The 71651-nt window shown below is 42.7% G+C and overlaps 2 protein-coding genes across 3 annotated transcripts; one reads left to right on the top strand and one right to left on the bottom strand.

Annotated features, from left to right (window-relative positions):
- The first annotated feature begins 4302 nt into the window (after positions 1-4302).
- NEFL (neurofilament light) lies at positions 4303-10211 on the top strand. Its single transcript, XM_003272882.3, has 4 exons — positions 4303-5701; positions 6858-6982; positions 7361-7680; positions 8205-10211. Exons 1-4 carry the CDS (start codon positions 4658-4660, stop codon positions 8342-8344), a joined length of 1629 nt encoding a protein of 542 aa, XP_003272930.1. The 5' UTR covers positions 4303-4657; the 3' UTR covers positions 8345-10211.
- A 31725-nt stretch (positions 10212-41936) lies between these two features.
- On the bottom strand, positions 41937-53352 carry NEFM (neurofilament medium). 2 transcript variants are annotated; one of them, XM_012508450.2, is made up of 3 exons: positions 46171-53352; positions 45311-45435; positions 41937-43895 (listed from the first exon to the last, which is right to left on the bottom strand). In XM_012508450.2, the coding sequence occupies exons 1-3, from the start codon at positions 47248-47250 to the stop codon at positions 42425-42427; spliced, it is 2676 nt and encodes an 891-aa protein (XP_012363904.2). In that variant the 5' UTR covers positions 47251-53352; the 3' UTR covers positions 41937-42424. The 2 variants fall into 2 exon arrangements, with proteins under 2 accessions (XP_012363904.2, XP_030672849.1); XM_030816989.1 differs by lacking the exon at positions 46171-53352 and adding an exon at positions 45748-46102.
- Between the last annotated feature and the right edge of the window lie 18299 nt (positions 53353-71651).

The following is a 71651-nucleotide window of genomic DNA, read 5'->3' as shown; positions in this document are numbered from 1 at the left end:
TGCAGAAAGCATTATAAACTCCAATAATGAGGTGTTCAGTGCCAGCATTTTTTTCTTTTATTCCTTAGAGCAACTTTTAAGGTCACGTTTCCAAAGAAAACCCATTTACAAGGGTGGAAAATGAAGATACTGTAATTAGAAAAAAAAAAAGTGGAAGTTGCGATGTGGCTATTTTAAAGAGTTAGGTCAGCTAATTTGCATTTTAGCTTATTAATTCCTGAAAGTGTGTTTTGTAAATTGATGTTTAGAGTTGTATCTAAAATGTTACAGTGCCAGTTATGTGTCATGTTCCACTGGCCACACCCATTTTATTTTACACTGGGATATTTGAGAAACCTACAACAATCATGTAGTTTTTTGCTGCCACTAGCTGCCCAAATGGAGCATGCTCATTAATGGTTTCCTCATGGTGTAGAAGAATTCAAATTGGTGTCCCCAAAGCAGGATAGGTTTATTATATGCACGCTAAACTCTGCAGATGGCAGACTTCACTTATCAAATTCCACAGAGACATAAGGAAGCAGTAAATGCCAATGGCTGCAGTTTGTGGAATGAGTAGAACCCTCAGTCTGGAAGCAGGTAGAGCTTAGGTTTGAAGGAGCTGTGTGAGTTGGCAAATTACTTACTTCTCTGGGCCTCAGCTGTTTGCTCTGAATAACAGTAACCATCTCCAGGTGATCTTGTCATTATTCAATACAAGATAGCAAATGCCTATCATATAGCAGGTATCTTGCATGCATTTATTTACTGGGTTTCCTTGCATCCACATACTGATGCCAGCTTTGGTGACACTGATATATCTACCTGGTGGTGAGATGGATGGAGACTCATCTGCTGTTCTTTTTCTTTTCTTTCTTTCTTTTTTTTTTTTTTTTTTTGAGATGGAGTCTCACTCTGTCATCCAGGCTGGAGTGCAGTGGCACAATCTCGGCTCACTGCAACCTCCACCTCCCGGATTCAAGCAGTTCTCCTGCCTCGGTCTCCTGAGTAGCTGGGATTACAGGCATGTGCCACCACGCCTGGCTAATGTTTTTGTATTTTTAGTACAGACGGGGTTTCACCATATTGGCCAGGCTGGTCTTGAACTCCTGACCTTGTGATCCACCTGCCTCGACCTCCCAAAGTGCTGGGATTACAGGTGTGAGCCACTGCGCCTGGCCGACTCATCCGCTGTTCTACCCTAGGACTTTTGCCAGAGCTTATTGGTGATAGGAGAACTTGGCTCTTTTGATCCTTGGACTGAGGCTTTTCATGGGCCCTACCCTAAAGCTGACCTTTTCAAAAACACATGCCAATACAGAACTTCCTGCTTTCCCAAATAGCTTTAGAATAATAAAATGAAAAGTCATCAGTCGCCAGGTCCTATCTATCTGAAGCTTTCAGACTCTGCTGGCACTGGTGAAGAAGTAAAATGTTTTCAGTGGTTCTAAGAGTTATGCCTTATGTTTTTTTTTATTATTAATGTGAAGATACTTACTTTTTAACTAAATGACCTGGGACAGTTCTTTGGAGGGTTACAGAAGTATTAGGGATAACCAGAGTGGTAGGAATTCTGTTAAAGGGGTCATCAACTTATTTCTATATTTTTAATCTCCAGGAAGCATGTTTTGTTGACAGCCCTCAACCAAGTTCAGGTTTGCAGAGAATATGTTTAAAGGGGAATAGATGCATAAGGGTGTGACAAGACTCAAAAGCCTCCTTCTAAAGAGACTGCTACTCTACTACGAACAGCACTAACTGGAAACATTTATGGTGAAGGAAAGAAAAAGTCAATATATATATACTTCCTAAATGGATTTTCTAAAGTCGCTCACTTTGCTTTGCCACACAAAGCAATGCCATGTGGGCTTTTAGAGAAAAATGCTGGAAAGAGGATTCAAAAAGGAGGATGACTGGACAGAATATTAAAGAAGAGGCAGGCACCTGGCAGAGGAAGGCTGAAGGTAGAGTAACCAAAACTCAGACCCAGGCTGGGTTCAGGAGTCCGGCAAAGCAAGGCTGTCGTGGAGTATGAGGTGGCCAGGCCAGGAGCTATTAAAAAAGACCAGAGATCGATAAGCCTGAACGCGGTGGATCTGCCCCTTCCCCCGCTCTGTGGGCCGGGTTCAGCACAGGAAAGGGTCCCATTCTCACCCTTTGCTCCTGTGTTCCTCTTTTTTCCAGCTACCCAGGGGACAGCAGGCAGCAGGTGCCCCACTGGTTTCTTCTCTCTGAAGCATCCCCCTGCAGCACCCGCCGCCCCTCTCCTTTCTGGGCAGCCTCCTCTGCAGTCAAAGGCTTCAGGGAGGAGCCGCGGAAAAAAAGAAAAAAAAAAGAAAGAAAGAAAGAAAAAAAAACGCTGATGGACTTAAGATCTGAGGGTGATCTGAAACTCCGGGGAAAGAGAGCTGGCACAAAGGAAATGAATTCATAAATACCTGAGAGTGTGTTTTATGCAGACTCACACACACTGAGTGTGAAACAATGTGGTTTGCAGGGAGCAGGTTAACAAAATAATCCATTCTGCCACGCTTCATCTACATATGGGTAATTGGGAGGAGACGACTCTATGGCTAATCTAGGTGCTTCTTCCACCCCACCCCCCGCCCCGCCTCCAGAGAAGCCTATTCCACCCTTGAATTTCATGAGTGAAAAGACCAAGGATAGCTAGGCTATTAAAAGTCAACAGAGTAAGTACCCTACCAAGTCTGCCAGGGACAAACAATATTCAGGACAGCCTCATGACCTAGGCTTGAAATCTAGAATATTTGGGCATGGATGGTCCTCTGAGATCACTTAGTCTTGATAGATTTAAACTATTAATTTCAATATTTCTGAATTTGCATTATTTGCGACAACAGACACTGTTTAGAAACCCGAGGAAAGCTATCTGCTGCAGTCTTTCTATCATGAGGACGGTGGGCTATCACAATCACAGGTTTTTTTGGGGGGGGAGGGAGGTCAGAAAGGACCTCTGAGGATAAGCCTCACCCCATCCTTTCCTCGGGAGAGGAGTGAAATGTCTCCAGAAGCAACCGCACCGCTGCAAATACTTCACCCTCCAAGTATCACAGGGGAAGCCATTCCGGCTTCTTTATTTGAGAACAGTTACCATATTCCCCCTCAGTTTGCCTCTTAAAAAAAACATAAGTTGCACATCAAATGCTGCGATATACAAATAAAACAAAAACTAAATGCTTGCTCAGATAATCTTAGGTGTTTCGTGTAAATCTCTGCAATCCCTCCATGAAACTTGGGGGACTCCTAACATCATGCGTGTGAAAATGCCCTGCAAACCGCAGGGTTGTATCCACGTGCGCTACCGCGTGCGCCAGTTTCAAGCATCTGGGTGCTTCCTGAAGGAAATCCATGCATTCCTGACTGCATCTGTTTTCGGGTTATTACAGTGTATCGGAGGAAGAATCACGCGGCTATGGCTATTTTCTATCCGTTCCTGAAGAAGCCTGAGTGCCGAGTTCTCCTCCCCAGAGACCACACCCGGCGCTCAGGGCTGGCCGCAGCGGCTTCCCTGAAAATCAGCCACCTGCAAGGCTTACCGAAATCATCAGGTTGTGTGCTACACATGTGTAAAAAGAGGGAAGCGGACTTTAAATGTGCTGCGGTTGGTGGTAGCAAGCAGGAATTTAGCTTGGTGAGGATCCCGGCAGCTTGAAGCTCCCGGCTGCGGAGCGCGCGGCTACCTCAGCAAGTCAGTCAGTCTCCGTGTTTCCAATTCTTTCTCTGCCCTCCGCCACCCACACACCGCAACACGTTAAAGCCATCCGCGGCTTCATTCTCAGTTAAGAAATGTGAAAATCTAGAAATACTAACAGGCGGATTAACTGCTCTAAAGGTTTAAAAATGCTAAACCAACGCCTGCAGTAGTGCCGCAGTTTCACGAGTGTGTGTGTGTGTGTGTGTGTGTGCGTGTGTGCGCGCGCGCGCACTAGCGCGCACATTCCCTATGTGTTGAGAAGCAGCGCATTAAAGAAAAAGAAAAATAATCAGGAGAAAGGAAGATGAATTGCAGAAAGTGCCAGAAAGCTAGAAAGAAATTAAAACTCTTCTCCATACATACTGCATACACATAACCTAGCCTATTTATTTGTATCTAAAATCCCCTAGCGGCACCATCACCGTGAACACCAAGGGGAATAATTAAGGAGGTTCCTGGTGGGAAAAGGGCGAGCTGGGGGGACCGGGTGTCTGCGAGGTAACGGGATACAGAAAGCTAGGGTGTCAAAAGGGAGCAAGAACCTGTTCGGGGGACAACTTAAGGATCCAAGTGTCACGAGGTCTGGGCAATGCAGGACAGGAGGGGCTGCGTGAGTGAGTACAGAAGGGAAATGAGTGAGGGGGCATGGGATCTCAGAGAAAATCAGGGCCCTCTGAGCAAAGTGGAAAGGACGAGCGCCGCAGCTCCCCGGGGCCGTAGCTCGACCCCGCCTTCCCTTTTGCGCAGAATCCTCGCCTTGGCTGCAGCAGCGCGCTGCCCCCACTGGCCGGCGCGCGGTGATCGATCGCAGGCTGCGTCAGGAGCCTCCCGGCGTATAAATAGGGGTGGCAGGACGGCGCCGAGCCGCACACAGCCATCCATCCTCCCCCTTCCCTCTCTCCCCTGTCCTCTCTCTCCGGGCTCCCACCGCCGCCGCGGGCCGGGGAGCCACTGGCCGCCACCATGAGTTCCTTCAGCTACGAGCCGTACTACTCGACCTCCTACAAGCGGCGCTACGTGGAGACGCCCCGAGTGCACATCTCCAGCGTGCGCAGTGGCTACAGCACCGCACGCTCAGCTTACTCCAGCTACTCGGCGCCGGTGTCTTCCTCGCTGTCCGTGCGCCGCAGCTACTCCTCCAGCTCTGGATCGTTGATGCCCAGCCTGGAGAACCTCGACCTGAGCCAGGTAGCCGCCATCAGCAACGACCTCAAGTCCATCCGCACGCAGGAGAAGGCGCAGCTCCAGGACCTCAATGACCGCTTCGCCAGCTTCATCGAGCGCGTGCACGAGCTGGAGCAGCAGAACAAGGTCCTGGAAGCCGAGCTGCTGGTGCTGCGCCAGAAGCACTCCGAGCCATCCCGCTTCCGGGCGCTGTACGAGCAGGAGATCCGCGACCTGCGCCTGGCGGCGGAAGATGCCACCAACGAGAAGCAGGCGCTCCAGGGCGAGCGCGAAGGGCTGGAGGAGACCCTGCGCAACCTGCAGGCGCGCTATGAAGAGGAAGTGCTGAGCCGCGAGGACGCCGAGGGCCGGCTGATGGAAGCGCGCAAAGGCGCCGACGAGGCGGCGCTCGCTCGCGCAGAGCTCGAAAAGCGCATCGACAGCTTGATGGACGAAATCTCTTTTCTGAAGAAAGTGCACGAAGAGGAGATCGCCGAACTGCAGGCGCAGATCCAGTACGCGCAGATCTCCGTGGAGATGGATGTGACCAAGCCCGACCTCTCCGCCGCGCTCAAGGACATCCGCGCGCAGTACGAGAAGCTGGCCGCCAAGAACATGCAGAACGCCGAGGAGTGGTTCAAGAGCCGCTTCACCGTGCTGACCGAGAGCGCCGCCAAGAACACCGACGCCGTGCGCGCCGCCAAGGACGAGGTGTCCGAGAGCCGTCGTCTGCTCAAGGCCAAGACCCTGGAAATCGAAGCATGCCGGGGCATGAACGAAGCGCTGGAGAAGCAGCTGCAGGAGCTGGAGGACAAGCAGAACGCCGACATCAGCGCTATGCAGGTGCGGCACGGCCAGAAACATAGGGAGGCCGGAGACTCGAGCAAGGGGGAGAGTTGGTGCGCCCAGAAAGTGGAGACCAGGGGTGGTGCGGCTGCACGCAGCTCTTAGGAATAGGGCTTGGCCCCTTGGCCACTGTGTGGGAGGGGTGGGGCACTTGAAGGGCGTGAGTGCGGGCGCGACTGTAGTCTGGGAGTGTGCTCGGTGCTGCTGCACCGGCGTTCCGCATTAAAGCTGCCCAGCTCTTGTTGGGTGGGGGAGGGGAAGACGTGGGAATTGGGCGTTGCCTCCGGCCTGCGGTGAGATCTGCTCTCTACTGACCTGCATTAACCACTAGTTACTTTGCAGCAACTATCGGATCATCTGGTTAATAAATAGTAGAGTGAACAACTCTCAATTAATTCTGAAAGATTACTGTGACCAGCATGCTTTATGACTAGTTTTACCAACCACTCCCTTCCTTTATTTAGTAAGTAGACAGGAAAATAGTCAACATTGTTTTAGGTAGTTAACAAGTGATGTTCGTAGTAAACCATTTCCTTTTACCTTTTTTTCTTTTTTTCTTTATGTGTAAAATCTTCTACAACATTTCTGTTTAAACATCTCCATCTTCTGGGGAGTAGAAAAAATACAATTTCAAAAAGATCTCCATTTTAAAAGATCTCCATCTTCTGGGGAGTAGAAATTTTTTTCTTCTTCTGGGGAGTAGAAAAAATAATTTAGATGCATAGGAAATATTTTATAGAAAATAATTTTTTTTCTTTTTTTTTACATCTGGCTATTTTCTTCTCATAAAGAAAGGCATTAGTTTCCTGGCATGTAACCCAGCTAAAGAAGAGTTAATCAGTGAATGAGAAACACAGTTTTTCTATCAACTTAGTTTGTTTGCAGGCATTTTATGATGATCATTAAACAGTATTAAGTAAAGAAACAGAAGAACAGAATTTTCTTCCATCTTTGTTTTCATCTCAGGCTTCATGAACTTGAGTATTTTAGGCAAGAAGGTTTTTTAAAAGATACAGGGAGTTATTCTAGGAGAGATTTTATCAAAGGTGTGCACCTTGATTTTAATCGAAACTAGGCCTTTGCAGCTACACTACAGTAAAATAATAGAAGGGATTTATTTTCGGATTTTTTTTTTATTTTTGTCTTCAAACAGGACACGATCAACAAATTAGAAAATGAATTGAGGACCACAAAGAGTGAAATGGCACGATACCTAAAAGAATACCAAGACCTCCTCAACGTGAAGATGGCTTTGGATATTGAGATTGCAGCTTACAGGTGAAAATAGAGGGCAAAGACAGCAGCCATTAAACCTTAGGAAGAAAATCAGATCCCATTTAAAGTTATGTTGGATCAGAAACCTTCAAGAATAGTCCTTTTGAAATAATGAAGTGTCAGTTTTTGTCTTCTTCCAAGAAGAAGGTATTTAGATATATAAGAATTTAACCCTGTAATTAGGAGTCCTGTTTTTAGCTTCTCATTACACTTTAAATCTAATAGGATGATTTTTTTTTTCTGGTCTCCATCAAAAAATCCCCAGGCATTAAGTATTGATAAATTCCAGCCCTGCTCCTGCTTGCCTTTGTGTTTAGGGTACTCAGAGCAAGTCGTGAAACACAGGTGTTTTTTAACCTCACCTTCCATCTGCATCCCCAGGAAACTCTTGGAAGGCGAGGAGACCCGACTCAGTTTCACCAGCGTGGGAAGCATAACCAGTGGCTACTCCCAGAGCTCCCAGGTCTTTGGCCGATCTGCCTACGGCGGTTTACAGACAAGCTCCTATCTGATGTCCACCCGCTCCTTCCCGTCCTACTACACCAGCCATGTCCAAGAGGAGCAGATCGAAGTGGAGGAAACCATTGAGGCTGCCAAGGCCGAGGAAGCCAAGGATGAGCCCCCCTCTGAAGGAGAAGCTGAGGAGGAGGAGAAGGACAAGGAAGAGGCCGAGGAAGAGGAGGCAGCTGAAGAGGAAGAAGGTATGATAAGAAAAAACCCCTGCAACTTCAAGTGCAAACTGGGTGTGGAGATTTGTTAGGAGGTGGATAAGACAAATGAAGCCTTGCTCATTTATTCATATATGACATTAGAATCATAAATAGTTTTTCTGTTTGTTTAGCAAATCTTTCCTAAGGCACCTACTCTGAATGAGGTGATTGGTCAAAATTTTCATTTTTTAATACAATCATTTAACACAGCAGGTTGGTGTCCTAAAGAACAAAAATAGATACCAGATACATAATGAAAGAAATATTGAGGTTAAGTCTTGCAGAGGAGCAGAGCTTCCCATACCTAGAAGTGATCTCATTCAATTTAAATATGTGTTCAGTGGCAAATTATTCGTGGCAAGCTTTGTCTGTTACATGTGCTTTTGGAGAGAGTGGATCTGGGAGGTTTTGGTGAGCGTTGTGACAGTTGTGTTTGCAAATAAAACCTTTGCAGACATGTTTTGACTGGACTTACCCTGGATTTGGATTTTGTACATTTTCTTTTTATGTTAAAGCTGCCAAGGAAGAGTCTGAAGAAGCAAAAGAAGAAGAAGAAGGAGGCGAAGGTGAAGAAGAAGAGGAAACCAAAGAAGCTGAAGAGGAGAAGAAGGTTGAAGGTGCTGGGGAGGAACAAGCAGCTAAGAAGAAAGATTGAACCCCATTTCCTTAATTATTTCAGGAATAATTCTCCCAAAATCAGGTCAACCCCATCACCAACCAACCAACCAGTTGAGTTCCAGATTCTATGTGAATTAAAAAGTCAATATATGTATAATTCTGAGATGACTTAGGTTGGACATTCAATGTTGTGCTATGAATTTCCTCTTTATGCAGAGTATCTGTTTGCTTGCAGAGTGGCTTTCTGGCTTGCTGCCAGCCTGTGCATGGTCCACGCTTACGAGTTCAGGATCTACGGCAATGTGAATCATTCAGATGTTTACAATAAAAAACACCACATGAGTAAATGAATTCACTAATGTTAATGTTAAACTTCATGGAAAAATAGTCCTTTGAACCTTCGGTGGTTAGCAATTAAAGACCCTGATTTATGTGCAATAAATAGTAAATAAAGTTATACCGAATGATGTATTTTTTGCTGTGGTTGTTACTTAATTAAAATACCTTAAAGATGGCACCAATATAAAGTATATACCAGTGGACTATTGACCTCCAATTTTTTAAAAAGTTGAAATTTTAACAATTACCAATACTTTTTTTTTCTTCCTTCACTGGAAATTCTGAGGGATACAGTTATGTCATGATTACTCATGAAATCTCTCCCCACAAAAATTTTACTGATAATAAACATGAGTAAATGAGAAAGTCTATAAATAACAATAGACTTTGCCTCATAACACGTGCTGTGTTAGGTTTTGGGATGGCTTTCTAGGGAGCAATTCTGAAATTATTTGGCAGATAGACTCTTCATGGTAAATAGGTCATTTCAGAGTCTAGAGTGCTAACCATTACACTATGGAACCATGATAAATAGGTCATTTCAAACTGATATGTCATAATGCAATATGGATAGAAAATGAATCCCATACATTCATCCCTATAACTGCATTTTAAAATATAGTCTAAATATCATGGGCAGAGGTTAAAACCTGAGAACATGGTACAATAAGAAGGAATAATTTTTTATCTATATATAATTTCAGGAGAAGGGATTAAAACTACCAAAAGTTATTTGCCACTCCACTGCAAACATGTTGCCTGCAATCCTGAGCTCATGATTTAGTGTATTGTTAAGCGTAACTCTGTTGCCTCAAGTAAATAGCATTTAATGCTACACATTTTTAAACCTTTAAAAGCTACAGACACAAGTAATGAAATTATGAGTCACTTAAGGGGGGAGGTAATATGCTTGTATGTTACATTGACATTGCTCTGCATGTCTCTACTGGGAAATATTTGGATTTCAATGATAGCTTGACTGGTTGGACATTGCATCAAATACACACCCCATCTGTTCTCTCTGTCCATTGTAAAGTTATGAACGCTCTTGCACTTGCATTTGATGTGAAATAAATATAGATGATATTACTGACTATCTGCTATTCTGCCTTTGTTCTGAAACAATTGCTTTGTCAGCTAATTTCATTCAATATTTGCTTTTTAGACGATCTTTATAAGTTATTAATTTAACCTGAAACCAAAGTGGTCTCCATTTAAAGTTACTTAATCCCTTTGTACCACCTATTTCTAGTTAAATATATGTTGCTATGCAAATAGGTAAAGTGCTTCTTTGCCATGATGGTATGGATTGGAACTGTGAAGGCTTTCAGTGTATTGGCTTCTGTAAAGATGAGGCACCTCCTCAGAAATAAAGCTTTTCATACTTCTGCTTAATAGACCTGGGATGATGTATATGGCAAGTCTCAAACAGATGCAAGCTACGTGCAAAAAGTAACTTTAGCAAAATGGAAATAGCTGGATGCTTTGAGAATTAGTTGGTTGAATTAAGAAAACTGTACCATCCTCTATCCTGTGTGCCATAATAAAATAGTAAAAAACCTAAATTGAGCTTAAAGTCTTTTTAACATTTCCCCAAGTTTGGTACTGTGGTCAGTGCCCCTTTTCCCTCTGCTCCCCCTAAACCTGCAGTTCTCTTTCAATATTCCCTCTCCTAATGAATGATCCCTTCTCTATAATCATCTGATTCCATTAAACGGACTCTTTGAATGACATCCTACCTCCCGTTACCTCTCTTCTGCCCCTCGAGACTAACCTACCAACGACGTATAGTGAGAACACCTCCATGTCTTACATCCTTCCACAGCTTTCAATTTACGCTGCCACCACTCTAACCCTTCTCCCAGGGCCTACTCTTGGTCTCCTTCAATTAGCACCCTACAGCAGGCTAATCTTTTAAAAAGCAAATTTTGATCATGGCATCCCCCTGAATAAAACCCTCTAATAGCTTCCTACTTTTAATATGAAAACCAAAATCTCAAATGTGATCTTCAAGGCCTGCCTAGTGCTGACTCCTGCCTACTTCTCTAACCTCATCCCACTGTACACTCCTTTCCCTCCACTTCCAGCACTCCAATCACCCTCATATTCTGTTCTCCCATCTGTCACAGGATTTTTGGTGATTCCTCTTTCTGGAGCACTCATCTTTTCTCTCCTTCCCTCAGTCTTGCCCAGCTGGTTCCTCCTGACCCTTCAGATTTAGGCTTAAATGTAATTCTCTAAAGGAAGCCTCCCTTGACCTCTTCTAGTGGGTCAAATTCTTTGAAATATGTACATAAGACTTTGTAGACTTTTTAATTCTGGCCATTAGCATCTATTTGTGTGATCAGTTGATGAATGTCTGCCTCCCCCATTATAGTGGGATCTTTACAAGTATCAGAATCAGATCTCTGTTGCTCATTAATTTAACCCCAGTATCCAGCATAGTTCCTGCCATAGTAGAAGCACAGTGGATATTTATTTAATGAGTGACTTTCCCCATCGATTAAAATGCCTTCAAGATGACTGGCAAGTCAAGAGTGTTCAATAGTAAGTCCACACCTTCTTGTGGAAAGAGCAAAAAACCAAGAATCAAGAGTCCATCCTGCACTATTATGGAACATTGGCCATTCCCGCCCAACCTCAATTTGCTTATCTACACAAGGGTTCAGTGGTGGACATCTCAGATCCATTCTAGATTCATAATTCAAAATCTCCTGAAATACTCTTACTGCTTTATTTTAGATGTCCAGGCTAAATGGCTGAATGGAAAGCACACATGTGATAATCATGTCCTCACTAAAAATCCATCCCCTAAAGGGAATTGCTAAACTTAGTGTGAAGTTTCATTGCTAGCAATTTAATTGCTCAAATTGGTAAGCAATTAACTTGGTCACTTTTTTACCCATATGGAGATTCCAATGCTGTCAGAGGGGTTACTATGTCCCATGATGCTATTCTAAGTACATTTTCTGTATTAACTCATTTCTTCCTACATACAACAACGTTCTGAGTCCAGTATGATTATCATCCCCAATTTTATTATTATTTTAAGAATTATTTGTATTTTTTAAAAATAGTGACAGGGTCTCACCACATTGCCCAGGTTGGTCTTGAACTCCTGGGTTCAAGTGATCTGCCTACCTTGGCCTCCCGAAGTGCTGGGATTACGGGTGTGAGCCACTGCGAGCAGCCTATAATCCCCATTTTGCAGATAAGAAACTAAGGTTAAGTGACTGGACGAAGGTCATGTAGCTGGTTGGTGGCAGGGCTGAGACTCAGACTCACCCACCTCACTGCCTCTCCTTTGTGGTCCAGCTTATAAGGTACACTTGTGGCATCAGAGTATGTTTCCACAGGCATGTTTTGTGACAGTGGTTGGGGAGTTCACACAATAGTCAGAATCCTTACAAGGCAGTCCTGTACCGTTCAAGAGCCACATATACAGTCACAGTGTTCCATTGTAGTTAGGATCAAGGTTTTCTTTCACCCCTTTGATGACTTATGTCCATATCTTAGTTCATCTGCTAATAGAAGCTTTCAGAAGGCAGGAGTCAGGTCTTATAAACAGAGATGAGTTTGACATTTATCTTCAAGGATCACCAACATTCAAGATGCTGGTTCTCATGATGTTATTCTTCTACCTGGCCATGATTTTCTAGTTCTGTTGACATTTTAGTAGTCCTCAAGTTTTTCTTCTCCTTCTTTTCCTCCCTTCACTCTTTGCCCTTCTTTTTTTTTTGTCTTCTTCTTCCTTTTCCTCTTCCTTCTTCTTGCAAGTCTTCTTACTGCAAGCAATTTCAAATCATTTTGGGAGGGGAGAGGAATAAAGATTGACTGAATAAATAAATAAATGTCCTTGTTTCCCTTCACAACACCCGACAAAGAATATTGGGTTGAGTGGACATATGTTTCTGGAATGCCAAAGGTTTAATACTTGTGAGAAGTTTCCATAAACATGGACAGCATAGAGAATTTCTTCTTTCTCTTTTGGGTACAGAGTGAGATGTCAGAACTGGTTCAGCCGTGATTCATTTGCAAGGGGCTCCCAGCGGAGAATTCAGAATATTTATTTCTTAGGAAAATGTCCAGCAGAGTGAAGTGCAGTGAGTTATACAAGCTAGGCAGTGAGGACCATTTCTAGTTTAAGGTCTTCTAGAAAATTCCCAGTGAAGAGTCTTAAATAAGAACTAGAGTGTCAAAAGATAAGGCAACATGAGAAGAAAATAAAAACCCTTAGCAGCCCCAGAAAGTAACTATAGTTTTTTTAACCAATCGTTTAATTATACTTCAACATAGGTAATTATTTGCATATGAGGATTTAAAAAAAAAATATAACAATGATATTAAAAACAAATTTGAAAAGAAAACACATTTCCTCCACTTAAACCCAGTTATTTTCATTTATATGTTCTGTTTTAGTTCTTGCTTCTATTTATGTATATTTTGACACTGATCATCCATTCATTCCACACAATATCATTCGCTAAGTGCCAGATGCTGTTCAAGGTACAAGGAATAAAGCAGAAAATGTTCCTGGTTTTGGGGACTTAATAATGGTGTGTATTTCTGTGTGCGTGTGTGTGTGTGTGTGTGTGTGTGTAAACAGACAGTGAACAAGTAAACAGGTAACAAGTAGATAATCTTCGATCAGAGCCAGGCATGTAAGGGTATGGGGGTATGAGTGCTCCAGGTGGCGGGAACTGTAAGTACAGCAACCTTGGCTTCTTTGAACCCAGAAACATGCATTAAGCTCATTGCTCCGTCGTATGAATGGAACACAAATGAGATTGTTAATGAGAGTAGAAGATAAGGCTGAGAAAGGCAGGCAAAGACCTGGTTATGCATGGGCTTATAGGCCAAAGAATTAGATTTTATTCCTTGTGCAATTAGAAACTTTTGAAGAGGTTACTCAGGGGAGGGGTGATATTATCTCATTTATGCTTTATAAAGACCACTCTGGCTCTTGTGTGGAGAATAGACTCTAGAAAAACAAGAATCAAAGTAAGAGACTAAGAGACTGTTTTAGTCCAGATAAGAATAGGCAGTGGCATTAGACATGGCACTACATGGTATGATTCAAGAAATTCTTAAGTATTTCTTACTGACAGAATAAATGAATGAAGAAGGAAAGTTGTAAACAGTATCTTTTGATAACAACGTAATATTTCAATATGTTATTATGTAGTATGTATTAGTTATTTGTTGCTGCATAACAAACCATTCCACAGCTAAGTGGCTTTGAACACCTCAATTACTCGTTCTTTCTTAGTTTCTGCAGGTCAGTAATTTGGGAGTGGCCACGTTGGGATTTTCTGGCTCTTGGCTGCTGATGGACTTATAGTCAGATGTTGACTGAGGGTACTATTAACTGAAGGCCTTGATTAGGGATGTAGGATGGCTTATCAACTTGGCTGTCAATTTCTTCTCCATGTGGGCCTCTCCAAGGAGCTGCTTGAGTATCCTTATAATATGGTAGCTGGACCTCCCCAGAGCAAGTTGCAATGTCTCCTATGACCAAGGTTTGAAAGTCACATGCCATCACCAACACTGTGTACTATTGGTCACAGAGACTAGTCTGCCTGATTCAGTGTGGGAGAGATCTACACAAGGGCATATACCGAGGGCAAATAGCAAGAAGGGAAGATCATTAGTGGCTACCACAGATAGCTAGGCATGTGGATATTTCTTTTATGAACAACAGGCATGCATTTCACAGATTCTGAAATAATTCCAGTTTTAAATATTCTTCCGCTCTAATTTCACCAGTATACTCATTTTTATCTGTTATGTGTGTCCCAATTTAAGTTTAAAAGCATGTTCATAAAAATTCTAGATAGTATGGCAATAAATATTCAATGTATGTCTTCATGTTTACTCTTCTAGTGAAGTGTTTCTTTAATAATTCCCTCAGTGGGTTTGTGTATTCAAGAGGTATCATGTACATTTTAATAGCCCCTGATGTGTAATCCCATATTTCTATTCTATAAAAGGTGATAACTATATTTTAAGAGCTTTACTTCCTGCATTCACTCATTTTAAATGAAATGTATATTACTGTGGTTAATTGGAATAAATATGGTGGTAGCTAATATGTGACAAGGTAAATTGTGACAGAAAAATAAAACTGTTTATTGTTTTGTTGGGAGATCAAATGCATCCCAGTTGACATCTTAAATTTATTTTCAGGGCCTGGCATGATGGCTCATGCCTGTAACTCCAGCACTTTGGGAGACTGAGGTAAGAAGGTTGCTTGAAGCCAAAAATTTGAGACCAGCCTGGGCAACATAGCGAGACCCTGTCTGTACAAAAAGTATTTTTTTAAAAAAACAATTAGTTGGGCATGGTGGCACATGTTTGTAGTCTTAGCTACTCAGGAAGCTTAAACAACTAATTTTTAAAAATACTTTACTTTTGCACATGATTTCAAATGGGAGATTTTTAATAAACAATAATTTATGTTAATTACAAGTAGTCTTAATATAAAATGATAAAACAAAAAACATGAGATTCTGCAGATGAGGTTCAGCCTTCTTGTAGCTATTAAAGACACTTTCATTTGTGTAATGGTGGTCACTAATCCTTTTACTCTTAGGTAAATGTCTTTTCAATTTATAACCACCCCACATCCTTATATGTTCATGTGGAGTATAGGCTGTTTCCTGACATGATCATTAGAAAAAAGACAAATAGCAACTAGCAGGATGCTTTGATGCAGCAAAATTAATGCTCCCTTTTGCTGTGTATCTACCCCACCAGCAAAGACAGAAACCCTACATTTAATACTCTATGTTTTACCTAATCATCTCTAGCTGTGAGGCAGGAATGATCTGCTTGTTCTGATTTGTTAGTTTGTTTTGAATCATTTATTCACTGGAAAACTCCATCTTTTTAACACACACACACACACAGAGAGAGAGAGAGAGAGAGAGAGAGGCTGGCTTTCTCTCTTTCTCCTCCTCCCCATCCTAGATGCACACAAAGGAGAACATGTGTGAGCGAGAATCTCACCTGGAAGCCACAAATCATTCACAGAGTTTAAGGCAGAAAAATTGGTGTCAGATATGTGAAACTAAGGATTTTTTTTTTTTTTTTTTTGAGACAGGGTCTGGCTCTGTCACCCAGGCTGGAATGCAGTGGCACGATCATGGTTCACTGCAGCCTCAACCTCCTGACCTCAAGCAATCCTTTGACCTCAGCCCACACCACCACGCTGGGCTAATTTTTGTATTTTTGTAGGGACAGGGGCCCCCCTATATTACCCAAGCTGGTCTGGAACGCCTGGGCTCATGTGATCCTCCTCCCTTGGCCTCCTATAGTGCTGGGATTATAGGTGTGAGCCACCTTGACCGCCACAAGCATGAAAGTAAAATGCAGCGCCTTCCCAATGGGTTTGTCAATTGGCCCCTATGGTCAGCAGGGGCCCAGTGTGAACCCAGGACTCTGGTTATGGGACACTTACCCAGAGAGTGGCTTCCCCTTGAGTGTGTCCATGGAAGTGACTTCTGAGTGTGAACCAAATCCCCAAAGGGCCACTGTGACTTAATAGGAGCACCTGGGACACAGCTTGTTCTCAATTTCCCCTCTGAACACTGACACCTGTCCTCAGGTCCTCCTACTCCCACCTGAGCAGTGAAAACTAGAAAAGACAAGCGTGACTTCTGAGAAGTCAGCTGAAGCCTGCAGACAGGAGTGAGTGGAAGTTGTTTTCAGCATTTACAGCACGGCTGCAGTTTTCCCCTCCTCAGCCAAAGCAAGCAACCTGATGTGTTGGGGTGTGTGCACCGGTGAGTGTGTGTTGTTTAGACACCATGCCCTTAGCTTGTTTTTGTATAAGAGGGGCCAGGCAGGCGTCTTATTGTTCAGGGAGTAGAAGCCCAGGCACTTTTAGAGCCCAGCAGCTCTCTCCAGCCGGCTTAGGAAACAACACTTTGCTCAAGTTTATGCATAATTTAAGCAAAATGAGTAGAAAAATACTTCCTTTCAGGCCGGGCACAGTGGCTCACGCCTGTAATCCCAGAACTTTGGGAGTCTGAGGTGGGCGGATCACCTGAGGTCAGGAGTTGGAGACCAGTCTGGCCAACATGGCGAAATCCCGTCTCTACTAAAAATACAAAAAAATAGCCAGGCATGGTGGCGGTACTCATGAGGCTGAGGCAGGAGAATCGCTTGAACCTGAGAGGCGGAGGTTGCAGTGAGCCGAGATCGCACCATTGCACTCCATCCTGGGTGACAGAGTGAGACTCCACCTCAACAACAACAACACCACCCAAAAAACTTTCTTTCACCCAGTGGCAGCAGGTTTCCCGAGGTGATGAAAGCCTGTTTGTGGCTTTCCTGCCTTCCCAGGGCAGACCTGTAAGGGCAGGCTACCCTCCTCTGCCTACTGCTCCCCACCTCCCCCAAATCGATGTGGAGAACGAGGAAGGGTCGTAGGACCTCAGCCCCTATTTCTTTCTTTTTCCTTTCCTTTCTTTTTCTTATGTTTTCTTTTTTTCCTTATTCCTTTTCTTCTCTTTTTTCTTTTCGAGACGAAGTCTTGCTCTGTTGCCCAGGCTGGAGCGCAATGGCTCCATCTCAGCTCCCCGCAACCTCTGCCTCCCGGGTTCAAGCGATTCTCCTGCCTCAGCCTCCCAAGTAGCTGGGATTACAGGCGCCCGCCACCTTAGTAGAGCCGGGGTTTCACCATGTTGGTCAGACTGGTTTCGAACTCCTAACCACCCGCCTCGGCCTCCCAAAGTGTTGGGATTACAGGCGTGAGCCACTGCCTCTGGCCCAGCCCCTATTTCTATCTTCCCGGAGCCTCGTGACTACCAGCTCTGGGGGTCCCTCTGGAGGTCCCTCTGGAGGGGCTGGGTTGTGCTCCTGGACAGGGCGGAGCGCATCAGAGCGTGTTTAGGTTTACACCGAACATACGGATCATTCGAATATATATTTTTAAAGTAACCTAAACACGCCTCCCTAAACCCGTGGGAATCTTATGAGCTGAGATAAAAGGCTTTGAAAAATCAAAATGGCCAAATACCACTTTTTCTGGTTTCACTGCGGCGATCACCGCTGTTGCCCGGAGCCGCCCCCTTGGGTTCCTGCACCTGTAGCTCTGCCCGGGCGCCACCCACACTCGCATCGCCGCTGGTCACAGCCCCTCTCTGTTTCTTTCCCCCCAGCAAGGGCAGACTGGATGCACATGTGGTCGGGGGAGGAGGAGCTGTGGGCTGGGGAGGGACGACCAGGGCTGAGACAGGAGCTTAAGCAGCCTCTCCGCCGGGCGCAGTGGCTCACGCCTGTAATCCCAGCACTTTGGGAGGCCAAGGAGGGCGGATCATGAGGTCAGGAGATCGAGACCATCCTGGCTAACACGGTGAAACCCCGTCTCTACTAAAAATACAAAAAATTAGCCGGGCATGGTGGCGGGCGCCTGTAGTCCAGCTACTACGGAGGCTGAGGCGGGAGAATGAAGTGAACCCGGGAGGCGGAGCTTGCAGTGAGCCGAGATTGCGCTACTGCACTCCAGCCTGGGCGACAGAGCGAGACTGTCTTTAAAAAAAAAAAAAAAAAAGCCGCTCCCGTCTCTTTAGTGCGTGGGCACGATCCCAGGACGCCTCCCGGGGGCAAAACCTGTGCGGGGTGCAGCTCCCGCAGCCCCTGCAGTAAGAGATCCCACCCCTCCCCCTAAGGTGCAAAATGCTGCAGCTTCCAATTCCTTAACTATTGAGACCCCCATCCCTCAAACGAACAAGTTCCAAGGCTTTTGAAATACTCTGGAGCTGGTAGAGCCACGCGCCTTTGCAGAAAGCTCCGCCATTGGAGATGGAGCGGGGCGGGGGAGGCAGGAGGCGCCGGGTATCAGGGTTTTGCTGGATGTTTCTCCAGGTGGCAGCGCCCGGAGGAAGCGGCAGCGAGATCCGCGGCCAGAAACCCACTGGCCAGAGGACTGAGTGGGCAGCGCGGGGGGCGGGGGGTGAGTATCGTGGTGTGTGTGGCGGGGGTCCTCTTAGGGAACTTCTGCCGCCTGCCCTACTCGGGGAGCCTAGAGGTGTCTCCTCCAGAGCCGGGCCTGTTCTGGGACCCCAGATTCCAACATGGGGTTGGGGAGGGGGCATCCGCAGTCATTCTGGACAGCGCCCCTCCTCATCGAGGCCTGGCCCCGAGAGCCACGCCCCAGCCGCTCTGGAGTCTGAGTTTAATGTGATTCTGGACTCCGAGGGTGCGGCGAGGCTGCGGTGGGGATGGAGAAGAGAGGGAAAGGAGAAGGGGAGGGAGGTGGGCAGAAAGGAGGGGGGAGGAGGAGGGAGGAGGGGTAAGGAGGAAGAAAGAGGGGAAGGAGGTTGCGGAGGAAGGAGGAGGGGGACGGCGGCCCAGCACCAGGCCACCGGGAGGCGGGGCGGGGCCTCCTACGGATTCTTGGGTGGAGTGTGGACTAGCAGTCTTTGCATCCCTCGCCGCTGGTTGGAAATGCAGTTTTGGCCCCCCTCCTCCCTCGCCAGGGCTCCCACCCAACCCGCATCTGCATTTCAACTGGACACCAGGCGATTCCTGTGCACATTAAGTGTGAGACGCCCTGGTAAACATATAACGCTTATCTGCAGCTCACTCTTACACTGGGGTGTGGAGAAGGGAGGCAGAGGAGGCAGCAGGCTGCTTTTCGTAACAGAAGAGAGGCGAGAAGAGGAGCAGCTTCCCCCTTTGCCTTACAAGCTAAGGGCAGGGCTGGCGCGGTGGTTAACACGTGTAACCCCAGAGTGTTGGGAGGTGAAGGAGGGAGGGTCGCTTAAGCCCAGGAGCTCCAGGGCACCCTGAGCAACATAGCAGACCTGGTCTCTACAAAAAAAAAATTAGCCGGGTGTAGTGGCTCCTGTAGCCCCAACTACTTGGGAGGCCGAGGCAGAAGGATTCATAGAGCCCAGGAGGTTGAGGCTGTAGAGAGCTATAACAGAGCCATTGTACTCTAGCCTGGGCAACAGAGCAAGATCCTATATTAATAATAATAATAATAATTAATAAGCAAGGGGAAGGCCTGGCCAAGGGAAAAGCTCATTCCTGTCCATCTTCTAAACATCCCCTCACTATTCTGGATAGAGTTTGGTAAAGGAGCTTTTGTAGACCCTTGGGGATCAGCACTTGGCTTCTATTTGGAGGCCTGCTGAGGTCAGGCCATTGCACTTCCTTACGTGATGTTCCAGGACCCTCAGCCCCTTGACCTGCTGAGGCTGTCCAAGCCCCAGTGTGGGAGAAGTGTAAATTCGTGGGGGCAAGGGGTGGGGTAGGACAGAACCCAAGTGAAAATGTACATTCATGGGCAGGGCAATGTTTTCCCCACCCCCCGGGTGCAAATGCTATCTGTCTTCATGTTGCCATCTGTAAAGCTCCTTGCCAGTTACTTCCGTAAGACAGGCCTCACTCATCTCCTCAAGCAACTTTCACTTGTATAATATCAACTCTGCCTTCCCCCCAGGTTGGGGTGGTGATGGTGGGAAAACATGCACCAGATGTTTCTCTGGACCCTATATCTATCCCAGGGGGAGCGTTAGCCTGGCCCCAGGGCCAAGAAGACCTGGTGCTTGGAAGGCACAAGCCTAGGAAGAAAGAGAGCTCAGGGCCTGAGAGCTCACAAGCTGGTCAGTTTTTGTCAGCTTTAACATGAATGCTTTCTCTGGAGCTGAATGCCAGGTTTGGAGGCTTACTGTAGGCTATATCTGCCAGTAAGGATGCCAGTAAACTTATAACATCCTTGCTGTAGACTTAAAAATCACAACGTCCATAAATTTACTAAGTAGAGTTTTATTTCTTAAAAAAAAGTTGCAACTTGCAGGCTAGGAAGTGGAGCCTCCTGCGCAGACTAAAAGCAGGCACTCTGTCAGAGTAAGGGTGGGACAGGAGTTTTATGCTAAGTGGGTTGAATGTAATATAATATTCATCAGGTTACAGGAGGAGCTATGAATATTCATGAATAGAGGATTGCGAACATATGTTGTAAGCAAACATGCATGTTATGCATGTCCCATGTTCACTTTGAAGTGGAGACAGCATTTAAATGCATTGAAATTAGGCTCTATAAGGCAAAAGGTGAAGCAAAGGACACAGAGTGTCTTGTGCACAGCATCTGTAAACCAGTCCATGAAAAGGAGAATTTTGTCTGAAAGGAATGCATGGTGAAACCAGTTACCTGCTGTGTAAAACCACAAGAAGGGAGGGGAGTTGGGCTGTGGTATCTATCTGGCAACTGGCTGAAGTCAGGGATGGAGCAAAGCTTCCATTCTTTGTTTCTCCAGGGCCAGATTCTGTTTGACTGTTAGGAAATAATCTGGTAAAGATTAGTAAGAAAGATGGCATAGTGAGGCATTACCAACCTCCCGTCTCATCATGGCTGGGAAACTTAAAGATATTCTGGGATCCCCTTGGCCAAGAGGGTTCCTTTTAATCTGCTGAAGGTGGGGGAGTTGGATTTTATTTTTATTTTACAATTCATTCATTCATTCATTCATCAGATACTTTCTGAGTATCTATTATGGGCCAGATACCATCTTTAGGTAGGCAGCATTTACAGTACTAATTTTCTGTTTTCACAGTGGCAGATGATTTTTTAAAAAATATATGCTGGCAACATAATGAGACCCTGTCTCTACAAAAAATTCAAAAAATTAGCCAGGTGTGCTATCGCACGCCTCTGTGGTCCCAGCTACTCAAGAGGCTGAGGTGGGAGGATCACTGGAGCTGGGGAGGTCGAGGCTGCAGTGAGCTGTGATTGCACCACTGCACTCCAGTCTAGGTAACAGAGTGAGACCCTGTCTCAAATACACACACACACACACACATGCTATGTTAGGTGATATGGGCTATGGGCTATAATGAAAAATGAAGTTGGGTAAATGGGATGGAGTTGGCAGGAAGGTGCAATTATGCATTGGTTGGTCAGGGAAGCTTTCTGTGTTGACATTTGGACAGAGACCTGGAACAAGGGAGGAGGAAAGCTCTGCAGACAATAGGTTAAGTCCAGCCCCGGGACTCTGAAGTGGGACCATGCTTAATGTGTTGGAATAAGAATGAAGAGGCTGGTGTGGCCAGAACATGGTGAGAAGTGAGGGGAGATGAGGTCAGGGAGGAAGTGAGTAGATCAGGTGGGGCCTTACAAGCTTGGCCAGGGCTTTGGATTTTACTATGTGGGAGACTGAACACCATGGGAAGCCCTGGGAGGGTTTCTAGCCGTGCTGTGGCAAGAAGTGACTTATATTTTAAAAAGATCACTCTGGCTGCTGTGTTGAGGATAAGCTACAGAGGCTGGAAGGCCAATTACAAGGCTACTGACTTAAATGGAAGTGAGAAATACTGGTGATTTGTTCTTGGGTGATTGTGGTGGGGAAGGTGGGTTATTATAGGACTCTGCATGTATTTTGAGGACAAAGCCACTGGAATTTGCCGGAAGACTGGATATGGGAAAATGAGCAGATTCAAGGATGACTACAAAGTTTTTGATCTGAGAAACTGAGAATGAAGTTTCCATGTAACGCAATGGGAAAACAGAGGATGTAACAGGTTGTGGGAGCTGCAGAGTTGGCCGGGGGGTGGACATCAAAGGTCAAATTTTGTCTGTGTTACATTTGAGGCAGATGTGTGGCAGGAGATGTAAATCTCAATAGTGTTTTAAAGTTCTCTCCCTCAACACTCTAAGCCCTTATAAGAAAGTTCTCCATGAATGCATAGTATCATAGAATTAGAGAATTCCAAAATTATAGAAGCTACTTAAGAAATATTTTTTAATTTTACATATGAGGACATTGAGAATCAGGGCAGGGGGAGGGTAAAGTGACTTACCAAAAATGATGTAGTTGATAATAACAGAGTTGGGATTAGATTCCAAAACTCAGTGCATTTTCCCTGCACTAGATAGCACTGCCTCCCAATAAGTGATGTTATTATTATTCCTGCTCTTTCTTGGTGGCCAAGATCAAGTAGACTGTGTAGTGAAAGATAGTCTGGTTCAGTTACAACAACATTGGTATAACAATGGGTGGTCTGTACCGTTTAACATGGAACTTTCCCTCCCTTCCTTCTGCCCTCCTTCCCTATCTCTCTCTCTCTCTCTCTTTCCCTTCCCTCCATCTCTTTCTCTCTCTCTCTTTTCCATTCCCTCCCTCCCTCCATCTTTCTTTCTTTCTTTCCTTCCTTCCTTCCTTTCTTTCTTTCTTTCTTTCTTTCTTCTTTCTCGCTTTCTCTCTTTCTCTCTTTCTCCTTTCTTTTCTTTCTTTCTTTCTTTCTTTCTTTCTTTCTTTTCTTTCTTTCTTTCTTTCTTTCTTTCTTTCTTTCTTTCTTTCTTTCTTCTTTCTCTCCTTCCTTCCTTCCTTCCCTCTCTCTCTCTCTTTCTTTCCTTCTTTCTTTTTCTTCCTTTCTTTCTATCCTATCTTTCTGTGTTTCTTTATTTCTTTCTTGAATTTTAGGCTTTATTATTGATAATTTGGTAGCTACTCCATGAACTAGTTCCATCAAGGGTCACTTATTGACTTGGAAGTAAATGTACAAATCAGAAAAACTCTACGTGTTGTCTTATTAGTCCAGTCTCATGCTGCTAATAAAGACATACCTGACACAGGGTAATTTATAAAGGAAATAGGTTTAATTGACTCACAGTTCCTCAGGGCTGGGGAGGCCTCAATAAACTTACAATCATGGTGCAAGGGGAAGCAAACATGTCCTTCTTCACATGGTGGCAGCAACGAGAAGTGCCAAGAAAAAGGGGGAAAAGCCCCTTGTAAAACCATCAGATCTCGTGAGAACTCACTCATTATCATGAGAACAGCAGCATGGGGGTAACTGCCCCCGTGATTCAATTACTTCCCAGTGGGTCCCACCCATGACACGTGGGGATTATGGGAACTACAGTTCAAGATGAGATTTGGGTGGGAACACAGCCAAACCGTATCAGTTGTGAGCCTCATCTTTTTTTTTTTTTTTTGCTCTTCAGATCAACAACGAATTGTTCATGTAAAAGAAGTGCTCAGGCTGGGTGCAGTGGCTCACACCTGTAATCCCAGCACTTTGTGGGGGCTGAAGCAGGTGGACCACTTGATATGAGGAGTTTGAGACCAGCCTAACCAACATGGTGAAACCCTGTCTCTACTGAAAATACAAAATTAGCCAGGCATGGTGGTGCATGCCTGTAATCCCAGGTACTTGGGAGGCTGAGGCAGGAGAATCGCTTAAATCTGGGAGGCAGAGGTTGCAGTGAGCCGAGATTGCGCCATTGCACTCCAGCCTGAGCAAAAAGAGTGAAACTCTGTCTCAATAACAACAAAAAAATACTCAGTTCAAGAAATCACCTGAAATTTTCTTCTTTTTAGTGGATGCTTGCTTTGGAAATAGTCGATCTGAGTTTAACTAATTGGTTTTCAATTCAATCAACTGGTTAAATACATTGGACTTCACACATTAGGATTCATTATGTGCTGTTTCCTGTAGAAGAATCCTGACATTCTAGGATGGAGAGTGAGGAGGATGAGTTGAGTCCATGCACTGGGTGATCTTGGAAAGGATGGAGCTGTCACTCCAGTGACACCAAGCTTGGAGCTCTGCCTGTTGTAAGAATTCCCTTCCCTCAAGACACACGTGTGGGGCATGTGATTGAATGAGGCTAAAGCATCATGAAATAAAGCCAACCATTTCTTCCTTGAGCAATCAAATTGCTAGTCATAATTCCTAAGGAATAGAAGCAGATTTTTTGGACTAGGAATAATCTGATTGTGAAGCATCAAAATAAGATAATTACTTTGAAAGACTCGAAAATCACATGGGCCAGCAGCCCAACACATCATCTCCAAAGTCTCATTACACTGTTAAAGCAAACGCATTCGTTTTACATCTATGTGATCAAGCTTGTTTTCTCCTCTGTCCCAACCTACTATCCATATGGGTCCCAGTTCCCCATCTGTCAATTCCTTTTGTTCTTCACAGTTGAGATTTTAATTTCAGGGATAATAAAAATTATCACCATCATCAGGTTTGGGTTTGATGGTGTGTTTTGCTTTTGGAAGCACTATCATCCTTTCCCGCAATGCAGAGAATCAGGAGGACACGTATTCTACATATTTTACAGGTGGAATAAGAAGCACAGGGCCGATGGCAACTGGTCTCTCTTGAGATGCCGTCTTCACTTTAATGTCTCATGGGTAGTCTACTTCTCATGGCAAAGCCACTGTCTGGGTTTCCCTTCCTCTTCCTTAACCCTGCCCACTTCTAAAGACGTCTCACTCATTTTCATATCAATAGATGGAAACTCCATCCTTTTTCTTCTCCAGAACACACATTCTGGGCTCACCTTTGTTTGGTTTCTCTTTTCTCTTAATCTCTACACATCACCAGCAAATGGCTGTCACTTTCAAAATATGCTGAAAATGCTACCTAGTAGTTCTCTTAATTGCCAGTTCTTGGTCCTAGACACCCAAATCTCTTACCTAGATTATTGCCATAGCTTCATAACTAACCCTATCATCCTCAACTCTTCCTGTCCCCCAGTAGACACTCAACAGAGTAACTAGAGTGCTTCTTCCCAAATTTATTGGTGTCACTTTTTTGCTAAGAACCCTCCAAAGCCTTGTATGTACTGTGGCCTACAAGGTTCTCCATGACTGAGCCCCTGTTATCACTGACCTGGCTTCCCTCTTGTTCATTTCCCTCCTATGAACCTGGCCTAGATGTTATTCTATAACTTGCCAATAGAATTTTTGCCTTAGGGCTTTTGTACTTACTCTTTCTGCCTGGAATAGACTCTCTCATATATATCCAGGTATCTTTCATAGATATCTGTGTATATATGGCTCATAAATAATCTATATATTTATTAGAGCTTAACTCTCCTATATGAAAGACCAACCCTTTTCTCCCCATTCAACCCTTCCTAATCTTTTTATCTTTTTTTATCCAAAACGATTATCACCCTTTGAATCCTTTATATTTTTCTTTTGCTTTTTTCCTACTTCCTTCTACAGGAATATAAATTCCGCAAAGGCAGGGACTTAATTGTTCACTGCTATATTGCCAGAGCCTTGAGCTATGCCTCTGTCATGCAATTTTTGTGCTTACAAATACTTGTTAAATGAGTAAGTTGATGAATTCAAAGTCATCCAAAGACAGAACGGGCCTCCTTGGATGATAGTAGACACTGGGGGTTTTCCAATATTGGTACTATGTTATAAAATGAACCTAATGATCTGAAGGGTTGGACTAAGCTAGATGTCCTTTAAGGACAGCAGCATAGTTGGAGGTTGAGGGCATGTGTCAGAGATAAGTGATTTGAGTTTTTTCTTTGATACTCTTGTGACATTGGATACTTTATTTAACTCTCTTAATCTCAGTTTCTTTGTTGGAAGGGATTTTATGCCTTCTATTTCATAGTGTGGTTATGATGATAAAATTAAACAACATAATACAAACCAGAGAACACATGTAAGATGTTTAGCTTGGTTCCTGACACTTACTTAATAAATAATGTGGCAAACATTAACTATACACTTACTCCTGCCTCACTCCTGTAGCTGGTATGTCTCCTGCATACTCTGGATGCTCAATAAGCTGTCAATTATGCATTGGTAGCATGGTCTTCAAGAAAGGGCCAAGCACAATCATGTCACTTCCAGCTTCTGGATTCTGAGGATCTGTGAAAGGATGGGCCCAAGGCTACCCAGGATGTGAATGGACTTTTTGGCTATTTGTTGGGTTATGTTTTTCCTGCCAAATAAATTGTTAGTTCTTTTCCTTTAGGCTTCCTTCTTTAATTCTGGTAAGATTCCTGACTCTCTTGATCCTCCCTTGGTCTCTAAAATTGCTCTTTATCTTGAATTTTTTTCTCAAACCTACCTGTATTAGGCCATTCTTGTGGTGCTATACAGAAATACTTGAGACTGGTCAACTTATAAGAAAATAAGTTTATTTGGCTCATGGTTCTGAAGGCTGAGAGGAAGCATAGTGCCAGCAACTGCTTCTGGTGAGGCCTAAGGAAGCTTTCAATCATGGTGGAAGATGAAGGGGGAGCAGGTGTTTCACATGGCCGAAGTGGGAGCAAAGGACAGAAGGTGGTGGTGGGGAGATGCCACATGTTTTAACAACTATATCTCATGAGAACTCACTCACTATCATGAGAAGAGTACCAAGCCATGAGAGACCCACCCCCATGACTCAAACGCCTCCCACCAGGCCTCACCTCTGACATTGGGAATTGCATTTCAACATGAGATTTGGGGGGATGAATATCCCAACTATATCATTATCTTGCTTACATCTTGAGCTTTGCCTCTGATATTTATTTTGTCTACTGTAAATTTGTGAACCCCTAAAAAATCCCACCACAGATTGCTCATGCTGACTCAGATTTAGGTGGGATGAGTCAAATACCAGCTCCCTCACTCCTATAGCTGGTATTTCTCCTGCAGAAACTGGATGCTCAATAAATATCTGTTAATTATGCACTGGTAGCATGGTCTTCAAATGAGTTACTAAATGAAATTATCAGAAATGATCACAGCCATATCAAATTTGTGCATATGGAAATATCAGAAAGAAATATGCTGAAATAGAACAGTTATCTAATGTGGCAGGAATATGGGCAAATACAATGTCATTATTCTACAGCAAATATTTGTTACACTTATAAATTAAAAAGTAAAATATATTTTCTTAAAAAAAAGTCCCAATAATGCATATGGTAGGTCCTACTGGTGACTTTCTTCTGATAGAAGTAAATCACTTCTCTCAGCTTCTGCATCTGCAGATTGAAAAGAGAGAGCACAATATCTGTCCAACATACTCTAAGGTTTGAACAGGATGATGATGTATGTATTAGTCTGTTTTCATGCTGCTGATAAAGACATACCTGAGACTAGGCAATTTACTAAAGAAAGAGGTTTAATGGACTTACAGTTCCACATGGCTGGGGAGGCCTCACAATCATGGCAGAAAGCAAGGAGGAGCAAGTCACATCTTACATGGATGGCATCAGGCAAAGAGAGAGCTTGTGCAGGGAAACTCCCATTTTTAAAACCATCAGATCTTGTGAGATTCATTCACTATCATGAGAACAGTGCAGGAAAGATCCACCCCTGTAATTCAATTGCCTCCCACTGGGTTTCCCCCACAACATGTGGGAATTGTGGCAGTTACAATTCAAGATGAGATTTGGGTGGGTACACAGCCAAATCATATCAATGTATCTGAAGCTACTTTCTAAACTGGAGAAAAATATATGAGTTTTAGGTATTTTAGTTACTGGCATTGCTGTGGAGATGGATGTTATATTGCCATATGGATATACAACTGCCATACCTTCTGACCTGTCTTTTTTTTTTTGGACACAGTCAGGTCTCATTGGGCAAACATGTTTGATGTGCTCATGTTCAACTCTTCAGGAGAGAGTGCTGGAATAAAAAGCTGTTACTAATTCCAACAAGATTCTGTCTTTCCTGGCACATTTGTCCTGAAACAATTCCTTATTGAGACTTTCCTTGAGTGGCTAAAAACTGGATTTTGAATCAGTTTCCTCTGGACTTCCTGTTCGTGGTCACTCAGCTGCATCCTAATTGATTACTCACTGCATTTGCATCCAATGCCCATCACTGTTCTTGCTCTACAAGCTGGGCAGATGCTCTTGCCTTGATTAAAGCAGAGAATAGCCCTAGCCTCCTCCTTGAGATCGCTACTTTTGGCCTCTTTTTGTCTGCAATGTGCAATTTTTCTAGAAAGTGAGAAGCAGAGTGGTTGAGATCCATTCACATTTGCCATCTTCACCACACTGTCTCTTCTTTGTAGGGAAGGATATGGCCTTGGTAGAATAGTATGACCTTCCTTTTGGCAGAGCAGTTCATGTGGAGGGGTCATAAGCTGAGGGTTTTCTAGTGTCCATTATTTGTCTTTCATCATTAAGGGACATCTGCTAAGACCTTCAGTCCCGAGCAAGGTGAGCCATTCTATAAAGAAGATATCTACACAGAGTGCCTATGCATTCCCTGGGTCTAAGGATGCAGCTGGGGAAAATGTCTAAATGGATTAAAAATTCATTAATTATCAATCCATTGATTAACCATCTTGATTATCATACACAGGCACACATGTACACAATCTTGGAACTTTTGCACAAGAAGGGACTTGTGGATGAGAGGAAAAAATGAGCCTCAAATGGAAGGAGGTAACAAGGGAAAAAGAAGTAGAGAGCAGAAAGGAAGCATGAATGGACACTCAGAAGTTGTTTTAACCTTCCCAGATGCTTCCCCTTATAAACAGCTAGACAGCTTGGTTCAAACCAATATTTGGATTTTCCTGAAACTAGCTAAAATAAAAGTTCCCTAACTAATAATAAGCAGCATTTATTTAGCACCTACCATCTACTAGAGAACTTACACTGCCCTAAGAGCTTCCAAATAATTGTATTCCTAATGCTGATAAAAGAAAAACTTTACCTGAATTAAATTTAAAGGAGTTTATTGAGCAATGGATGATTCATGAATTGGGCAGCCTCTTGAGCCAGAGTAGGCTCAGAGACTCCAGTGCACCCAGGTGGTAGAAGATTTATAGACAGAAAAAGGAAAGTGATGTACAGAAAATGGAAGTGAGGTGCAGAAACAGCCAGACTGGTTACAGCTCAACATTTGCCTTATTTGAATATGGTTTGAACAGTGAGTTACATTTCCTTAGCCCAACTTGGTGATTGGCACAAGTGTAGGCTACAGTCTGCTTATACCTCCACTTGTTATAGTTCATGATGTACAGAACTCTAACAAGTGCAGGTATAAACAGATTGTAGACCTTTAGGCCTGTGAACACTGAACATCTGAAACAGGTCTGGGTTAATTTAGAAAGTTTATTTTGCCAAGGTTGAGGATGCATACCTGTGACACAGCCTCAAGAGGTCCTGACAACATGTTCCTAAGGTGGTCAGAGCACAGGTTGGTTTTATACACTTTAGGAAGACATGAGACATCAATCAACATATGTAAGAGGAACATTGGTTTGGTCTGGAAAGGCACAACAACTCAAAGCAGGGAGGGGGCTTACAGATCACAGGTAGAAAAGGGACAAATGGTTGCATTCTTTTGAGTTTCTTTTTCTTCTTCTTCTTCCTTTTTTTTTTTTTTTTGAGATAGAATCTCACTCTGCTGCCCAGACTGGAGTGCAGTGGTGTGATCTTGGCTCACTGCAACCTCTGCCTCCCAGGTTCAAGTGATTCTCGTGCCTCAGCCTCCCAACTAGTTGGGATTACAGGCACGTGCCACCACATCCGGCTAATTTTGGTATTTTTAGTAGAGACGGGGTTTCAAGACACTGACCATGCTTGTCTCGGACTCCTGACCTCAAGTGATCCACCAGCCTCGGCCTCCCAAAGTGCTGGGATTACAGGTGTGAGCCACTGTGCCCAGCCTCTTTTGAGTTTCTGATTAGCCTCTCCAAAGGAGGCAACCAAATATGCTTTTATCTCAGTGAGCAGAATAGAATGGGAGGCAGATTTGCCCTAAGCAGTTCCCAGCTTGCCTTTTCCCTTTAGCTTAGTGATTTTTGGGGCTCCAAGATTTATTTTCTTTTCACAGGCCAAATTTAAAATATGCCAAGAGGCAGCTTTAGGCTAAACTTGATTTAACGGTGATCAAATTATCTTTTATTGGCCCCATGTTTCAGATGAGAAAAGGGATGTGAAGAAAAGTAGGATGAGTTGCCTAAGGTCACATGGTGAGTGTGCCAGTCATCTTTCAATGCTTGTTCTCAGCTCAGTTTCTCACACTGACCCTGCTCTACTCTTTATCACAGAGATTGCATAGTTCAGGCTCCCTTCTTGACTAGATTGCATATGCTACTGGCTCATGGGAGGAACCAGAGAAAGGGTAGAAAAGGGAGAAGGGACAAATCAGAGAATATCTGCCACCATCCCCTCCCCACCTTTCTTCCAGGCCCCACGTCCAGCAGAGGTAATGTCTCCTTTTCCTGCTTGAGTTCTTGAGTATGGCTTCCCTTGGACACCTCTCCCCTCCGTGGTCTCAGTTCTCACCAGGCTGCCCCTGCTGCCATAATTCTAGCTCCCTCTGGATGGTCTTGGGTTCTGGTCTCTGGTAGCAACATCTACTTCTTGTGTGCTGCAACCCCAGAAATGATAATGGCTTTTTTCCATTGCTAATTTCTGGGTTGCCCCATTATCCCCTGCGATGAACTGAACTGTTCCCTCTCCCCTACCCAAAATTCATATGTTGAAGCCCTAAGCTCCCAGTGTTACTGTATTTCGATATAGGGCCTTTAAGGAAGTAAATAAGGCTAAATGAGCTTTAAGGGTAGGACCCTGATCTGATTGGATTAGTGTCTTTATAAAAAGAGACACTGGAGAGCTCACTCTTGCTCTGCCATGTGAGGACATGGTGAGAAGGTGGCCCTCTGCAAGCCAGGGAGAGATCCCTCACCAGAAACTGACTGTGCTATCACCCAGACCTTTCTGTCATTTGAGTCACCAAGTCTATATTTTGTTATGGCAGCCCACACTGACTAGAGTTGAATTTGCTTCTTACCTTTCCGTTAACTTGTGGTATATTTCCTTGTATTACATTCCATTCTCTTTAGAGCTCTTAGAATGTTCTTTCTCCTCCTCCTCCTCTGCTTCCTCCACCTCCTCCTCCTCCTCTTCCTCTTCCTCCTCTTTCTCCTCCTTCTATTCCTCCTTCTCCTCCCCTTGACTGGCCCCTAACATGCCAAGTCCACTAGGAAGTTTAAAACTGGAACTTGAACCAAGATCTAATTGGACATCAAAATCTGTGTTCTTAAAAGCTACACTATACTTTCCAGATTGTTTTGGTTGTCTGAAGAGATTTGAGGAACAGCCAAGTAAATAATATGAAAGAGGCTCTGTTTGATTAATGGCACTAAGAGGGATGGAAATGGAAAAAAGTTTCAAGTTTTCAGTGTTTCTAAATGTGACATTTTAGACCCGTCCTTTGTAATGACAGGCTGGAGGTTGGCGGTCTGTGTGGAGACAGAGTATTCCAGTTAGTGGCCCTGCTGTCATGGACAGCAAGAGGGGTAGGGATATTGTACTGATGGAATGCTGACATTGATGTTCCTTGACAGTATCTTGAATGGTATCATGATATGGCATGCCAAGCCCTGTAATACATATTAGCTTGGCAGTGAATATTTATGTTTTTCTTTTCTGATAACACATGGAGTTATAGGCTGTTAATGTGGGCAAGGTACATGTCTTTAATGTTATTAACTATTCTCATTTTTTGACAAATCTTTCATTTCTCCCAAGCAAGGTCTTGTTCGCATCTGTTGCCAGAAAAAGGGATTCCGATCCAGAGCCCAAGAGAGAGTTCTTGGCTCTCATGCAGAAAGGAATTAAAGGCAAGTCCTTGAGTACAGTGAGAAGACAGAGTTTATTGAAAGCTGCTCAGTAACAGACTAGGGCATCCTCAGAAAGCAAGAGGAGGAATATGCCATCTTTGTTTTAAACTCTCCTTATATAGGGGTCTTATCTATGTAAAAGTAAGCTATGTCTATGTTTAGGTGGACGGATAGCATGACAACATATATTACTTTGTTGACTTGAAGAAAGTTTTACTTGGCATTTTAGTGAGTAAGTACATCAAAGTATGACTATAGCTATCATAAAAGCACACACTGTTATGTGATAGTGTATCACATAACTTTATCTTTAAAGTTATGGGATCTTAGTGTATCACTTTTCTGGTCAGAAACCTCTGTGGCTGGAGGCATCTTTGCCTGATTTCTTACCTTCTGTACAGGAAAAATGAGGTATGCTTACAAGTAGAGGGTGAGCAAGACCAAGAGAAACTTTATTGAGTGTTAGAACAGCTCAGGGGAGACACACAGGGGGCAGCTCCTGTCTGTAGGCAGGTCATCTGATTCAGTGTTCAGCTCTCAGCAGAGAGGAGGCCCTGGAGTGGGTAGTTCCTCTCTGCAGGCGGGTCTTCCTGTTTGCTCTGCAGCTCTCAGCAGAGAGGAGGCCCTGGGGAGGGTAGCTCCTCTCTGCAGCTGGTTGTCCTGTCCTCTGCTGTGTTCTGGCTGAGCCTGGGGCTTTTACAGGCCTCAGAAGGGGGAAGTGCATGCTGATTGGTCCATGGGCAGCCATGAGTGGGCCTAGGATAAAGCACCATGAGATCCCCCTCCTTTCTACAGGGCTGGCAGCCCAGCCTCCAGGCTTCAGGCGTGCCCTAGCCTGAAGGTGAAGCTTCATTGGGAATCTACCCACTTCCACCCAGGAGCCTGTCTGCCTCCCACAGCCATCCACTGCACCAAGGGACACCTGCAGGGCAGCACCTAGCTGCCCTCAGCTCCCCTCAGCTTCCCCTCTCATGCTCCTCAGCTGATCAGTACCCAAAGTCTGGAGGGGGCCAAGATGGCAGGAGGCTGGCATGTCAACACTGCCCCAAGCATGTGCATACCCAGCCAGGTTGTGACAGCACCTGGGTTTGGCCCCAACTCTGCTCTGAGATTGAAGCGGGTGCCAGGGAGAGGCCAGGCAGCAGGAACAGTCACTTCCAAGACTGCAAGTGCAAGAGTGCAGGGACGCCCGGGTCTGCAGCCTTGGTTTGGGTGGCTGCACCTACGCAGGATGCGGGGCGGGGTTCCTGTGTGCTCCTGGCTCCCAAGAGAATAGGGGTGCCTGGGTTGCAGCTGTGACTTGGGTGGCTGCCGTTGCACCTGGAAAGCTCCCCCTCACCAGGCGTATGACCTGGCCTGGCCCCATCTCAGCGGCCCCAGGGCAGAAGCTGCTGGGGGGAGGGTGCTGTCTGCCTCCTCCCGTGCCCTCCCCGCAGTAGCCAGTGTGATGGCAGATGGCTCACTGCTGCCATCAATATTGGTACATCTGGACATTCTGCTGTCACAGAAGTTTGTCCTTGCCGGCATGACTAAACTGCATCCTTAGCCATAAACATCTTATGACCATGGGTTGTGACTGGTGAGGAATGTGCCTTGCTAGTTTTAAGATGGAGCTGATTTTCAAATGATGGCACCCTGGCTCTCCTGTGCTCCTTTTTCCCTAACACTTTTGTCCACCAAAGTTGAGGAGGAAGTATATACTTTGGGTGACTTCATTCCCTTTTCCTTCCTTGGCCTTACTTTTTTGTATGTCTTGATGGGGATTTTGAAATTCATGTGTTTTCTTGAGCTAATCCTGTAAGCAAATTCCTCACAAAGAATTGGCAAAGCAGTTTGCTAATTTCCAATGAGAAAGTGTTACTTTAGAATCATTTATGGCATATTTAATGGGTGGCTGATGAAGAATGGAGATCGGCATTAGCTCTCCAAATGTCATGGACACACGATTTCCTTCTAATGGTAATATTCATTTGAATATGCCAAGGGAATGAACTCAGTGGGTGGACATGGTCAACTGCTTTCCCAGGAACATGGTGATTATTAAGCTTCATAATCAATAATGCCCAGCAAAGGAAATTTAATCTCAAACTATGATAGTAACAGATGACAGTGCGTGGGATGTGAAAGTGCCATACAAATTTGTCCAAATTTCTAACATGTGACATTCAAGGCATTCTGTATTAGAACTGTCCAAACCTGTCTAATTGCTGATGCATAGAAATAATTTCACTTGATGCTTAATCACTTTAATCCAACCTAAATACTTCCTTAGTTGCTCTCGCTGAAGAACAAAGTGTTGATCAAAGGTGATAGGCAGATACATGTTGCTGTTCCCTAGGAGCATGGTTGTGTGTTATAGGTGAATAACTACTAGAAGACAAACTTATTTGTTAGGTCACTGCCTACTTAAGAATCTGAGAAATGGAAAAATAGAGACATGAAATAGCTCATGCACCAATCAGAATTTTAATATATTTTATTTTGTGAAGAAGATACCACAAAATAGTGTTATACATCCAGGCACAGATTAGTGAAACCTAGACTGTAACCTAGGATAACTCATCGTTGAGTTTAAAATTCCTGCCATCTATATAGCAATGAGTTTTAAAATAACACTTTCCCAAGATCAGTTAATTTTGACATAAATGAAAAACTGGAGAATGGGGACTACTTGAGACAGGCTCAGCTCAACAGGTAGAAGGTTCATTCCAAGGGTGAACACATATAGTTACATATGTTTGCTGTTTTGTCTATTAAAGTATGAAGTAGAAAAGTCATGGGTTTGTTTTAAAAAAAATGCCTGGGTTTATTATGCCCAAAATTCTGCAAAAAAAATGGTGATAAAAATAATACCTGCATGTATGTTTGTTATGAGAAATCATGGCTTTATTACAGGTGATGTGCTTAGAAGAGTACCTGGTAGGTAGTAAACTCAACCATGGTCATTACTGTTATGAGCTGCTTGGATTTGGACACGGCCTTCTGTTTTAGTCCATTTGCGTTACTCTAAAGGAATATCCGAGGCTGGGTAATTTATGAAGAAAAATGGTTTAATTGGCGAACAGTTCTGCTGGCTGTATAAGCAGCATTTGTGCTGGCATCTGCTTCTGCTGAGGTTTCAGGAAGCTTACAATCATGGCAGAAGGCAACGGGGAGCCAATATATTACATGAGAGTTCTCGAGCAAGAGAGTGCGGCGGGAGATGCCACACACTTTTAAACAACCAGATCTCATGAGAATTCACTCACTGTGGCAAGGACAGCGCCAAGTTATTCATGACGGTTCTGCCCCCATGACCCAAACACCTCCTATCATGAGATTTGGAGGGAACAAATATCCACACTATACCACCTTCATCTCTCTGAAAGTCCATTCTGGGGAAAAGGGAAGTGGGATTTATATGACACCCTGGAATTTGCATCAGTGGGTGAACGTTACAGGGGATCGGAGATTAGAACAATGTAAAGAAGGTTTTGCAAACAGTCCAAGTTATCTGTTGAGACGGCTTGCAGCAAAGTAACTTCCCTGTCACTGTAGATATTCAATTACAGGTTAGGCAGCTGCTTTTTAGGCATAAGAAAGGTGGGTTAAATATTAGCAGCTAATTCAACCTTTAGGATTTTATGATTCTGAGTAGCACATAGTAATTAAAGTTTAGTGCAAAGGTATCTACTCTTCTACTTCTTGAAGCTTTGCTACAGGTTTAATTTCTGTGTGTATCTCTTATTGATATGTAATTAATATACACGACTATTTTAGTTATTACTTTTATTGATTTGTTTATTTTTATGTATTTATTTATTTTGAGATGGAGTCTCGCTCTGTCACCCAGGCTGGAGTGCAGTGGTGCAATCTCGACTCACTGCAAGCTTTGCCTCCCAGGTTCACGCCATTCTCCTGCCTCAGCCTCCCAAGTAGCTGGGACTACAGGTGCCCACCAACATGCCTGGCTAATTTTTTGTATTTTTTAGTAGAGTCGGGGTTTCACTGTGTTAGCCAGGATGGTCGCGATCTCCTGACGTCGTGATCCACCCGCCTTGGCCTCCCAAAGTGCTGGGATTACAGGCGTGAGCCACCGCACCCGGCCAGTTATTACTTTTAAAACGAATATTAATAATGGCAATGAAAATTTACCATTAATTAAATGCCTACTATTTGTCAGACATCATTTTTCTGTGTCTTATATTTGTAATTCCATTTGGAGCCACTGAGAAGTCCAGTTCAGAAGCAACTAGGCAGCCATAGTTAGAAAGAAATCTGGGGAAGAGGGAGGTCAGTTTTCTATTTCACTTTCTGATATTCATACATTATATACTTACATAGATAAAAGTAAATGACTTTTTTTTTTTTCTTTTGAGACAGGGTCTTGCTCTGTCACCGAGGCTGGAGTGCAGTGGCACAATCATGCCTCACTGCAGCCTCAACCTCCCAGGTTCAAGCAGTTCTCCCACCTCAGTCTCTTGAGTAGCTGGAACACAGGTACACAGCACAATGTCTGGCTAATTTATTTTTCTTTTTATTTTTTGAAAAGACCAGGTCTCCCAGTGTTGCCCAGGCTGGTCTCCAACTGCTGGGCTCATGCGATCTCCTCCCACCTCACGCTCCCAATGTACTGAGCCACTGTTCCCTGCCCAAAAGTTAGTAACTTTTAACTTTTTGTTCTTCCAAGTATTAGCACACAGTATTTTAAGTGCAGATTCTCCTTAAGCTGAATTACTCTTTTTGGATAAGAGTAAGTTTTTGACATATGAACCGAGGAAGATATAAATGCATCATCATAGAATTCAACATACACTTGAATTTTCCAACTTAAAATGGGAGGTGTGGAGGTGGTGTCACTTGCATAGAGGGCCCAACCTTCTAGATCCCAGGGCAGAGAAGGCTCTTTGTGCTATACTCTGTGGTTTCAACTAATCTGTGATTTTCCAGAAGAGATGATGAGCAATTACAATTAAGCATATTCCAAAGCACTAATGCAAACCAGTAATTTCACCCTCCTCACCGAAATTTATTTGAAATTTGAGAACCAATAGGAAAAGGAGCCCTTTTCAGTCCTTATCTCTTTTTGTCGTCAGAGTTTACTCTCTTAGGAATGTGAGAACACCAAAAGTAGAACCTATGATACTTGAAGTTGGCCCCTGACTTGTGATCTTGTGATCTCAATGCAGAATCAAAAATTCCCGGTGTTTGCCTTCTGGGCACAATGTTGTCACTCAAATTCTGGGGCCCTTGATTCTCTGCTTTCCACCCCCTACTCACCTCACCCACCCACATACAAAACAAGACTACAGCTTGGGCCTATGTAAGTGGTCCTTCCTACTTATCCCTTTAGAACGATTATGCTTTTCATAAGCTTAAAAAAAAAAGCCTTTTTATGTAGTCGGCTGTTAATTTTTTTTCAACTGTGTTCTCTTCTAAGATAAGAATGCTAATTAGAGTTAGGGAATGATTTAAGGAGCATTACCTAAAATGAATACCTTATTGAAGATATGATGTGGTAACTTTTCAAAGTACCTCAAATAATAAGTCCAAGAGAATCCTGAAAGACCTGCATTATGGTGTTGAGCACAGTCAGCATGGATCTGGGGATTTCAGGCTGTCTTCAGAGGCCTAGCACAAAAATATTTTTCTCTCTTACTCTCAATAAGGTTTTAAATAATTTGTATCAATGAACTTTTTTTTTTTTTGATGTGGAGTCTTACTCTGTCGCCCAGGCTGGAGTGGAGTGGCATGATCTCAGCTCACTACAACCTCTGCCTCCCAGGTTCAAGCAATTCTCCAGCCTCAGCATCCCAGGTAGCTGGAATTACAGGCACCTGCCACTACGCCGGGCTAATTTTTGTATTTTTAGTAGAGACAGTGTTTCACCATAATGGTCAGGCTGGTCTCAAACTCCTGACTTCAGGTGATCTGCCCGCCTTGGCCTCCCAAAGTGCTGGGATTACAAGTGTGAGCCACCACGCCTGGTCAAGAAACTTTTAAGCCCCGTGATTATGTAGACGGATTCTTGGGTGTCTAAGCAGCCTACATAGATTAATGCAATGAAAAATGCAACGATTTTCCACCCAAATTCTCTATATGGGTAATGAAATTATGTGTACACTGATGAAGAAATATAGGTGCACATGAATATATTTATATTCATATTATTTACTTATTTTGGTAAACTCATCATTGCAATCTGTATTGAAATTATATATAAGAAAATTAAGGTACCAATTAATTTCTTCTCTTTAAATTAAAAATTCTGTACCTATAGCTGTGATCCAATTTAAAATTCATTGTCTTTAACAGATGATTGTGATTGGCTACCAAATGGCTGTTACAGTGTGGAGCATCTTCATAGGTAACACCCCATCACCTCGGCAGCCCTGTTTTACAGATAAGGAAGTGGAGGCTTAGAGGGTAAATATAATGGACCCGAGACACACAATTTTGCTATCTACAGCCTGGGATTTGAACTCTCATCTATTACTTTTGCCAAGCTCTAAGGGTTGAGGAGCCCTAAAAATAGACAGGTTTTATGCAGATCTAATAGAATAATTCACTTTAAAATAGCTCCTGGTTCCCTTTGGGCAAATTATATAAAACACTAGGAAAAAAATAACTTGTTCCAAACTGGAACAACCAACCTATTTGTTGTGGAAATGAATATCCTAATGTTTTAATACTGTTTCTGTCTGCACTGACTGGCAATAGAAGGAAATGCACTAGAAATAACTCTGTCTACTAAACATGAAAGTTACTACGAGAAAAGTGTTTGGCACTTGCAAGCTGTTGTGATAGAAGGAATCACCACTTATTTTGCATTTGAGTATTTATTCTTTTCCTCATGATGCAAACACAGTGCCATAGAGAAGTGATATTGTATTTTTCTTAAATGTAAAGAGATATGCAAGTATATTAAATGAATGATTTATAGTATTCCTCTGTTTTCTTTTTTATCAATTTTAAAAGAAAGAAATGACCCTAGCTTAACATCCTTATAAATGCATGTGGCCACAACAGACAGATTTGAGGATTACTATAGGACAGATGTTAAGAGTGTATGCTTTGGGCTGGGCATGGTGGTTCACATCTGTAATCCCAGCACTTTGGGAGGCTGAAGTGGGTGGATTGCTTGAGTCCAGGGGTTTGAGACCAGCCTGGGCAACATCACAAAACTTATCTCTACAAAAAAATCCCACAAAAATAGTTAGCTGGGCATGGTGGCATGTGCCTGTAGTCTCAGCTACGCAGGAGGCTGAGGTGGGAGGATCACCTGAGCCCAGATGCTCCAGGCTGCAGTGAACCATGATCATGTCACTGAACTCCAGTCTGGGTGACAGAGTGAGAGCCTGTTAAAAAAAAAAAAAAAGTACATACTCTGGACCTTTCCTATGAGTTAAATCCCAGTTCTATCATCTACTAGTGTGTGACCCAGAGGAAGTTTTTCTTAAAAAAAATCTGTTCTTATGTGTTTTAAGATTGAGAATAAATGAACTTTGATAATCCTCACAATATTTAAAATAAAATAGTGTCCCAAAGACAGTCTACTGGCAAGGTAGACATTCTGTTTTTCAATGGCTTGATGTCATTGTGCCCAGAGACCGATTGTCGTCAGAGGAAAGGCACTCTTATATCCTAAACACGTGGAGATTTATGCTCAGTTTAAATGTAGTTTCCCCCTGTCACTGAACATATTTGGAATAATGAATTTCAAATTGCTTTCTCTTTCAATAATAGTGTAATGGCTGGCAGTGACAACAAAGTAAGTAATTTTATAAGAGAAGACCATTGTATCTCCAGGCTCTAGTCCTCAATAAACATTTATTGAATTAATTAATCAACCAGGCAATTGATTGACTTAGAAATACTTGCATGGGTTATCAAAGGTATATTGTTCTATTTATTTATTTTAGAGATGGGTTCCCACTACTTTGCCAGGGCTGGACTCGAACTCCTGGGCTTGAGTGATCCTCATGTCTCAGCCTCTGGAACAGCTGTGACTATTGGCCTGTGCCACTGCAGCCAGAGGTGTTCTGTCATTTTTAAAGAGTAGAAAATAGTGATTTTGTTTTATGGAATATGTGGCAATATTATTGAATGCCTTACCTTGTTAGGAAAGAAAACCAAGTGGTTGAAAACAAAGTTAGAGCTGAAGAGTTAAGTTTCTGGTGCCTGCGTTGGAGAGTTTTGCTGATTGATCCTGTCATTTTTAAACAACATGTGCTACCAAAAAAGAACGTCTTCTAAGCCCCAGGGTCCAGTGCTGGTAAGTGAGATGATTTTAAGTGCAAATGAGTATTTTTATAGTAATGATTGTATATTTAGTGGGCATTTAAAAAATTCACATAGATCGTATCATATAACTCCAGCCTCCATTCCTACTTCTGATAACAGCTCCCAGACTTTTCTGTGAAGAGCTGCAGTTCTGTCATTGGAGTCAGTTTGGGTGGGACTATCAATCAAGGTGCTCCTCTTTGCTAGCAAAGGTGTGTGGCAAGTAGATGATGCTCTGTTCCTGGAATTCCAATTAAGTGTCACAGTGTTTTCAGTTTAATCCGCCATGTGACTGCGTGATGATTCCTGCGACCTCCGTCCCTGGGGCTGTCCGAGCTCCTCTCTCCCAACACCTGCCTCCTCTGCTGATGTTTTCACTCTAGGAGTTACCCTGTATCCTTCCAATATGCTCTTTTCTATTTTTAAATTCTGTATCACTAGATCAGTTTTTTTTTTTGCTGATTATATTTAAATAATCCTGTGTCACTTTGTGTGTCATGGATATTTTTGCTTCAGAAAAATTAACAACATAAAACAAATTGTTTTAAAGAAAAAAATCTGAATACATGATTGTACAGATGATACTCAGATGTAGCCAAAATTGTGAGGATTGGCAAATGGCTAATGATTGGGAAACAATAAAAACTGCCATTAACAATTAGCTTCCTGGGTATGTTTAGGCATTAAAATTGGAGTTATCTTGAAAAAGTCATTGAAAGTGTTATCAAGGATTGTATTATTGAGCTGATCCTATTAATGAGAAAACATGGACTTGGACAGGATAATGTGCTAATTAATATATTAATGGTCTTCAAGGCCTAAAACAAGTTTTGAAAAGGGAATGATAGTATTTCCTTGGTCAAGATCATGTCTTTTTATTTAAAAACACTTATTGTCTATGTCGCAGAATCTCATTTTTTTTTCCTCAGGTAGGGTATTTTATTTATTTTTTATATTATTTTCCCCAATTAGTAAAATACTAAAGGTGTAAATCTCTGTCAACCAAATCAAACATTAGTGATGCAGCCAATGTGTGTGTGTGTGTTTGTGCACAGGAGGCATGCCTCTGAGGCTGCATAGTTCCGGGTAGGAGCGTTAGTGATGTCAGCCCTGTCCCCACTGGACACATCATCATAAATGCCATGAGCTCCTCTGTCTCTGTCCCAGCTCCAAGGCACAAGTTATGAACCCCTCCTTGATTGGTCCTTTTACCTAGAGGTTGTCTGAGTTCTATTTTGGGATAGAAACAAACACTGAAGATTTCTATCCCACCAGATTCCTATTTGTATCTGATGCTTTCATTTTTATTTCAAAAATATGATTTTAAAATTTTGGGATGAAGACCAGGCTCAGTGAAGATGTTGACACCTGAAAATGTCTTCAGCAATTACGTTTTCCAACTAATCGCTCTCAGGGAAATAGCAATAAGAAGTGCAGTTTACTTATGATTCCCCCCAATAATCTATTTCAGGGCAAGAAAGCTTCAGGTAGTGGAGATTTCACTTTGAAATGGCATAACAGGCTAGGTGTGGTGGCTCATGCCTATAATCCCAGCACTTTGGGTGGCTGAGGTGGGAGGACTGCTTGAGGCCACATAGCAAGACCGCATCTCTAAATAAAAATAAATAAATAAAAATTAGAAAAAGAGAAATGACATAAGACTCAGTAATGGACTATGTTTCCAATATGACCTTTATTGAGCAAGTACTGCTGTGACATTTAACATCGATCAACATAAGATTGCAAACTGTGCATGTCAACGAGGTTCTCCCATGAACAAAAGTCCATTTTAAATGCACCAGTGAGGTAAACATAATTATTCATATATAGCTTTCTTAAGGCTGAGTTCTGTGTTTCATTTATTGTTTTTGGCTCAGTTGGTACTTTGCATAATACATCTCAAGACATCCCCCCTTAAGTGACCCCCTTCCAACAGCTTAGGAAATTGGCAAATTTCCCAGGTACATACAATATCATGCATTTGAATCCCGCAAAGACTGAGGAGGGAGCACCCTGAGCTTGCATGCAGTCCCCTCATATTGCACAAAGTAAAATACAATGTCTGGAGCCCCCATGGAAGAACCCGTTCTGTTTTGAAGCTGCCAATCACATGCATTTTGAAATTGTCATATGGCTTAACCTTTTGCAATGGACTCAAATCTTAGTCACTCTGGGTGACTTCCTTTACTATGGCGTGTGAAGTGACTTTTTCTACCTTTTTAGTAGACACTAGTTTCTCCTCAAAGGTCTCTTCATGCTCTTCAACCTTTTGAGTGACGGTTACAGATTTAGTGATATATTTGGTAGCACCATCTCCCCCCTCACTGGTGATTTTTTCTACCGTTTTGGTCACCACCACTTTCTCCTCACTTTTATCACCCCCCTTCTTTTCATCTGCCGGGCTCAAGTCTAGGCCATTGGTGACAACACCTTTCTCCTCTTCCCTCCCACTGCCTTTTTCCTTGGTCTCCTGCTCTACCTCCTCTTTTCCTTCTACCTCCCCATTGACAGCTATGTCTTCCTTCCTGGATCCCTTGGCACCTTTATCACTCCCTTCCTCCTCACTTCCTCCCTCTCCTCCTGCTTTCTCCTTCTCTTTCTCCTGCTGCAGTGGCTTCCCCTCTTCTTTGGTCTCTTTCTCCAAGTGCACCTTTACCGATTTGGTGATGGTGACCACCTCCGCCACAGCTTCCTCCTTTACCGGGGACTCAGCTTTCTTCTTCTCTGGCACATCCTTTGGTTTCTCTTCCTTTTTCTCTACCTTCTCTTCCTTGGGAGCTTCCTTGACTTCCTTTTCTTCTTCCTCCTTCTGTTCACCTTTCCCCACTTCTGCTTTTGACTTTGCCTCTTCCACTGGTGATTTTGGCACAGGAGACTTGGCTTTCTCTTCCACTGGTGATTTCGGCACAGGAGACTTGCCTTTCTCTTCCACTGGTGATTTCGGCACAGGAGACTTGCCTTTCTCTTCCACTGGTGATTTTGGCACAGGAGACTTGGCTTTTTCTGGCTTTTCTACCTTGGCATCTGCCACCAGCTCCTCCTTGGTGGCCACTTCCTCACTCTTTTCCTCCACTTTCTTTTCCTCTTTAGCTTCGACTTCCTCTCCTTCAGCTTCAGCCTCTGTTTCTCCTTCTTCCTGCTCACCTTCCTCTTTTTCACTAGAGCCTTCCTTCTCGGATCCTCCTTCTTCGGCTTGGTCTGACTTAGCTCCCTCATCTTCTTCCTCCTCTTCTTCCTGGCCTTCTTCTTCCTCCTTTTCCCCTTCTTCCTCTTCTTTAACTTCAGGTGCAGTTGCTTTCACTGGAGACTTTTTGGCAGCTACTTCTTCTTCAGCTTCGGGTTCCTCTTCCTTTTCTTCTGCTGCTTCTTCCTTCTCTTCCTTCATGGAAACGGCCAGTTCCTCTGTAATGGCTGTCAGGGCCTCTTCCATTTCTGACTTCTCATCCTCCACTTTGGTTTCCTCTATGATCTCCTCGACAAATTTGTGTTGGACCTTAAGCTTGGGAGCTTCCACCTTGGTTTTCTGAATCTTACTGGATATTGCGACTGAGGGCTGTCGGTGTGTATACAGTGGCCCAGTGATGCTTCCTGCAAATGTGCTAAATCTGGTCTCTTCACCCTCCAGGAGTTTTCTAAGGAGAAAATCAAAGAACATAAGACATAGTAAAAATTTCACTGGGCCTTCTGAACTTCATTACATTCTGGGTATTGTGGCAGCTACCTTTAAATAAATAGAATTACATAAGTAAAATATTCTATCAATTCAGTATCATACCTGCTATCACTTACTGGCATATTACATTACACTCAGTGACAGAGAAAGATTCTCCTGGACTGCCAGACAGTTGCCCCCTACAATGACTAACCTTGACCAATAGTCCACTAACCACACCCAGCTACTAAGTCTTGGCCCTGCAGTAGAGATCCGTTAGGTACAACATGAATATGCTGAAAAACTTGTTAGTGGCCAAATAGCAAAAAACAAAAACAAAAACAAAAAACAAAAATCCAGAAACAAAAACCCCCCAAACTCCAAAGCCAAACAGCCTTTCTGAGAGTAGTCACTTTCTTAAACATTAAGATTTTTAGGATATGTACTATTTTTAAAGCAAATATAACTTTCATAAAAATCTTACTGTTAAGGATATTTCAGAACTTAGCCAGGTGTTAATATGGATGTATTGAGTTATAAATTGGTTGATAATTTTTATCATAAAGTGTCTATTTAATGTAGCTATTCAGCTTTCCTGAAAAGAGAGATAGCTCTGTAAATGCAATTTATTCTCGTTGTACTATAACTACCTTATTGGTAGTAGGAAAATTTTAATCAACGATTTTGTCCTTTGTGCTTAGTCAACAGCAAGGTCACATCAATTAATAGACCTATAACCTATCTCACTATCTATAAAAAGGTCATACATATTTGTGTCTATATATCTAGATTTATATGCATATGCACATATATGTATCTATAGATCTAGATTAATATCATACATGATATATAGATATAATTTATACTACAGTCTAGCATAAAATATAATACATATAAATTATCTACATATATAAAATAACTATATCTATATTCTATCATTCTATATCTATTCTCAGCCAGATGATGGCAATAGTAAGCTATCTAACAGACAAACGGAGAAATAGAATGTCCTGGTGTTTGTCCTTGACATTATACATTTGAAAAGCTGAAACCACTAGATGAAATATTAAAAACCAAAACTGTGTTCATGCTTCCAGCATTTGAAAACATTTTTCCATAAAAAGTTTAAGCCTATGCATTGAGATTAATCTGCACCTCCTTCGTGTAATTCAAAAACCTTTTGTTTCTGCTAGCATTCATTCTTTTAAAACTGCATAAAAAGAGATAAAACTACACTTGCAATTCTTTAGAATAATTTCTTTTTAAGTAAGCAAGAAAACCAGGTGCTGAGCTGATGCCTGCACCCTGCCTGCTTTAACTTAAGTGGCGGAAGCTCTGTCCGAACAGCCTCTGCACTGCGGTTAGTGTTCCGGCCAAGCATAGTAAGCACCGTACCTGTACGCAGCGATTTCTATATCCAGAGCCATCTTGACGTTGAGGAGGTCCTGGTATTCGCGCAAATGACGAGCCATTTCCCACTTTGTGCCCCGAAGCTCATTTTCCAGCTGCTGGATGGTGTCCTGAAACAGACACAGAGAGTCTCCCTAGACTCATCCTTGCAAACAGCAACTTCCTTCGCAAACTACTTGCTACCCCTTCCCCCTCGCCTCCTCCCGTCTCCCTCCATTTCTGCAAACCTCGCTGACACCCGACTCCCAGTCTCCCTCCCCCACCGCCTTTTTCTTTTAAATCTAAGGGATTCTCAAACGAACATCCAAGATCAGTAAGACAATAGGACACTTCCTGGGCACATCACGCACGGAGACCAGTGGACTTAGAACACGTCTCAACAGGACACAAACATGCATGGATGGGGAAACTCCATGGCTGACCTGGCCATTCCCATCTGAGCCCTCTGGGCTGAAGCCAATTTTGAGAGCTCTTCCGATCACTGCCGGAAAAGTAGAGAATACACGCGTTTCTGCATAAGCTATCCTAAAGTTGCTGATTTATCCACTACCGAATTCATCCCTCCTGCTTTAAACGTGCAAGCGTGCAAAATTAGAACTGGAAAAGATGCACGTTTTGAAAAAGGTCAAGACCCTTAGCAGCTGGGGCAGGTGGGTGGGGGCGGAGTCTGGAGGATGAGAGGGGCGAGGACGCTGATCTGCAACCACCCTAGGTCTGTGGCGCGCGCGCTCTAGCGAGCGGCCACCAGGGAGCGCGACGGAGAGGGCGCCTGGGCACGCGCCCAAGTATCGGGGGCGCGCGGCGCTGGCGCTGGCGCAGGCTGGCCGCGCAGCCGCGGTTCCTACCTGGTAGCTGCTGAGGTCGTGGTTGTGGCGCTCCTCGATGTCGCTGAGCTGCCGCTCCAGGGACTCCTTGGTGCCGCGCACCGACTCTAGCTCGATGCTCTTGGACTGCAGCTGGCGCCGGTACTCGGCGATCTCTTCCTTGGCGGAGCGGATGGCCTCCTTGTTCTGCTCGGCCGCCTCGGTGAGCTTGGCGTAGCGGCATTTGAACCACTCTTCGGCCTGGTGCATATTCTGGTCGGAGTGGCTTTCGAGCTGGGAGCGGATTTCCTTCAGCGCCGTCGAGATGTCTGTCTTCAGGTAGTCTTTGCGCTCCACCGTGATGTGCGATGCCTGGATCTGGGCCAGAAGGTCGGCCACCTCCTCCTCGTGGTTGCTCCGCAGGAAGGCCACCTCATCCTGCAGCGACTGCACCTTCTTGTCCAGCTCCACCTTGACCAGCGACGCCTCCTCGATGTCTTTGCGCAGCGCGCGGATGGCCGCCTCAGTGTCGTCGCGCAACCGCGCCTCCTCCTCGAAGCGCTCCTTGAGCCGGTGGATGTCTTCCTCCAGGTGGTCCGAGTCCAGCTGCACCTGAGCCTTCTCGTGGTTCACCATCTCCAGGGTGGCGCGCAGCTCGCGGATCTCCTGGTCGTACGCGTCGCCCAGCTGGGCGTGCGAGGCCTGCTTCTGCCGCAGCGCCTGGATCTCTGCCTCAATCTCCTTATTTTGCTGCTCCAGGTAGTGCACCTTCTCTATGTAGCCGGCGAAGCGGTCGTTCAGCCCCTGCAGCTGCTCCTTCTCGTTGGAGCGCGACAGCTTGTAGTCGCCGCCGGGTCCGGAGCCGCCGTTGAGCAGGGACGAGGACTGGCTGAAGTCAAGGCTGCTCTCGGCGGAGCTGAGCATGGCCGAGCTGTAGGCGAGGCGCGGGGCGAGCATGCTGCGCTTGTAGGAGGAGGACACGGTGCTGGGCGAGCCGCGGGACCACGACTGCGAGCGGAAGCCGCTGGACGGGGAGCCGCTGACGCGGCTGAAGCTCGAGCGGGTCTCGGTTACCCGCCGGTAGGCGGACGGGTTGCCCAGCGAGTCCAGCGTGTAGCTCATCTTGGAGGCCTTGGGGCGTGTGGCTGTCACAGCGTTCTGCCGGCCTCGCCGCAGCCCATTTATAGCCGCGGCGCTGGTCCCGGGCCAGGGCCCCGCCCCGTGGAGGCGGCGGCCGAGGAGGCGGGGACTGCGGGCACCGGTCGGGGAGGAGGGGAGGGGGCGGCTGAACGGTGATTCAGCGCCCGCTCCACGTGGGCCCAGGCCGCATGGGAACCCGGACTTTTCTGCCCTGGGCCCAGCCCCTCCCCCAGGTCCCCTTTCAAAAGTCCCAGGCTACTTGTAGCCGATCATTCGCCTTCTTTCCATTTCTCACCTCCCGATTGCGTTTCGCACCATTGGTGCGAATATCGCCAGCACCTTTTCTTTGTCACTGTCCCGCCGTTCGGGCAGCGCTTCCCCGACCCCGTGGTCCCCTTGTTCTTTAGCCTTCTACCCTCTTATCCTCAAGGCTTTCTCTTATTTTGCCCTTTCCCCGATACTTTTTTCTTTACCCATCTTCTGTGCTTAATCTCATCCCCCTCCTTTTTGGCCCCTCTTCTCCCTCCTACTCTGGCCTTTAGTCCAGTTCACCCTGCCCTTCTCTCAGCCCCTTCTTCGGGGACCCTTTTCTTCCAATCTTTCCTTCTCCCCGTCTCCTCCCTCCCCTCCCCTTGCAGTCCCTCTTTTCCCCTCCCCCACCCTCATCTTTTCTTGCCTCCCTCCCCTTCCCCCACTCCTTGTCTTAAAGCAGCTGGAGATGAGCGCCGAGGAGCTGGGTCTAGAAGACAAAACAAAACAAAAAAAAGACTTTGAGGAACGGTCTGCCTGAAGGCTTCGGGAAGGGGACAAAGAGAACAGGCCGGGGTAGTTATTTGTATAAAAAGTGGGATATGGCGTTTTTAACGTTTGGGGGACGTCCGCAGCTTCCGCAGGGGCAGAAGGTAAGGCGCTTGTGCTCGCTATGGCGCCGGCAGCACCAAGGACAGCGCCCAGGTCGGCGAGCGGGAGGTGCAGCCACCCCGGGGGGCTTGTCACCCAGCCTGGCCTGTCAGGTTGGCAGGGGGCAGGGGGTTCCCTTTCCCCTCTTCTCTCCGAGTAAATACAATTGAAACCTGCCTGTAGTGACTCTCTTTGCAGGAGCGAAACTGGAATCACAGGCTAAGACTTTCCTGCAATGCAGGGCCGGCACAATGAACAGATTGCAGATTTTGAAAACAACCAAAATTCATTAAAGTCAGTTAACAGAAATATATACTTGTAGCCCAGTTTGAGTTTTCTAACATATGATGGTATAAGAAATGAAGAGACACAGGGCCTGAAATGTGAAGGTCAGATACTCCTTGGAAATGAGAATTTGAAATCTGTTGGGATGAAAAGTCCAGGGAAATACAGTTTTTGATAAGTTTGGACACAAACAATTGCCTTGTCATATTTCGATTCAGTATTCCCTATGTGTAACTGCAATGATTGAAAAAGCATCTGAATTAACTTTAAATTGATTTAAAAGCTGCCGAACAGATTCACCACAACCTTGAATAAAATCAGATGTTTTCCCTCCATTTAAAATGTAATATGTTTTTCCCCTTAGATTTTAATGATTGATTTGGAATAGATTTTCTATATCATTAAACATGTTTATGCACATAAGAACTTTACACAGACTTCTTGCTGTCTGGTGTACTCCTAACTGTTAAAATGTCTCTTTATTTTGGGTAGTGCTTTGGGGGTAATTCAGGTTTAAAAAGTTCAGAATACTACAAGATAAAGTGAAGAAGAGATTGCAGAACTAACAACAGCGCTGGGGTCACAGGTACAAGTGACTGAATGTGCAATGCTTGCTATGGGTGAGAAGAAACTACTGCTTATAAAAAGTAGGGACTCCAGACCGAAATAGCTTCTTTTCACAGCATGTTTCCTCAAGTCCCTGTTTTATTAAAAGACAGGATCATATTCATCAGTAAGTAATCAGGAAAGGGGTGGGTTTCTAGAGGTTTTATTTTTTATTTTTATCAGCTCCCTTGGCCTATTTGTATTAAAATAGAAATAATGTTTTAAATAGGAGGTGCTAATTTTGGGAGTTACTTTTGGTTTATTAATATGAAACTGCAGCATCGCAGGCCATGTAGGAGAAGGATGGTCTAGTTTGCTGAGAGACCTTAGGTAAAAAGAGCCCATCCATGTCTTGAGTTGTTGAGAGAGACAGATGATGGAATGAGGGGACTGGTTCGTGAATACTGTAAAAACAGGATTTTCTGGTTTTATGTAGATAAATAAAGGCAAAGAGAAAGAAAATTCCCTGCCTTCTGTAAAGTATTGCGGATGCCAGGCTGGACTCAGCAGGATACCATCTAGATAAGGCCAAATGCTAATTATGCAGTAATTTTGCTTTTGTTGCTTATTACTTTCTGCTTTTATTGAAATATATAAAAATCTTTGGCAATTTCATGGTGCACATTCACTGCAAACTCTGTAATGAGAGTACATGGTTAACTGGCAGGCTTAGGCTGTTAGTTTTCTTTAGGGCTTTGAAAAGGAGATGACTCTGCAGAGAGACATTTACAAGGAAACACATGTCTAACTTCACAATTACCCAGTTTTGCCTTGTATCTAAAGTAGCTCAAAAATTGTTCAGCTTCCAGCTGGTTACAGAAGGAGGAAAATGTTGCATACAAACAAAATAAGTCAGTTACTCAGGCTACATCTAGTGCCTATAACTTAAAATTGTAACTTCAATGTCACATGATATATTTTTCAATCTGGGCACTACAGGATAATGCAAAGAATTAAAACAGTTGCTTTATTAAGAAAAAACAGTTCCCATGGTTTAAAAAATGATGGATCCAGTTTCACATTTAGCAAAATGTTTTCTTTTATATTAAACTCTTCCACTTTAACTACTCTTCCTAAAGGTGATTTGAAGGTTATACCCATCAGTAAATTTAGTATGAAAACTTTTTTTAAAAAGCTATAAAAGATGTTTTTCCCTTTTTGTCTCATAGTTTTGAAGAACATTTACCACCTTAATATTTTTCACAGAAAGAAATGCTTTTGCATTTTTTTAAACCCTAACAATACTAAGGCTATGAAATCTTCTCGAAATATTAAAAGGAGAGAAAACAATCACGGCAACTCACCCAGATTAACCACACTGTATTCATGGAATTAAGTTTGACTACAATACTTTTGTAATTTATTCTAAATAGAAAAGTTACTCATAGGATTTAGATGTAAGACATTTTAAATGAAATTATCTCTGAATTGTTGTTTCATAAGCTACAGTCTGTTTTGAATCACTTTATAGAGAAATACAAGGCATGCTCCAATCTATATGTTCCTTCAGTAGGGAAAGTGCAAATGTTAACTTTGCAGCTAAGAGATAGCCACTGTCAGGTTTTGTAGGGTGTCATCTAATACTGGGAAAATACCATTTGCAAAGGTGATATATTTATTGGGTCATAAAATAAAGATAAAAATATAAGGAGTTGGGCATTTTCTTCCATCTTTCCCTATTTCCTTACATTTCTTCTTTTAAATAGTATTTTTGGATATAAAAAATGCAAGGAGGATGGGATGTAGGAACCGGATAGCAAGCAAGATACTCCAGATGGACGACGTCACTGTCAAATTGGTAGGCTGAATCCATCCAAGATGAGATGATCTGTACTTTCTTTCAACCTATTGTGTCTTGAACCTAATCCGTTTGCCTGGGATCTGGTTCTAGAACTCATAATAATTATTTATAACCTGTCCTCTGCTAATTATTTAAGGGGTTGTTGATGTAGGAAGCTAGGGACTTAGTCTGCTGAAGCAGGAACATAAGAAAAAGGAAGCTATATTACATATTTCTACTTGATCCTAGGGATGTCAAACTTTAAAGGCAGCGTTGACTTTTGTTTTTGTTGTTGTCAAAAGTTGAAAGAAAAATAAAAATATCCTCGGGGAGAAAGACTGTTTCTTGTCAGGGAAATTGGGATGTACATGTATGTCCCTATTGTCTTTAATCAAAACAAATCCATCTGTACCACAGTGTTCTTTTCTGTCATTAAGCCACTGAAATGGTGTTTGTTTCCCTTGCCAAATATTTTGTTCTTTGAATATTGCCTTCTATTTGTCAGTTACTGTTATTATGAAGTTAATTGAAGTATTTACAAAACTTAAAACATTTAACCTTTATTTTATTCCAAATGTTAAATTAATCAGTTTTAAAATTCTATATCTGGAAATTTCATGTGTGGTGGGGAAAAATTTAGCTTTCGGCTTTAATATAGCTTGCTGATTTTTTTGCTGTGTAATGCTTTCACCTCTCCACTGTGAATCCGTTCTGGGAAAGCCAGGGGAGACAGATTTAGAATTTTAAAAAAGTACTTGATAGAGCCTTGGTAAAAGTGATTCTAAAAATAAAGTTCAGTAGATGCATAATAAAACAGTACTCCTGTATTAATTGTCAGCATGTTTTTAATTGAACCCATTAGCTTTACCTATAAAGCAGCAACAGATCTTGATGATAATGCACTTGAATTTTGAAAACCCTGCATTGCACGTAACTGCACCAGTGCAGCTATGAAATATTTATGACATATTTTATCCCAAGCTTACCAAGGCCTGACTTAGCAAGAGACATAATTCTTTTATTAGAAAATCTTAACTAAAATGAGCTTTGTAAAACTAGAGCAGATCAATGATCTTTGGACCAAATTTCTGAAAACAGCTAAACCTGGGAACATAAAGTCACAAAGAAGCCCCACCTAATAATTCAGTCTCATAGTCCCAGGACTGGGTGATTTTTTTCAACCTCTGCAATTTTGAAAATAAATATTCTTTCATAATCCTTTGAAAATGGGCTCACTGTCATAGCTCTGTCTTGTCACTTAGCTTACTAAGAAAAGCATCTATTTTAGAATACTTAACTCATTTTTTTGGTTAAAATTTACATATATATGTAGTGTAGAAATTTACAAAATGCAGAGAGACAATAATTTAAGTATTTTCTTCTAGTCTTTTTCTCTATAACTTAAATGTAAATAGGATCTGTTTGTTTATATAATCCCATGCCCTGTTTTGTAAAGTGAGTATGTCTGAATAAGTAGTTTGCTATCTTTATAGGAAAAAACATGGTCCTGTTTGCCATGAGAGCTGGACTGTAGCTGGGTATTTAACTTGAATTTTTCTCTTAAAAAAGATTTGTAAAGACCCTTTAGATCAAGAATGATAAAATAATAATAGCGATAATTAATAACAATAGTAGATCAAGAAAGCCTAATCAGGACTGATATTAATTTCTGTCTCCTTTGTGCCTGCCTCTCTCTCTCTTTGGTTATTGAGAGGAATGCCATCATGAAGCTGAGGGCGGTGGTGTGACAGCTGGAGGTGGTAACTTGTAATAACTTGTAATGTGGTCTAGTCAGGCCTGAATACTGTGTTCTTTTACACTTAGTGGTACCCTAAATCCCAAGCCATCATCATCACCACCACCATCAGACTTTTACATTTGGACAATGCTTTATATCAAAGTAGGAAAGCAAAACAAAACAATGTATTCTCATCTGAGCTGTGCACAAATTATTATTTCCATTTTAGAGTTGATAAAATTGCTGATTTGTCCAAGGTCATACATCTGGAAAGCAGTGGAGCCTGGGCCAGAACTCATACCTTCTGACACTCATGCCAACATTAGAACAAGTTTCTTTAGTAGATTATAAAATCCAGTCTCAATGAGCATGAAAAATAAAAGTAGGCGGATCATAGTCACATCAATAAAAATAACTGGTATTTATTAAGTACTCGCTAGGTGCTGGGCACTGTGCCAGAACTTTACTGGGTTATCTCATTTAATCATCACCACAACCCTTTGAAATGACACTTTTGTGGAAAGTGCAATTGAGCACAGAGGCACAGGGAGGTTAAGTACCACACACAGCTTGGAGGTGGTGGAATGAAGACAGGAATTTAGGAGACTGACTCTGGAGGACAGTCCTCAGCCCAATCATCAGGAGGCCATGCCCACCTTAAAAATCTCATTTAAAAGCTAATTGTTGAACTGCTAGGTCATGTTAAAAAGATTAAAGGGCTAGCTAGGTGCTGTGGCTCACACCTGTAATCCCAGCACTTTGGGAGGCCGAGGCGGGTGGATCACGAGGTCAGGAGTTCGAGATCAGCCTGGCCAACATAGTGAAACCCCTTCTCTACTAAAAATACAAAAATTAGCTGAGCGTAGTGGTGCACGCCTGTAGTCCCAGCTAGTCGGGAAGCAGAGGCAGGAGAATCGCTTGAACCTGGGAGGTGGAAGTTGTGGCGAGCCAAGATTGCGCCACTGCACTCCAGCCTGTTTGAGACTCCATCTCAAAAAAAAAAAAAAAAAAAAGATTCAAGGGCCACTATACATTCTTTTGCTGCATTTTTAACTATTTATATAAAAATAAAACATCTTTATATTTTTTCAGCTAAACATTATTTCATGGTTTGTGACTTTATTAAAGACATTAAGAATAAAAACCTTGAATTGTCTTTGTTATATTGTATTCTAAATTAATTTTCTATGTAATTTGAAGTATATCAAATTCATTCTGCTAGTCCATGCTCTATGGATGATATCTCTAATCATGTGGCTATTATTTTTTCTGGTATATATTTATCATTCGCATTTATATACACTTTTGGTTTGGTTTTTAGGAGATTTTTAATTTGTACTATACATTAATTTATCATGATATCATTTATTTACATTTATGGATATGTTTATACACAGTTGAAAAGACAATCTTTTAATCATGTATTCACAATTTTTTGTAGATGTCAGACTCTTTAAACTAAACCTACTTTGAGAGATCCAATAACAAGCTTTTGAATCTTGGCAGAAGGAAAAGCTTGGCCCACAATCTTCGGCAGCGAAGGTTTACAATAGGATGATTGGCAAGGAAGCAGCTTTTAAAATCTATTAAAACAGTGAAGAGCCAGCCATGAATAATTTTAAGTGAATCTCTTGATCATCTATTTTATATATTAAAATCAGGGTTATGTGACTGTACTTACACAGGTTGCCTAGAGACCAGTCAGTCTTAATCCATTTTTGTTGTTTATGGGACAAAGTGCTCTGAATCAGCCTTATTTTCATTTGTACAAATCTGCGTTGGTTTCTACTTTATCAGATAGGGTCAAAGAAGAGAACTGTTTCTCATTTTTCCTGAGCAAAAGTTGGCCTTGAAAAGAAACATCTATGCTATACTAGTCATGGCAGCAAGCAGCTTCTGTCTGGATCTAGATTACCTAAAATTATTAAGGAATGAATGCCTAGTGACAAAAATCCTTCCTCAGCCAACGTGACTCATTTCATACAATTTGTTGTGTTTTCTCTTGACTCTTGGTAATGTCTGTGGCCCCTTCTCTCATGCTCTATATACCGTGGAAACCTGCACTTTTGGAAACTCTAAAGGGTGAGACACTTGTGTACTTTCTTGCACAAGGTACACTCCTGTTACCATCAAGCCATTCGAAGTTTAGCGAAGACCCTATATCATATTAGTGAAACTCTTCTCCTTCTGGCTAGCCAGTCTCTTGTATACTTCCATGACCGGGTCCTAGGAAACCTCTACTTACCCTTCCATATTTTTGACCCATGCATTCCTCCTCTCAGTCCCTGAACTTGATTGCTTGTGGTCTAGTTGGGTACTACCACCTGCTGGTCATTTAGATAATGTCTCAACACTGACCACAAAATTCTAACTGCAGACTCTAAGTCTTATCCATATTTGTACATCCCACAGTGTTTTACTGATAGTGAGTGCCCAATAAATATTTGTTGTGCGAATGAGTAAATGAAATTCTACCTTTTTCTCCCTAAAACTTTCATTCAACAAACAATGTCTTCAGTATCAGGCACTGTGCTGGCCACTGGAGAAACATGAAAGGAAGGATCTTAGCTTGGACGGACACAGTCTACTGGAGGATTCAGGCAAGTAAAGACCTAGTTACCTTGAGGGAACTGTCTCTAACATAGCTAGAGGTAAACAACACGTGTCATGAGAGCACAGAGGATGGGTGACTAAACCAATTGGTAAGAGTGGAGGACCCTCTGTGAGAGTTTTCTGGGGCAGATGGCATCTGAGGTAAGTTTTGGGGCATAAGTAGGAATTGTATAGGGAAGAAGAGGAGGGGAGGGCAGGCACAGTGTTATCAAAAACCTGCAAGTGACTGAAAAGCAGGGAGCATACCAGAATAGAGAGACGGGGTTATGTAGCACAGCCCAGAACGCATGGGGCATAGAGTCCAGGCTGGAGAGAAGCGGGGGCACGTAGCTCAGGAGAGAAAGGGAACATTTAGCCAAGATTGACAAGACAGAGGACATGGAGACCAGGCTGAAGAGGGAAGCAGAGGAGAGGCCATAAGGGGCTTCCTATGTCATGACCAGACCTTTGCATTCATTCATCTCATAGCTGATTAGAGGCAGTTGAAGTATTTAAGAGGGATAATGATCTAGTCAGACTGGTTTGTTAGAAAAATCACTTTGGCAGAGGGGAGCAGAATACTTTGGTGGGTGAAAGGGATCAGAAGGTGGAAAATAAACTTGGAGACTATTGCAGGAATCCAGACGAGATTAGAGGAAGATGCAAATTAAGAAAGGCGGATGAGAAGAGGCAGGTACTAGAGTGCAATGGAAGGGCTTGGGGGCAGAGGGAGACGGCGATGCCATCCCCTGCATTTATTTCCTGTTTCTGCTGTAACAAGTGGCCACAAACCTGCTAGTTTAACAGAACACACATTAATTCTCTTACAGTTCTGGAGGTGAGATGTCTAAAATTGGTCTCAGTGGGCTGAAACCAAGGAGCCGGCAGGCTGCGTTCCTTCTGGGGACCCTGGGAGAGAATCCCCCACCTATTTTCTCTGGTTTCTAGGGGCCGTGTGCATTCTTTAGCTCATGACCCCTTCCTCTATTTTCCAAACCAGCAACGCAGCATCTTCTCACCTCACTGACCTCTGCTCCATCTCACATGCCCTTCTCTCACTCTGACCTCCCTGCCTTCTCTAAGACCCTCATGATGACACTGGCCCCCTGATAATCTATATTAATTTGCTAGGGCTGCCATAACAGACTCAGCGGCTTAAACAACAGAAGTTTATTTATTTATTTTCTTTACAGTTCTGGAGGCTGGAAGTCTGAGATCAAGGTGTCAGCAGGATTGATTTCTTCTGAGGCCTCCTTAGTGGTGCCGTCTTCTCCCTGTGTCTTCACATGGTCTTCCTGCAATGTGCCCGAATCACAATTTTCTCTTCTTATAAGGACCCTAGTTATTGGATTAGGGCATATCCTAAGTACCTCATTTTAGTTTAACCACCTTAAAGGCCCTATACATATTCAGAGGTACTGGGGGTTAGGGCTTCAGCATATGAATTTGGGTGTGGACACAATTCAGCCCATAACAGGATTCTTATCTTAATCACATCTGAGAAATCTCCTTTGCCAAGCAAAGTGACATATTCATGTAGTGTGGGGAATGGATGTGAACACCTTTAGAGAGGGGGCATTTTTCAGCCTAATATATCCCCCAAAATATAAAGTACAGGAGAAAAACCAAGTCTAGGGGTTGAGGCTGGATGCTGGAATTTATACATGCCAAACCTGGGATGCCTATGAAGCAACCAAGGAAAGAATCTTCCAGGTGATTGAATTTCCTTGACTATAGAGGAAGGCCCTACTCTCCACTCTGTGTACTGCACACAGGGTAGGGCCTAGTTATATATTAGGCTGGTGCAAAAGTAATTGCAGTTCTCATTGAAAGTAACGGCAGGCCGGGTGCAGTGGCTCATGCCTGTAATCCCAGCACTTTGGGAGGCCGAGGCGGGCAAATTACGAGGTCAGGAGATCGAGACCATCCTGGCTAACACAGTGAAACCCTGTCTCTACTAAAAATACAAAAATTAGCTGGTCATGGTGGCACGTGCCTGTAATCTCAGCCACTCGGGAGGCTGAGGCAGGAGAATCACTTGAACCAGAAAGTTGGAGGTTGCAGTGAGCCGAGATCGCACTACTGTACTCTAGCCTGGTGACAGAGTGAGACTCCGTCTAAAAAAAAAAAAAAAAAGTAATGGCAAAAACCACAAGTATTTTTGCACCATCCTAATACAGTACTTTTCAATGATTTTCTTACCCCAGTTGGTCTTAGATTCCTAGCTAGATTGCAAGCCCGTTGGTGCTGCTGTCTTACTACTCTGTTGTATCGAAACCACTCCAAACCTCATTTTCTTAATTTGTGAAACAGCAATAATAATAGAACCTATTTCATAATGTGGTTTTGGGGATTAACTAGTGTGTATAAACTGCTAGTGCCTTTGACAGTGCCAGATAAACAGTAGTTATTATTATCACTATGATGCTCATAAACCTCACCTATAGTGGTTGGCATCACTCTGGGCATGTGGTAGGTTTTCACTGTGCTAACGAGACGTATATCACATAACCTTTTCATGAAGAGTTTAAAGACTTGTCAGAGAGATAAGAATTTACCTAGGGTAAAAGAGAAGGAAATTGATGTGCTTTAGCTCACCAGGTTTGGCAATAAAAATGTTAGAATGAAGATGATTAGAGACCTATTCAGCCACAATGATATTGGGTGCTTGATTTTAGGCACACAGTTCAATATCAAGATAAGAGGAAAAAAAATATTTTTGCATAAGACTGAGTATGTGCATGTATTTAACAGGACACCCCTTCTTTCCCCTGCACTCAATTTTTTTGCATATGGACATACATAATGAGATAGAAAGTTGCCAGGTTGCAGATTCTTTCTTTTGTAGGAGCTACATGTTGGCTTAAAGTGAACAGAACATGTAACCCTGAATCTGCCTTTAGCCTTGAATATAGATGAACTCCTTTGTCTCAGTGACACAAGTGACAGATCTGGCAAAGCACAAAGCTGAAGTTACAAAAAGATATAGACAACAGATTATACCATAACAAGAATTTGGTATAATCTTTGAATTTTTTGATAACCTAAATCCTAATTTTCTTGCTAATATAACACTTAGATTCTTATCCATTTTGAATGCTTAGGTTTATGCCTTTCAAATCTTTTATTTATAGGCAGATCCTATCAATAGATGAGAATCAGAGAGAAATGATAAATACATTTTAGCAAAAATAGTGTGGAGGGAAAATAGTTATTTTTCACAACATGTTTCATGTTAAAATATCTGACAGACAGCTTATTATTTTTTTGGCAAACTGCTAAGGATCCAGAAGGATTAGAAAGTCCTCTTCCTCAATGTCATTTGTCTAAAACACTAATTGTCAGAACACTCCAAAACCTTCTGTGCTTGACAGAGGTTTTTTTTTTTTTTATTTTATTTTTATAATCAGAAAAAAATACAGTAATGCGCAAATCTGAATGCAAATTACCTCCTGTTTAATTACATTATGGGTGTAAATTACCCCCAATGCCAAACACTTCTGCCCTGGGTTCCAGAACTGTGTGTTGCAATTGCATCTTTCATGCTCCTTTAAATTTTGCAGTGGTAACAAATGTGTAATACCAATAATTATGAAAACCACTTGCTATGTGCAGCTAATTTAAAATCTAGGTTCATGATTCTATATTTGAAATGTGAAATTCAACCCTGTCAAATTTCCATCAACACTTAAATCTAAATGGTTCTTCTGTTCACAGTGTCAGAAATAAGAAGTGTCAAAGTTACCAAAGGCAAAGACTAAGACTCTGGGAATCAGTGAACAGGACAGCATCAGAAGGTTAGGTGACCTTGAACTTCCCTTGGCCTTAGTTTGCTCATCTGCCTAATGGGGGATGATATCTATTCTACTTAAATGAGACTGCTTTTTCAAAGAATAAGTGAGATCTTGCATTAGTGAGGTAAAAAGGCTAAGCTGATTAACGAGAGACCCAATATTACAGTGGCTAAAAGAACAAAGAAGCTTATTCTTCTTTTGTGTACTGATCCTGGCGGGGAGGTGGCCTGTTTTGTACTGTGTGGTCATCTTGGGGTTCTAGTTGGGAATGCATCCACCATATCTGGGTTCAGAAAATGAGATTTTAATGAATTGATTGGGCCAGAGGGCATGCTTAGAATTCCGGTATTATGGCACTCTGTTCTTCCTGAATGTTTCATCCATTGCTCACCTCCTATCCAGATTCTACCCACTAGACCACAGCTCCATTTCTGCTTTCTCAGGAAGACTTCATTGCCTCCTCTCTCCTCTTAAGTTCTCCCAGCATGTAGTTGGCATCACGTGATTTGGTAATTATCCCAGCTCCTATTGTTTTATGTTGCATATGCAAAGAAATCTTGTTCCTGCAATTAAACTTTAGGCTCTTTAAAGGCAAAGACCTCTTCTTACTGCTGCTTTATCCTTTTCCACTTCCCTCTTCTCACTGGGTATAAAAATAGCATGCAATGTACACATCTTATAAATAGACATATCGAATTAAACAAAATCAAAGAGCATGTTAGAGCTGTGATTTCCTAGACTCAGAGGAAACAGAGGGTTTTGACCCTTTTCCTTGTTTTTTATTAATAACATGGTTAGGTTTGCTGAAGTTTAGATTTTGGATTCCTGATGTCCTGATCAGAATTCTCCATGACATCACTTGGGAACTCTTTCCTAAGGCCCGAAGTGTAGGTCAGGTAGTCTGAAAACAAGTTGGCAAGAGCCAGAAATTGTGGCCCTCCAGGTATGTGGCTTGCACTAGAATTCATTGTTGACAATGGCACTTCTGGATTCTCTCCATATTTCTGCTTGTCCCCCGTTTTATGAAGGCTGTATACAGCCACATCACCTTTATAAAATACATTTTAACTAGGAACAATCATGGGGATAATTATGCATGTCCACATCTCATTTACATAGTCAATGGCCAATTAATGTTTGGTGACCAGATGGTAAACTGGAAAGTAATTGATCTTTTCCAATCAATATGTGGAAAACAGTTGACTTTGACCTTTTGGATTTGCTTATCTTGAGGTGTTGTATATACCACAAGCTGGGCATTACAGGCACCTATCAATTGCATCGATTGCCCTTTTGATTTTCCCTTGCTGCTGAGCTGGAGTTGAAATCATGCATTGTATCTACTCTAAGCTGATTTGCACAGAGGAAGAGAAAAGGGGAGGAAGTCCTTTGGTGAGTGTTGATGGTTGCTAGGGACCATTGTGGACAGCTTGAACCTCAGCTTTCAGAGGAAGACTAAGAGGGGATGCCTTAAAAACTAGTGGTTTCTCTCAAGGAATCTGCCTCATTCCTGAGTGTCAAGGAGAGTCGTAATGGGTTCCAATCACGCATTGCCTCTGAAATCAAAGTGCAGCATTTGATATCTTGACTGATTTCTTCTTGGCCTGTAACTCAGCTATTTTAGACAAATCTGCGTGGGTTCTTGATAGACAGGTAGTAAAAATAGCAACTGTGTCACATGTAACTTTTTCTAATTAAGCATTTACATCACATTTTATATTTCTAAAGTGATTTGGAAGCACTCAGATTCGTTGCCAGTGACAATGCTTTTGTGAGCCATATTGGTGAAAGCATTTTAAAGCTACCTTAATGTAAAAGAGATTAGAGTGAGCAGCATTGGAACCCACTCTTGGGTCCTAGTTTTTTTTTTTTTTTTTAAATACAGAGTCTCACTCTGTCGCCCAAGCTGGAGTGCAGTGGCACAATCTCGGCTCGCAGCAAGCTCTGCCTCTTGGGCTCAAGCGATTCTCCTGCCTCGGCCTCCTGAGTAGCTGGGATTACAGACATGCGCCACCACGCCCAGCTATTTTTTTTTTTGTATTTTTAGTGGAAACAGGTTTTCACCATGTTGGCCAGACTGGTCTTGAACTCCTGACCTCGTGATCCACCCACTTTGGCCTCCCAATGTGCTAGGATTACAGGCGTGAGCCACTGCTCCTGGCCGGGTCCTAGTTTTTCTTAGCTCCTGATTTGCTCTGCTTCAATTGATAAAAGAAAATGTAAAGTCTGAGGATGCAGAAAAGGCCTTTGAAAGATTAATTGACTTTAGGCATAATGGTAACAAAATGGTTCTAGGTAGATGAAAATTATCTTGCTCTAAAAAACTATATTAAGAGGAGAAGTCTACATTTGAATTAAAAAGAAGCATTTTCTTAAGTGGGTGAATAAAAGGCTACTAAAAATACAGGAGTATCTCTTGGGGTAATGCTAAATACCTCATTAAAAATCACGATGTAGAAAATTTACCCCCAGAAACACTGATACCTTTCTCCCTGGAACCTAATGAAAGATCCTGAAACATTATTATTTATCCCATTCTTTTCCATCTAGTTTATAATAAGATAATTATTTCCTTTCATGTACTATTCCTCTGGTTCCACTTTTGGTCATTGTTCATCATGTTTTGGGATAACTTGTAGGTTTTACAATTTAAAAATCTCCTCATTTTTTTTCTAGTGCCTAAACCCCTTCTTTGCCTTATACCAATTAGGTCACTAAAATAAAAATTGCTCCAAAACATGGTTATTTGTAATTTGAGCCACCACACTGCTCAAGTCACTTCTTGACTTTTGTCAATTTCATCTTAATAAACTTCCTCACATAATAGTTTTTTAATTCACTCACTCATTTATTCATTCAGTGAAACAGTCAGTTGCCATTCCTTGGAGTCCTATAATGATTAATATGTAGGCCCCAGAGTGAAGGGCTGGAAGTTTAAAAGTTTAAATCTGAATATTGTCAGACAAGTTTCTCATTGTCAATGAAGGGTTGTTTCTTTTTCAGAATGTAAAAGTGACTAAGTATAGAGTTCTTCTACAGTTCAAAGCAACTGCTATCCCATTTTCTCTTACAGTATGCTAGACAGTGTGGTTATCATTGGAAAATTAGAAACAAATGATACTTAACCTCTGTTCTGAAGAAACCACAGTGGAGACAGACATTGTAATATCATTAGGTGGAGAACTCCAGCTGGGAGCAATCATACAGAAAGGTCAATCGCGTTTGAGACACTTTATGTAGATTTGCTTTAATCCTCCAGGAGACGCTGTAAGGCCAGTATTGTTGTTCCCATTTTAGAGATTAGAAAACAGGCTCCAAGAATTGTGTCACAGCTAGTAAACCAAAGAGCTAGAACTGGAACACATTTTTCTCACATATATGATTTTTCTTGTGGATTCGTCAGTTCACGCCAATCTGGGAAATACTCTGGAGTTAGCATGACAAAAATAAAACACAGGCTGTATTTTTCTGGTTCCTTCCCACAAGCCCGGAGCCTAGCCCCACCCCTGCTCAAGTCTTCTATCTGGATCAAGTGACATGATCAGATGGGTGAGTGTGTGTATTTGGGGGCTGGTGTGGATATAAGGGTGGGCTGGGAAGAGGTGCGTGGGCATTTTCTGTAGTTTGTGAACACTACCTTCACTCATTCATCTATTGGAGCACATCCATTCCTCCCTCACTGAAGCCATTTTTTCTTGTGCTTCTGCAGTCTCTGTGTGGAGGCTGGTGGGTGGAATTATCCTATGCCTGCTGGGGCGATATGCTGAAGTGTAATTTGGCCACAAACCCACATGATCAGTTTTGTTCTGAAAATCTGCTGGTTTTCATGTATTGCTTCTCTCATCCTAGGATTATGCCATTTTCCTGAGGGTCACTGGGCTGGGAGATCATCTGAGAATTCCCACAGCATGATGAGCTTAAAAATCACTGAAGTTTCATGAGCCCCCAAATCTACAAGATTTATGTACTCTGATTTCTCCTTTTTAGGTGATCAAGGGGTTAGGAGGTTGAGTGAGAGGAATGAGGCTACCAATGTGGGTAAAATACAGACCTGTACCTGGGTAGATCTGGATATACAGATGGCACATAGCTTGGTATATGTTCTGGAATCCACTTTACTAGTTCGAAGCCTACTTTGAATTTGTAAGACGGTAAATTGAAGACATTAATTTGTAAGAGTTTTTACATCTTTATGGATAAATGGACCCTGAGTACTGAATTTTGACTTTGAACTGCTTAAGACTTCTCCAGGATGATCTGCTGATCAGTAGCACTCAAATATCTGAAACCAAACTCTTTGTCTTCTCTCACCACTCTTCCTTTCTCTATTCATGTCACTATCATTTTCCCATCATTCTTGCCTGAAATCTGGGTATCATGTTTGATGCTTCCCTTCCTAGTTTTCCTACCATCAAATCTGTGGTCTAGTCCTGTCGTTACATAGATAAATTTCTTCCTAGACTTCACTCAAGATGTATCTGTCAGATAACAAAAATGTCCTCAGCATCAAGGCAGATTTGGGACCAGCACACTGTGTGTCAAGACAGTCCACCCACAGTATCTATGTCAACAGGGACAGAGAATGACCCGCCCACTCGTAGTCTCCTTATGCAAAAGACAGCCTGAATAATCAACTTCTTGATGTTCTTCTACATTTTCTGAGTTTTTTTTTTTTTAATGGGAAAACCCTCTTCTTGATATTAGCAGGGCTTGTCCATTTTTGCCTCTGATCCACATAGAATGCTGTCTGACATAAAAATGTTGGATCACAAGTAAGATTTGGTTAGCTTTGTCTTGCCAAATCATAGGCTCTTGGCAGCATTAAGAAAATAGATTCAAGATCATCTGGTGTCAGTTTGTACGTGAAAAAATGGAAATGTTAAATGACTTGTTCAGGAGTATTTACCTAGAAAACAGTTGATTTTGGAATCCAAATGCCTGTCTCCTAATTCCAGAGATGGGACTTTGTTTATTTGACACCCACTTTTGTTTATCTTCTAAGTTGCAGTGTGAGGAGTACAGTGCAGTATGTGATGGAAGAGAACCGGCATGTGTGTGGTGGGGTGAAAGACAGACAGAGGTTTATGAATTCATATTCTTCTGCTATGCACACCCAGCTATAGGCACCTGTAAGTACAGTCTCCAAGGCCACTTTGCTCATTTGTAAAAAAAGAAAAAAGAAAAAAGGAAAGAGCCAGGCTTTCTTTCTCAGTTTTCTTTTTGCTATAAATATCAGAACCATAGAAACCCTTTATTTATCAAATATTTATTGAATCAGCTCTGTGACAGGCACCGTGAGAGGAGCTGGAGATGCAGACTTGAGTAAAGACGTCTCAACCCCCAGGAGTTCAAAGCCTAGTCCACCTTCTCCTCATACTCACTGAAGAGAGACAAATCTTAATTTGCAAAAAGCCTAATTTATTGAACAGAATAATGACAATTGAGAGCTGGAAGGGGTCTTAACATATATTATTCAGTCTGAACTTATAATTTCACCGGTAAGGAAATGGGCCATAGCAAAGTTTCGATCTTCCAAAAGGCCAGAACTTGCTTCTTAGCATTTGAGTCAAACCTAGAATTCAGACTTCCTGAATCCTAGGCACGATTTTTAAAATTACACTCTATTTACCTCAAAGTGGGCTGAGGAAATGGCTGAATAGCTGTTTTCAGAGACTGAAAAATCATGTGAGAAACTGAAAACAAAAATCCATGACTGGCCCCTGTAGGCAGAGTTGAGTGGGGTCTGGACACAGTTTGTAGTTTGTTTTTAAGTTTATCAGGAATTTCTAATGTGCAGCCTATGTTGAATAATGATGATAGTAGGAGCTATACAGGATATAGAGTGAATAAGACATGTCTTGATCTCCAGAGACTCCTTTTATTTTAGTTTTTAAAGGACAGGATCTTGCTCTGTCACCTAGGCTGGAGTGCAGTGGCATAATCATGGCTCACTGCAGCCTCAAACTCCGGGGCTCAAGAGATCCTTCCACCTCAGCCTCCCAAGTAGCTGGGACTACAGGTGCATGCCACCACGCTTGGCTAATTTTTAAATTTTTTTTAGAGACTAGGTCTTGCTATGCTTCCCAGGCTGGTCTCAAACTCCTGGCTTCAAGTTATCTTCCTGCCTTGTTCCCCCAAAGTGTTGGGGTTACAGGTGTGAGCCACCACAACCGGCCTAGATGCTCCATTCTAATGGGAGGAGAGAGAGGCCCTTTATGTCTACCATGGCTCTGATAAAAATGTATCAGTGTAAAGTAAAATCACTTGCATTTTAATCTTGCCAATTACTTCAGTAGAGTTGTAGCTTTTTACTTTATCAGTGATTGTTTCTTGAAATTGAGTTGGATCTTATTTATATGCCTATATTATGTCTCAATTTTAATAGTAGACTTAGTTAGATTTCAAGGATAGAGTTTATTCCACTTTCCAAATGAATTTACTCTCTGATTTAATTATAACATTGGAAAGTTGGGTGGCTCTGGCGAAATGTAGTCTTCCGATTAAAAAAAAAAAAGGAAAAGAAAATGAGTATCTTTAAACTATGAGGAGATCAAAGCCTAAACATAATTGATAACAAACATCTTTCAACCTTGTCTTCTCTGTTCTACCCCAACTATCTCAGTGTGTTTGGGCTGCTGTTGCAAAGTACCATGGACTCGGTGGCTTATAAACAACAGAAACGTATTTCTCACAGTTCTGGAGGCTGGGAAGTTCAAGATCGAGATATCTGGTGAGGACCTGCTTCCTGGTCCACAGACAGCTGTCTTCTTGCTGTCTCTTCAAATGGCAAAAGGGAAGAAAGATCTGCTCTAGGGTCTGATTTATTTATGTATTTATGTATTTATGTATTTATTTAGAGACGGCGTCTCGCTCTGTCGCCCAGGCTGGAGTGGAGTACAGTGGTGCGATCTCAGCTCACTGCAAGCTCCGCCTCCCGGGTTCACACCATTCTGCTGCCTCAGCCTCCTTGAGTAGCTGGGACTACAAGCGCCCGCTGCTACGCCTGGCTAATTTTTTTTGTATTTTTAGTAGAGATGGGGTTTCACTGTGTTAGCCAGGATGGTCTCGATCTCCTGAACTCATGATCCGCCCGCCTCGGCCTCCCAAAGGGCTGGGATTACAGGCTCTGGGGTCTGTTATAAGGACACTAATCTCATTCATGAAGACTCCACTCTTATGAGCTACTCACCTCCCAAGGCCTCACCACCTAATACCATCATATTGGGGGTTAGGATTTCAACATATAAACTTCAGAGGGCACAAACGTTCAGTGTATAGCATCAACCTGGACAACTCTTTAATTATTCATTGGTTTTCTTCCTTGTGGTTAGAGCACAAATAGGGGTCTTAGGGGTTGAGATAAGGGGCACTTGCTTCATCATGGGACTCTGTCAAATATGTAAAGGAGCAAATTTCCCCTTATTATCAGTAGCTCCTTAGCTCCCTTGGTTCACACTAAGCTTTCTCTTGACTGCCCATATTGCAGACAGTAATCAGCTGCCTTCTGTCTTCTCATTCTACATCCATAGTTTACAGAATTTTACTGATATGTCACTAAAGAAAACTTTTTGAGTAGGACCCCAAAAGTTACCTATGCAAAGCCTCAAATTAGAAATAAAAACCTGTATGACATAGGTAAACCTTTGCAGTGCTGATTTCATTAATGCTTACATTAACTGCATGTCTCAAAGTTAAACCTAATCGACTTGTTTAAGACAAAGCCAGCCTGTGGGCTCCGTGGAAGTCTGTCCTTTTCTAAATTTATTTTTTTTGAGACGGAGTCTCTCTCTGTCGCCCAGCCTGGAGTACAGTGGTGCAATCTCGGCTCACTGCAACCTCAGCCCCCTGGATTCAAGCAATTCTCCTGCCTCAGCTTCCTGAATAGCTGGGGTTACAGGTATGCACCACCACGCCTGGCTAATTTTTGTATTTGTAGTAGAGATGGGGTTTCACCATACTGGTCAGTCTGGTCTCAAACTTTTGACCTCGTGATCCACCTGCCTCGGCCCCCCAAAGTGCTGGGATTACAGGCGTGAGCCACCAAGCCCGGCTTCCAAATTTCTTAAGCTGGCTACTGTGTACATGGTTTGCTTTCCCCAAATGACATTGTTTGTGCGGTCAAGGACAGATCCTTACTTGAAAACAGCTCTCTGACTGGCTCGTTGGTGATGTCTGAAACTGTACAGTGAAAGGAACTTTAAAGGCCTCCTATTAGCATAAAGTTACTTAATTGAACTTTGACACCTTTGCAGTAGCAAATATTATTATAGAAAAACAAGAGGGGTTTGTGATGATATGGATAAAACAGTGATAAGAGACAGGCACTCTGTCTACTTGGTGAGAAAATGTCAGTGACTATTGTAATGGTGACTATTGAGAGTACATCAGTTGGGGAAAAAAGAGATTGGAAAAACCTTTGGGAGCTTGGCAATAGCTTGAAAGTCTAGAAAACAGGAATCTTCTGACAGATGTCATGAAACATATTGAGTCAATTTTAGGACTACAATGACTTATTTAAAAATATTTAAAAATATTTATTTGCTATTTCCCTGTAATAATCCATTCCAATTGCATAATCATTTATAACTAACAAAGAATTCTTGCTTCACAATTTCATTTTGTCCTGTCAGCATCTTGGTGATGTTAACTACTTCTGTTTTATAGATAAGGAGACTGAGCCTCAGAGACCCTAAATGATGCTTCAAGGCCCCAAGGTCAGTAGAGTAATAAATCTAAGGCCATTTCTCCTAAACGGGGGCGGGGGGGCAGTGGCAAGGCTTTTCTCACAATTCTGCATCCTGGGGACACTTCGAATGGTTGTAATTTCATGTTAATCTTACTGTGTTCCACGTTGATTGGAAGGTACTGTGGCCAGGGGCTATGCTGACTCTTCGCATTGGTTTCTCCAAGTGTCTACAGCGGGGCATCTCAGTCTTGGTGGCCCAATAAAATCCCTGAGGCTCGAGGCTCACTCTGAGACGTTCTGATTTAATTTGCCTAAGATTTAGCCTGGGTATTAGCATAATTGTAAAAATCTCCCTGGGTGATGTTGATGTGTACTATAAACCAGATTCTAATGGGCAGAATCACTGGTTTATAGTAATGGCTCTCAGTATGCCAGAAATAGGGTTGGATGTGTGTTTATGAGTGTGTGTGTGTGTGTGTGTGTGTACCCATGCCCACCAGATTCACCTACCAGACTTTCAAAGAATATTCTGAGCAAGCCTCACTCCCCTGGGCGTATCAGAGATATTATCTTTGTTCATTACAGTGTGATGGGGTCAGGAGAGAAGGGAGAACGGTGTTAGATAGAGTTTGGATTTGGAAAAAAAAAATTCTAGATGATTTTATTAATGACCTGCCTTCTTGCACCATAAAAATACTTCTTGTGATTGTGAAAACAAAGTGCCCTCAATGGTTAATTAACAAACTAACTGATTTTTCCTGTTTACACTGTCCAACTACTTGAAACAGGCAGAGTTGTGCATCTTAAGACCTGAGGAAATGAGGGCGCAGAGAGGAAAGTTGCCCTTTGTCAGGGGCAGAATGAACTGCAGAGTGAATCTTTCAGAAAGGCTTGACTTCAGGGACAAATCTTCAGGAACTGAAGAGAGATTATCGTCTTTATCAAAGCATTCTGGCTACCAAAGCATTTTCGGAGGGTTGTCTGGTTCAGTCATTCACGCAGCAATAATTTATTGCATGTCCAATATGTGCTAGGCACCTGCCTCAGCACTGAAGATGAATGGTGAGCAAAGCAGATGTGTGCTAACTTGTGGTTCCAGCAAGTTCGATTATTGTATGGAGAGAACGCTTCAGGGGGCCCTTGAGGGCTTGCAGGTGGCTCACAGCACATCTTAGCACCTGTGATTGCAAGAGCAAGGTTGAGGGTGGCTGGCTGAGTCAAAAGAACTAGTGACAAAGTTAGCCAAACGATGCCAGCTCCAGGGGAACCAGCAGCCTGGAGTGTGAGACAATTGGGGCTGAACTACAATGGACAGTTAGGAAAACATTTTTACAGTCAGCACTGCCAGTTTGCAGGTTCAGCTCAGTAGCCAGATTAGGAATTAAATATGCAGACAGTTCCCTCTACTGGGAAGATGCTATTATTGCATACCAAGCGCCAGGTGGAAATAGAGATGTCAGTGAGATTTTCTGGCTTCTGAGGGGCACCCCAATGAAACTACAGATCACCCCACAACTCTTGTGCATTTACCCTGGCTCCTTTATTACATTTCTCTTTTTACTTTATCTGGCCATCACACTGTCTTTTCAGCCAATCGCTTGATGTACTGAGTGTGCACTCGGATAGGACAAGGAGCTCCTGTCTGGAAGGTGCCTACTGTCTTGTTGGGGAGGCCAGGCATGCACACAGAAACCAGCTGAGAAGAGCTCTTATGTGTGTCCCTCTTTCAGTTTTTCCTTTGAAAAGGCTTCTTTCCTCTTCCAGTTTCTTCATGTCCCCCTGATTCCATCCTCTCATAACCTCCAGCCTAGACAAAGACAGTAGCCCAAGGCCTGTTCTGTGCCTCTGGTCTCTCATCGTAGCCAGGTCATCTTGCTGTGTGCCCTTTTGTTATGCCCCTCACTTCCTTAATTTAAAAGCCCAGACTTGTGTGGACACCTCTTACTTACCGTATTACTTTGAAAGTGACTGCTTATTGTCTGTTGCTCTAGCAAGGTGTAAACTCATTAAGAGCAAGAAATGATTCTGATGGAGAGATAGGCACATAGGTATTTTCTATAACACTTTATGTTAGAAGTCCTTCTATCTTAGTCTTTTTTATTTTGCTAGAGGGCAGGGACCTTATTTAATTCATCTTCGTTTCCTTAACATTTACTGCAGTACCTGCTAATACTTGGCTCTCAATAAACATTCTGATAGAAATTCTCAAAAAAAGATGTTGATAACAGCATTATTGATAATTTACTTAAAAATGAAAATGAAAAAATGTATTCAAACATAGAGGGACAGGTAAGTAAATAATGTTATCTCCATGGTGTGGCCAGTTATTAGTCAATAAAATTATACTTTGAGGGACGTTCAAATTCATGGTGGTAAGTTTTTCATATCATGGTAAATTAAAAAAGGAAGCTGTTTAGAAATTAAGCTAACCTATACAAAATAGGCACAACAAGAGTATTGGAAGGAAATACTAAAAAATGTTAACAGTGGATCTGTAATTTCCTGTGGGTCCATTTTTTTTTCTATAATGAGGTTATATTACTTCTTCAGTCAAAAAAACAGCTATAACTAAATTCCATGGTATAATCAGTCCACGTCCATTTTTTTTTTCCAAGGCCATTAGGATTCCCTGTTGCATACAGAATGAAAACCAAATTGCTTTGTTTGGCAATTTAGACTAGGCTCGATAACTACCATTTAGTTTCATTTTTTTCCGGTCTTCTTTTTCTATATTCCATATTTCAGTCATTAAATTTCTGAATAGTTTGTATTTTAAAACAATTTTATTAAAAATGCATACGCAATGATAAAAATTTGGAAAATTCTGAAAAGCATAAGGATAAATGAAAAGTGGCTGTGAGATAGACACTATCAATATTTGTCAATTTCCTTTCTTCTTACATATATCAGAATTAATTTGCTTGCATATTTATATTCACATATGTTTTATATATAAATACTTTGCCACATATATATAATTCTGCATATTTTGTCTTTCACTCAAAAAGCATGTTTTCTGATAGCATTACAATTTATTGAAAATTGGTTTTGGTGCATAATCTCTCTCCTGAAATGATCTCATTGCCTTTGTTGAGTTTAAATGTATATCTCTGGCCGAGAATTTTCTTTTTTGCTTAATACCTTCCTGTCAATTACCAGCTGGACATCTACAATTGTTACTAGCCAGGTCCAGGTCCATTCTGCCCACATGGAGTGAGTCAATCACTGTGGCATAAGTTTTGCAAAAGAGAAAAGCTTTATTTGTAAGGCCACCAAGCAAAGAGGTGAGAAAACAGCTGTCAAATCTGTCTCCGTGAAGATGAGGCTTACGGATATTGACAGGTTAGGGGAGTGGGTGGTCTAAGGGATGGGAAGAGGTGATTGGTAGTGGGGGTAAATGAAGTAACCAATTCATTCTACATGAGTATAGTCAGAGTTCATGGCATTTCATAGGACATATGTACAGAAAATGGCGGTGTTAGCATGATCTGGAGGAGTTTTTTGCCCTCTGATGCCAAAAGGCCACCTCTCAGATACTTGCGCAGGCCCAGTTGAAGCGTTGGTGGTCTCAACCAGTTTGAATGAGATAGGAGGTGGCCCAAGTTTCTGAAAAACAGCTGTATCTACTGTTGCCATGGCGATCTATGAATGTTATCTATACAGTAGCCAGTGAAGGTTAAGTTTCAGTGTTCACTAGTGTGGCCTTTAGCTACTACAGCCTTCAGCTTCATAGAAAAATGAAGAAAAAAGGAATGAAAAACAAGTAACCAAAAGCAGGCAGGCAGGCAGCCCTGATCAGATTAACCTGTCAGCTTCACACTCATTGGTATTTCAAATGTAACATGCTCTAAATCGGACCCAATCCTGCTTCTCCTCAATTTTTCACAATTTAGGAGTTGAGCACGTCCATTGACCAAGTCACTCCTGAGAGAAACTCAAAGTTATATTTGACATCTTTATTTCCTGTAGGGGGTTGAATTAGGTCATCTCTCCCTTTCCCCC

Source organism: Nomascus leucogenys, chromosome 8 (genome assembly GCF_006542625.1).
Source record: "Nomascus leucogenys isolate Asia chromosome 8, Asia_NLE_v1, whole genome shotgun sequence".
Lineage (NCBI taxonomy): Eukaryota > Metazoa > Chordata > Mammalia > Primates > Hylobatidae > Nomascus > Nomascus leucogenys.
This window is presented reverse-complemented; position numbering and strand designations above follow the sequence as displayed.

Bases quoted from the DNA above. Each gene is read 5' to 3' on its own strand.
- NEFM (XM_012508450.2), bottom strand. From the start codon at position 47,250: ATGAGCTACACGCTGGACTCGCTGGGCAACCCGTCCGCCTACCGGCGG. The intron at 45,436-46,170 runs GTAGGAACCGCG...TGTCTGTTTCAG, and splicing joins ACGACCTCAGCAGCTACCAG to GACACCATCCAGCAGCTGGA. The intron at 43,896-45,310 runs GTACGGTGCTTA...TTTTCTCCTTAG, and splicing joins ATAGAAATCGCTGCGTACAG to AAAACTCCTGGAGGGTGAAG.
- NEFL (XM_003272882.3), top strand. From the start codon at position 4,658: ATGAGTTCCTTCAGCTACGAGCCGTACTACTCGACCTCCTACAAGCGG. The intron at 5,702-6,857 runs GTGCGGCACGGC...GTCTTCAAACAG, and splicing joins CCGACATCAGCGCTATGCAG to GACACGATCAACAAATTAGA. The intron at 7,681-8,204 runs GTATGATAAGAA...TTTATGTTAAAG, and splicing joins GGCAGCTGAAGAGGAAGAAG to CTGCCAAGGAAGAGTCTGAA.